Source organism: Halichoerus grypus, chromosome 5 (assembly GCF_964656455.1).
Source record: "Halichoerus grypus chromosome 5, mHalGry1.hap1.1, whole genome shotgun sequence".
In the NCBI taxonomy this organism is placed as follows: Eukaryota; Metazoa; Chordata; class Mammalia; order Carnivora; family Phocidae; genus Halichoerus; species Halichoerus grypus.
The window spans coordinates 181,806,597-181,876,922 of record NC_135716.1 but is presented as its reverse complement, the minus strand read 5'-3'; the positions used below and the strand labels follow the sequence as shown (position 1 = coordinate 181,876,922).

Here is a 70,326-nt window from a genome sequence, read left to right as displayed (position 1 = left end):
GAGCCTATGCCCTTGACAAGGACTCCTAGCCTTTCTGTGCACAGGGCCCTTTCATCCTGTGATCTCTATGCTTACCCCTCACGGAATAATATTCTTAAATTTGTAAAATAAAATACAAAGGATTACAGAGGAAACTAATTGTTTTGAAATATACTCACCAAATATTTAAAAGGCCAACTTGCAATGTGGTACTATATGGACTTCGTCATGAACACATACCTGTCATAATTTCAAATTAACCATGAGTCATAATTTCAAATTAATCATGAGTGTAAATGGTATTTTGGGATATCTGCAATAACTGTAACATGATATGAAAATAACTGATTTCCGGGACACCTGCGTGGCTCAGTGAGTTAAGCGTCTGCCTTCAGCTCGAGTTGTGATCCCAGAGTCCTGGGATCGAGTCCCTAGTCGGGCTCCTTGCTCAGTGGGGAAACTGCTTCTCTCTCTGCCTGCCGCTCCCCCTGCTTGTGCTCTCTCACTCTGTCTCTGACAAATAAATAAATAAATCTTTAAAAAAAAAAAAAGAAAATAACTGATTTCCACTGGTGTGATATCATAGGTACTGTGCTTCTGGCTATGCTCTGTCGATTTTTAAATTCAAGATCGAAGGAAATACTAGATTTCTGCCAGAGGTTAGTGAAAATAAAAGATGTAATCTTCCCCATCCAAATTCACAGACTCCTGAATTTTATCCGTGCCCCTTGGTCTTCTGCCGACCCCAGGATCACAAGCCCTGCACCTAGCCTCCTTGCTACCTTTCAGGTCTTGTGTTGAGACAGATATACTCAATACTTAGTTTTAGCTCCGGGAACTTGCTTAGTCTTTGATTCGTTCTTCTTTTGAATCTTTATGTGGATCCTGTCACTGCACCTTTAGGCAAAAGCTCTGTCTGCGTAATTTGTATCCCTCCCCATCCCCATCAAGATGGTCTATCACTTTCTGTGTTCCTCTCCTATGGGCCCTTCACTAATGAATTTAAACAGATTGCAACTATTGATGAACGTTTCCTAATACTTAATAATAGCTAACACTTACTGGTTGCTTCCTGCATTGCAGATGTTGTACTCAGCGTACTATTTAGCCTCTTAGCAATTCTACGAGGCAAGAACTATTGTTACTCTTCTAGTGTTTAAGAAACAGAAGCTGAAAGAATTCAAGTGACCAAGCCAAGTGTTAATGACAGTATTAGAGTGTCTACTACAGGCCACTGTTCTAGCTTCATCTCTGTTAACTCCTTTAATCCTCAGAATAACCCTGCGAAGTTATCCCTGTTGTATAGACGGGGGCCAAGGCATGAGGGTCAGCTAATTTGCTCAGGATCATCCAGCTATCATGGGGCAGAGGTGGGCTTAAACACTGACAGGCTGGAACCAGGACGCGTATTTTCTCGGCACACCGGACAGCCGCAGTTAGGGAAAGAAGCCAGGGCCGGAGCCCTGCTGTTCTCACTCCAAGGCTACCTTAACATTAGTTATGACTAACTCAGGAGCTACTCATTCCTGTGAATGAATAAAAAGATCTGTTGACTCAGCAGCGGAGCCTGAGACTGCCGATGCAGTGGTTTGAGAGCTGAATCGGAAACCACATTTGAGCTCATCTATGTGAATGATTACCAATAAACTGACAGCCGATTTCAACTTTGAGAAATGTGATGAAGAGTGCAATCAACAGTAGCCACTTTTTGAAGGAAGCCAGATTGACTTTTAAGAATTTAAGAGCACGTAACCAAAAATTATTAAGTAAACACGTGTTCTATCTTTTAAAATTCCACTGAAGATAATTGCCACAGGTCACTTAAGGGGAAATGTTCTTTGGGCTGCAAGTGACAACTGTGATCAAAGAAAGATCACCCCAACAAGCAAAGTTGTCCTGAAGCTTATGACTTTCTGCTGAAAGCCACCTTCTGCCTGTGGCCCCTCTCCCCAGCATTCACCTTAGCCCTGGGGAAGGAAAGTGCTTTTATAATGAACAAATACACAAATATATCCAATTATTTCACAAACTCAACTTTTGTCAACTAACATACAAGGTTTTTTTTTTCCTCCAAATCAAAAGCAAGACAACATCAGAAGATAGATTTTGTTTCCTTCTGAACCCTTTTTTAAAAGATTTTATTTATTTGACAGAAAGAGAGCACAAAGGGGGAGCAGCAGGCAGAGGGAGAGGGAGAAGGAGAGGCAGGCTCCCTGCAGAGCAGGGATCCAGACTCCAGGACCCTGGGATCATGACCTGAGCCAAAGGCAGACACTCAACCTACTGGCGTCCCCTCCTTCTGAACTTTTTAATGGTGATCTGTATTATCTACCAAATAACTCCAGTCACATGTCAGTCCATTTCGTCCTCTACAGAATCTGTGTCCTTTTCTTCCACATTTCCATTTGAATGGAAGACCACTGCATAAACCATCGGTATTCATTGAGATTTTTTTCAGTTAAATGCTGCCGCACTAAATAAAGAGTTCCAATGGACACACATGTAAGTTGCGAACACCTAATATATGCCCACGAGGTCTATCCCACTCTAACAATTTCTAAGTTTCATTGTGACTGTCATTATTCTCTAATCCCTTATCAATTCAATAAGTTTGATTCACGAGCATTTACTGAATGTCTGATGCAAGTGTGCACATGATCTGACCCGCCACTTCACCCACTTTAAGTCCTTCCACGCCCCTCAAGCCAGCCTGCCCTGCTGTTCTTGGGCGGAGGGAACACACATACGCTTCAGGGCCCTTCTTTGCTGCTCTCTCATCTAAAATCTCGTCCTCTCACTTTCTGGATGACTTGTCCCCTCGTCTCACCAAGGTTTCCTCCTCTCCCTGTTGTTTTCCATCTCCTTTCCCCCCTCTACTTCCCTCGATTGTACATATTACCACCTGGCACATAGTGCTTTTCGTGCATTTGTTTACTGTTTGTCTTCTCCCACTCCCACGGACGTGAGCGCCATCGGAGGGGAGCGTTTTTTTCACTGCTGGATCCCCAGCACCCAGAGCAGCGCTGGGCACATGACAGGCACGCAAAGCTTCTTGAATGAGTTTTGCTGTCTTGTGAGGCATATCTAGATAAGACACCATGCCAACAGCCTTCACACCCTAGAGAGGAGGGAAGAAGTTTACCCAAATAACTATGATAAGGCCACCCAGCCTTACAGATTCTGTAATAGGAGAACAAAGTGCTATGGGAATATATGGTCTTTGCACTGCAACTGGGTTTTGCAAAATGGAAAATACCTTGAAAGACTGGTAGGGAAGCAGATGGCATTCTAGTTGGAGGGAACCGCTTTGTGCCAAAGTATGGAGGAGGCAAAGTACAGGGTATGTTCAAGGAACAGAAAAAATGAGTGAGGGAGAGTAAGAGGTTAAGAATGTGGAAGATAAGGAACCACAGTATGGAGGGATTGGAACACCGTCGCATACCTTCTTTTGATTGTAACCCCCTGCGTAGGTGTGCACCGCCCAGCCCGCAGATCCACAGCACTATGCAGGCATGCCAAAGGTTGCCAGAATGCTCTGTTTTCACCGTGCGTGCAGCCCCAGCTTAACACCACGTGCAGTAAGTGGGCTTGAGAAAAAAAGGGACACAGGATACAATCAAGGGGCAGAAGCAAGGACTCAAAGTTCTGCTAGATTCCAACGTGTGCTGCTGGGTGGAATACTGATCGCTTCGACCACTGAGAGAAATGTCGCTGTGGCTCGTGGATCACCGTGTTCCCAAGATCCCTGGAATCTGGAAACATTGCAGCAGATTTAGAATAAAGGACCACCACAGGACAGAGCCAGGTGGGACCCCACATTTCAGTTCCTCTGAGCTCTTGTTTTACGTAGGCTCTCACTAGGTCCTCACCAAACTATGGGCAGGCATTACTATTCCCATTTCACAAATGAAAGGTGTTTTTAACGCTTTTGATACTCCTACATGGAAACCCTAACCAGATCCTGATCCGAGAAGATCGCAGTAAGAGCAGAGCAGGACGGTGTCGCCCACAAAGGGCCAGGGAGAAATGGGAACGGACGGGGCCCACGGCAGGGGCCTGTTCCGACGCAGGGCTCCGCAGCTTCTCCAGAAAGCCACGGCTGGGCGACCAGCAGCCTGCACGGAGCGGCGCTCCCGAGCGCGAGAGCCTGCGCGCCCTTAGGCGTCCGCCACCGGAACCAATCTGGGACGCGGAGGTGGGAAGGGCCGACTTCCTGCCTCGCCTACGCTGGCCGCAACCTCCCCCGGAAGTTCGCGGGGTCGCTGAGGTGTGACGGCGACCCCACCGCGGCCCGGAGGTCGTTTGGCTACTTCCGGCCGGCAGCGCGGACGGACGCCGGCTGCCGCGGGCTCGAGCGCGCCGCACGGGCGGCTGGGAACGCGCGCCGCCCCGCCCCTTGCGGCGCGGCTCGGGCCTGACGTCACCGCGGGTGGGCAGCGGGCCTCTGGCGGCCCGTCCGGCGGTGGGAGTGGTGCCGGGTGGCCCACGCTCGGGGGGCTTTCACACCGCTGGGAGCAGAGGCGAAGCCGCCCCCCAGGGCCCCTCACAGACGCGGTGTCAGAATTTCCCCCTTGCGCCAGCGCTGCCTCAAATGTCAGGGCTCGCCCACTCTTCTGACTCGCCGACCTAACCTTTCGGGGGCTCGGAGGGGAAATTCGCCGTTTCTGCCGGACCTCTCGGGAGCTCGCCCCGAACCAGCCTTCAGGGGATGTTGAAAAATACTTTTACTCAATGCCGCAAATGCCTTCCTTATACCCAGTGACTGCAATTTAGCCCCTCGCCCTTGTTGGTGAACCTAGGAAAGGGTGAAAATAAAGTGACCCTATCCGCTGCACATAAAATTTCCCACTCGCTGTCTGGCGAAATGAATTTGTTGTGGAAAAGATTAAAATAGGAATAAGAAATTGGTTGGAGCCCCATTGTAAACTCTAGTGTTCTACAAATATAAACTATTACTCTATAGCGATAGTCAAAGGAGGGAACATCTTTAGGGTGAAACTAAGATAATGCTTAGCAAGTATTTATTGAGGACCCGCTATGTGCCAGGGACTAGTAGATGGTAGGGATTCAGTAGTGACGAAGACAGGAAGGTCCTACTGAGTTCACAGGATTAGAGGGAAACAGATGAGTAAACAAAAGACAAGATGCTAAGTACTTATCAATGAGATAAAAGACACATCCGCATTCATAGAAAATGAGTATTTAGTGAGATGAGATGCGAAATGTAAGGGATGCGTGGAAAGATAAGTAACCCAGCAGCAGTTTCTTTAATATTTATTGTGACCAGTCTACTTTGGCGGAGGGTTGTTTTTTGGAACCAGGATCAGAATGGCCACTGGTGGCTGTTGTTAACGTAGGGCAGGCAAAAATTTCACCTCTACCTCCTTAGGGTCTCTGGTGGGCAGGGCCTGAGAATTAAATGGACATAAAAGGTTAACAGAACAAAAGCATACAAATGTATTTAATGCAAATTTTACGAGACCCAGGAGCCTTCGTAAGAAGATGAAGACCCAAAGAGGTGGCAAAGCTAATGTTTACATACTGGGTTGAACAAAGAGTGGCAACTGTGGAAAAGTAAAGTAAAACAGGGAGACTAAAGGAATATGAGTTACTTTAACAAGGTCTCCATGTGCAAATTCTTCCAGACTCAAGTGCTTCTCTGGTGCTGTTTCTTTCCTCTCGGCACTGGAAGCGCAGTTCTCACCTGAGAGTTTCATCTTCTGCTTTCAGGATGAAAAAATGGGAATCTGAGTGCCTTTCTTGCACCTGTTGTTTAAAAAAATGCCTTTAGCTCAAAATAATCAATATGCCAAGGTGACATATTTGGAGGTAGCATGTCCCAAACTCCTTCACTCACATTATCAATATCATTTCTCCATTGCTGCATTAGGAGCTCACCAAGGCAGAACAGTATCTTTTAATTAAATGTTGCAAGTGCTGCAAGAAAAAGGAGATTTTAGGCTCCCTGAAAACAGCCAGAGACTTTTAGTTTGCACTTCTTACAATGCATAAAGACTTGTCAAATGTTGAATAAAAAAAATAGTGAATAGGATGAGGTTTTTCTGCCTGGAAATCAGGGACTGAATTAGAGGTGTCTTCACTGCCAGTAATAGAGCAACATTTTTTTGGTGGATGGTTTAATGTTTTGTTTTATTCTGCAAATGTGTGATGAGAAATAGGTATGAACTAGAAAGTTAAGAAAGTGTCATGGGTGTTGTGGACTTATTAAGTAATACTGATAGAGTTTATGGTGGGTAGAGTGTGAACTTTGGTATCAGAATATCTGAATTTGACCAAGACTCTGCAGGACCTTTTATAGTCATTTCACCCCTCCAGACTCCAACCTCTGCAGCTGTGAGATGAAAAGTATGTTTTCCAGGAAGTTAATATATAATGTCTAAAGCAATAAGGAAAAATAACAGTATATTGTTTAAAAATACAGTTGACTCTTGAACAATGTAAGGGTTAGGGCTACCAAACACCCCCTATCCCCCAAGCCTGTGCAGCCAGAAATTTGCATATAACTTTTGACTCCCCCAAAACTTAACTATTAATAGTCCACTGCTGACTAGACACCATACCAATAACATAAACAGTCAATTAACACATATTTTGTTCATTATATTTTATATATACTGTATTATTATAATAAAGTAAGCCAGAAAATAGAAAATGTTAAGAAAATCATAAGAGGGACACCTGGGTGGCTCAGTTGGTTGGGCATCTGCCTTTGGCTTAGGTCATGATCCCGGAGTCCCAGGATTGAGCCCCTTGTCGGACTCCCTGCTCAGCGTGGAGTCTGCTTCTCCCTCTGCCCCTCCGCCTACTTGTGCTCGTTCTTTCTCTCAAATAAAAGAAAAATCATAACAGGAAATACATTTAGAGTACTGAACTCTGTTCATCGAAAAATATCTGTGCAGACCCATGTAGTTCAAGCCTATGCTGTTCAAGGGTCAACTGTATTGAGACAATTACAAGAAATAATTTAAAGAGTTGAAAATATTTGCCTCTGGAAAGCAGGGTTGAGGGGTAGAAAGGACTGAGTCAGAAGACTGTTTTTCATTATGAGCCTTTTATTTTTTTTTAAAGATTTTTATTTATTTATTTATTTGAGAGAGAGAGAGAGAGTGAGAGAGAGAGCGCAAGAGGGGGTAGGGTTAGAGGGAGAAGCAGACTCCCCGCCGAGCAGGGAGCCCGATGTGGGACTCGATCCTGGGACTCCAGGATCATGACCTGAGCCGAAGGCAGTCGCTTAACCAACTGAGCCACCCAGGCGCCCCAAGACTGCTGTTTTTCATTATGAGCCTTTTAAAGCCTTATCACTGAGCTATCGCGGCAGAACAAAACCTGAGTACTACAGTCTGCCATCTGGCTGTGGTGCCTGCCTCGGGCACAGGTACAGGTTCCACATGTGTTCATTCTGAAACCCAGGCTGAATGGGCAGCAGCAGCAGCCCTGGAGGAAAGCTCTTCATATAACAGTGCAAAAGTACAAGAGAGCAAGCCTGGTCACCAGGTCAATGCTTTCAAGGCTTTGCTCAGGCCTCATCTGTTAACATTCTATTAGCTAAAACAAGGCCAAATCTAGGATGCCTGGGTGGTTCAGTTGGTTAAGCGTCTGCCTTCAGCAGAGATCATGATCCTGGAGTCCTGGGATCGAGCCCCACATCAGGCTCCCTGCTTGGCAGGGTGTCTGCTTCTCCCTCTGCCCCCTCCCCCTGCTCTCTCTCTCTCAAATAAATAAAGTAAAAATCTTAGAAAATAAATAAAACAAGGCCAAACCCAAAGTCAAGGGGCAGGGAATATCCTCCACTCAGAAGATGAAAGAGGAAAGGGTGAATATTTCTAAAAGATAATCCACCACAAGCAATACTTGAGTTGTAAACACCGTATGCAATGTATTCTTTGATAAAATCGATGCTGACCCAGGTCCATTTCAGATCTTGATGGTGTTCCAGATGTCTCAGGAGTGTTAAGTCAGGTTCATTCTCTCTCTCCCTTTCACCACGAAGACTGTCTTGCCATTTTTGTTTTGTGCTGGCTATCTCATGCTGCAGCAGGCCACCAGCATGCTTGTCTCCTTGTAAGAGTTTACTCCGGGCACTGGAACACAACAGCCCATCTTCGCTTGGTTTTCCTTCATCTACCTAAATCCCTCCTTGGTTTTTGAAACACACATCTGACCACTTGCCTACTTCCCACCATACTTCAAAACTGAAAGGGGGTGGCTTTTGCCTGCTTCCTTTGCAAATAACCGAAGATGAAGTTATTCCAGAACTCCCAAAATGTTTTCTTAAAATGCCAAATGATTAAAGACACTTAAAAATTTTGCACAATGCAGTGTTGCACTTTATACGTTTACAATTCTTAAAATTATTAAAAACCACTCTAACCATCATTGTAAGGATCTCATGAAATATATTAAAGCGCTCTGTAAACTAACAAAGGAATGTAAGTTATTTCTTGAAAATAAATGTTTTTAATAGCTAAACTGAAATTTCAAAAACACCGACATATTTAAAATACTGTTTGACCTCACATTACTGGCAAGAGTGGTAAGTGACTCAACTTGTATGGAGTTGCTCCAATGTATTTACCACTTCTGGGAATTTACCCTCCAGTTTTACCTACACAAGCAGGACATATGAATAAGGTGATTCAATGCAATGCTGTCTGTACAATAAAATGACTGCAGGGGTGCCTGGGTGGCTGAGTTGGTTAAGCATCTGACTGTTGATCTCAGCTCAGGTCTTCCTCATCTCAGGGTTGAGAGTTCAAGCTGTAGGTTGGGCTCCATGCTGGGCGGACAACCTACTTAAAAAAAAAAAAAAAAACAGCTGGAAATAACTAAGTGTTATCAGTAGGGCACCGATAAATAAACTATGAGACATGTCACAATGGCATACTATCTGAAAAAAAGGAAGTTCCTTTTGATAAGGAAAGATCTCCAACATATTCACTTAATAAGGTGGTGGCAGGGAGAGAAGAGAAGGACAGTACAATGCATATAGTCTGCTACATTTCTATGAGAAATAAGTAAAACAATGTATTTTCTTGTGCTTGCATAAGGAAATCCTGGAAAGATGCTCAGGAAACTAATATAACGTTACCCGCAAGGAGCCTGGGGGCAGGGATGGAACTGGATGGGGACAAGGGGCCTGTTCAATGTAACTATCAGGTCCATGTGCTCAGCAGTGCTCTAATCCTGTGGGTGCAGAAGCAGCATTGGGATCTTTGGGATAAAACACCCTTGAGAAACTAACACACGTGAAATTAACGCACGCACACAAATGCTAAGAGTCGCACAGGCTCGGGGGACCGGTGACCCACCGTGGGGGGACACAAGATCGGGAACACCTTTAAGTCATAATAGGTCGGAGGGGACACGGGAAAGTGCTCCAGGAAAGGGGAACCGAGTGCGCGGAAGAAGCGTGAAGGCACAACTCCACTCCATGAAAACGCCCCTTCACAGCAACCCGCCACAGCTCCCGAGGGCACTGCGCGCCTCCAGGCTGCGGCGACAAGCGGGTTAACTCCAGCGGGCGCCGGCAGCGGGCCGGACCGCGCCATTCGGGGCGGGGGAGATTTCGTGAGGATGCGTGAGCCAGCGGGATTCTCGTGGTGCTGGGTGTTCCAAATGGAAACATCCCCGGACTCACAGTGAGGACTCGGAAAGGCCGGCCGTCCCCCGCGGCTGTCCTAGGTGGGTTCAGCCGGATGTGACGTAAGCGAGCGAGCGGCACCAGTCTGTGCAGTGCGGTGCAGGAGGAGGTGGGGCCTGGGCGGCGTGCGTCTGCGCAGTACCGGGGGGACGGGCCGAATGAGAAGCCGGGCGGCGTGCGTCTGCGCAGTGCGGGCCGGGGGGGCGGGGGGAGAACATGGAGGGGTCTGCGCGGCGGGCGTCTGCGTAATACCGAGGGGCGGGGCAGAACGAGAAGCCTAGCGGCGTGCGTCTGCGCAGTGCGCTTCTGAGGGCCCGAGCGCGGGTGACGTGCGTGCGTGCGTGCTCGTGTGCGTCCCCGTTTAGTCCGGTTGTGGTTCGGTCGTCCTCGGCGCGGAATTGCTGCCGAAGGGGCCGAGGTTCCTTGTCTGTGGGCACAGAGTCGAGGTTCGGGTCGGGGTATGGGGAACGCTGCGGGCGGTGAGGGGGCCACGGGCAGCCCGGCGCGGGCTTCGGAAGGGGGCGCTGGAGGACGGGGTCCCGCCGCGGCTGCGGCGTGTGCGGCCTTCCGGCAGGAACAAACGGAACGGCCTCGTATTCTCCGGGGTTGTGTGCATGGCATCCCACCAGTTTGCAACTGGTCAATGCTGTGTTTGCTGAAGTGGTTTCATTAGCGTATGTTTTGCATGGACAGCAAACTCCACAAAAAGAACAGGCTAAAAACTGTTCGGACCCCCGCTTGGCAGCTGCCCTCTACAACGAGAGAGCGAAGTGTGAAGAGCGGGTCAGGTTGGGTTGAGTTTAGTGGGGGAATTCCCATCTTTCTACATCATTAAAAAAAAATGTGAAATATTTAGCACTGTTAACGTTCCAGAATTTTTAGTGCAGTTATTGGAACTTAAAAGAAAATCCCCTCCAAAAATCTCACCGGCTCATTGCTAAAGACTCTGTCTGTAGCTTTTTGCCCATGAAACTAAGTTTAGTCGTTTCTCTGAAATAGTATTTCCAAAATAAGACTCTCCCCGCATTTTGTGAAATGCAAGACCCGTGTATTTGTGTTGTAGAAAATTTTGGTTGCAGTAAGTTATTGTATATTGGGTTTGTTTAAAAAACAAACAAACGAACAAACATGGTAAAAGAAAATCCAAACAGTGCTAACACGTGTTAGCAACCTTACTGTGTTCGCATCTCAAAATACAGCTGTTGAATGTGTAAACCAGTATTACCCTAAAGTGCTTTTTTCACGTTTTGTTTATCAGAACGTTTTCCGTAGGAGGCACTTAGTTACTTTGCTTAAAAATGTTCCTAAACTTGAAGTTTTGGGCTATTTTAAGGTTGCAAGGAAAGTTTTTTGAAATTCTTCTTCTTCTTCTTTTTTTAAGTAAGTCTTTAAAAAATACAACATAAAAATGGCTTCGAAAAGAGCTCTGGTCATCCTGGCCAAAGGAGCAGAGGAGATGGAGACAGTCATCCCCGTAGATGTCATGAGGCGAGCTGGAGTAAGTCCCCCAACGTTTTCTAGCCCTCCCCTTTTTCAAACATTTTTGGGTTTTGAAGTCATTTTTTTTTTTTTTAAGATTTTATTTATTTATTTGACAGAGAGAGAGACAGCGAGAGAGGGAACACAAGCAGGGGGAGTGGGAAAGGAGAAGCAGGCTTCCTGCCGAGCAGGGAGCCCGATTTGGGGCGATCCCAGAACCCTGGGATCATGACCTGAGCCGAAGGCAGATGCTTAACGACTGAGGCACCCAGGTGCCACGGGTTTTGCAGTCATTCTTAATAAAATAATATTCAGTGTACTTTATAAAATATTTCAAACACACAGAAACACAGAGTGTATAATAATTACCTGTTTATTCACTGTCCACATTTAATACTTGTTAACATTTTGCCATATTTCTTGTAGACCCACTTCTTGAGGAACAGGTGCTTTAAAGAAATAAAGCATTGCAGAGCACTCTTTGTAAATTTCCCCGGTACTATTCCCCTTCTGGCCCCAGAGATAACTGTCCTCTCATTGATGTGTATCCATCCCATGCATGTCTTCAAAATAGCATTAGACTGCAGTTGTATTTTGCATGTGTCTCTTTCTATATATATATATCCGTAGTGAACACTTAAATAGCGTTTACTGATGTTAGGTGTCATTCTAAGCATTTACATAAAGTTGCTTAAATCCTATAACAACCCTATGAGTTATTGCCGTCCTCATTGTACAGTTGAAGAAACTGAGGCACAGAGACACTAACTAAGGTTGTAAACTTAGTAAGGAAAAGAGCCAGTACTTCGACCCTGGCAGTCTGACCCCAAAGTCTTTTAACCCTTCATTTCTCTGGTTCTCGTGAATGAAGACACATCTAGATCCGGTTTGTTTATTTAAAATTGCTGCTTATTATTATGTTATATGAATGTGCTGCAGTCTATCCATTCTTCTGTTCCGCTGTTTCAGGACGTTATAATACTCGAATATTCTTGTACAGGTTTCCTTATGCAAACATGTGGAAGTTTTTCCTGATTTTATGCCTGAAAGTGGAATTGCTTGGCCAAAGGACAGCATTACCAGATTTTGGCAAATGTCTCCCCAAAGTACCAACGTGGGCCCACCAGCAGTATAGGAAAATTCCCATTTTCCCAGTACCGGCTCTTGGTTTTATTAACTTTGTAAATTTTTGCAAGCTAAAGTAGTATTTCATTGTTTTAACTTGTCTTTCTATCTTAAGGAAATGCCATGAGATTTAAATAGCGACAATAACTTTGCAAGATGGATTATTAACAGGATGATCGCCCAAAGCAGAACACTTGTGGGAGAAAGGACACTAACCAGGCAGGGTACCAGGACAGCATCTATAAATCAGGACTGTCCCAGGCGAACTGGGATAGACCTAGTTATTAATTATATTTAGCTAACTTACTAGCTTAAAGTCAGTGTGGTTTTGTTGCAGTATTTCCTGCCAAGTTATTTTAAAACAGCAGCTGTGAAAATGTTACTCTAAATTTATGTTTCAATGTTAAATGTGATGACATCTTTCTCTTAGATTAAAGTCACCATCGCGGGTCTGGCTGGGAAAGACCCGGTACAGTGTAGCCGAGATGTCGTCATTTGTCCTGATGCCAGTCTGGAAGATGCAAAAAAAGAGGTTTGTTCTCCAGACCTGGAATTATTCCTTCCTATGACTTCTTTATCAGGTTCTTCAAATGTCTTTTGATTACATTTCAGGCTGTTAGCACAGACTTATTTTAAGAAAGTCAACTTTGCTGGGATGTCTTCCCCACTATAATAAGCCCTGGGAAGTCGAGGACTCTGCCATTTTCCACTCTGTTTCCATGGAAACTGGCAGTTCCCTGCTGCCTGTGCTCAGTGGGTGGGTGGGACACTCTCATCAGTGTTCCTCTGGCCTCGAAGGCCACTTTGCCTCCCGTTACATCAACTTCATCACCTGATACAAGGAATCAACTGCCACATTTCCTGTTCGTTTCTTGTTCTTTATTCGAAAGCTGCTTTTTGTCTTTCCGTTTTCAGTGACACAGACGTAGTCGTGTGATTCATTTTATGTGGAACAGCTCGTAATTGATTAGTGGTGGGATTAGGGGAGGAGTAAGAATTCTAGTTAAATTGTGCCACTTTTTCTTGACAGTCATCTTTGATGGCACCTGACACTTGGGAATCTGTCAAGAGCTGAGGTCCCTTTCCTCGGAAGTAAGGCCACCCCAAAGTGCGCAGGCGCTTTTTGCCTACCCTTCCGTGGAGTTCACTGCTTAATGGCCAGTGTGATAGGGCTGTGGGCCGTATGCTCTTGGAGAGTCAGTGGGGCAGGAAAATGAGCAGAGGCAGCTTGTGGATGGCCGTTTGTCCCCTGCCAAGGAGCCCAGAGCGTGATTCCCATGCTTGGCTGTCCTCACACAGAGAACAGTTTATTTCTATCTGATAAGCTCACGTATTTCAGTGCCAGATTGTGGAGTATAGGAGTATTGGTATTTATGTAGAAATTGTTGAAATGTTATAAATAGCATGTTCACAGTGGCTGAGTAGAGGTAAATAGTCCCTCTTCTCTGTTCTGTTTCATCTTATGGTGTCTGGGTATTTTAAACAGTGGTCACCTTTTGTGTCTGTTTATTCAGATTCTAAAAGGAGTGAAAGAAATTCTGTACTACACACACTTTCTATTTAGTCTGTAGTTTTGCTTGGTTTTAAAACAACAGTAGAATGTTCATTGTCTTTAAGAGTAATTCTAAGCAGTATGTGTTGCCCTATGTACTAAATTGTCACTTCGTGATCTGCTGAGTGACTACATTTTTAAAAAATCTTTTTTCACATCTTAAAGTATTGTTAAACCAATTTCCATTTCATAATTTCAGCAAGTTTGGACTCAGTAGGTTTTTGGGATGTTGGGTGTTTGGGACACTAAAATACTGCCATTGTTTTTCTCCCCTAAGTTCTACTTTTCATAGAGGTAAAAACTTTTTTCTGTGCCTTTTACTTAAAATTTGTTTTTCTTTTAATTATTTTTATGACTGTGTACATTCTTGTTGAAAGAAATAACTCCTATACAGTGTAGACCAAGTCCAAATGTGAAATGTCCCTTTCTCATTGTCTCCTCGCCACCGTCCCATACCACACTCCAGAAGCAGCTGGGCTGCCTCTTTGGTCTGTGATTACCTGCAGATCATACATGTGTGCCACATGTATGTTGGGGACATATACACACAACTACATACCTTTTTAAAGAATTTTTTTAAGTAAGCTCTGTACCCAACATGGGGCCTCAACTCACAGCCCCTGAGATCGAGAGTCACATGCTCCAGCGACTGAGCCAGCCAGATGGCCCATTTTTTTTTTTTTTAAAGAATGAGATCATGCTACACCTGTAATTCTGAAACATGGATGTCCTTTCGTGTTACTATATTCCGATTTTTTTGCTAGTTACAACAACATTGCATCATAGAGATATACGTTCCTTTATTTAACTGCTCTTCTGTGAACAGTTTTTTGCTCTGACCCACATTTAAAATAGGAAAGTGTTGTTGGACTATCACTGTAGTGCACATTTCCAATGAAATGTTTTTACCTTTTTTTTTTTTTCTTAACTACAGGGACCTTATGACGTAGTGGTTCTGCCGGGAGGCAATCTGGGTGCGCAGAATTTATCTGAGGTAAAAACCGTATAGAGGAAGTATTTCAGCATCTGCCTGTGTTCTCTTGGTTTTGCTACTAAAATATTTCAGGAAGGAGGCTGGGAATAAACTAGGAGCAGGTGAAATGAACAAAATGGTGTTCTGGCTTAATTAAGAAAAACATCTCTAGTGACATTTACCACGTGAGTAAGTGGCATTGGTGGAACAATTACTCGTGAACAGATTCTGTGTCTGCAGTCCGCGGGAGAAGAATGAATCTAATTTTGCGTTTCATGAAGGTTTAAGTGTAAAAAGCTAAGAGACCATGGGGCTGGGGGCCGGGAGCTGACAGTGGGGGTGAAAAATGGCATCGGAAGAGGCCACTGCTTCTTCACTGAAGTCCTCTGTGAGGAGTCAGCCTGCAGGAATAGCGGGAGAGGAGGGAGGGGCACGGCAGACAGAAGCTTACAAAGCAGGTCGAATCTGATGTGTGGGACTCTGCTGGACTGTGTTCCTTATTCTGCCATCTGAAAACACCCAAAACACCACATACCCTTCCTTCCTCCTCCTTTCTCCCAGAAGCACAAAATGGCAAGGGTCAATTTGCCCAAGGGCAGTTGCTTTTCTCATCTCACCTTTAAACATCTTTTAAAAAAGGATGCCTTTCTCTTAAAATAAATGCTTTGCTTAGGTGTAACAATGTAGAAACAGTATGAGTTTGATAATTTTTCTAATTGTGATTTAGAAATATTGTTATAAAATAGATAGAATCTGCTTTTAGTTTAACTGCGAGATCTTCACCCAGAGTTTCCAGCTGGAGATTGAACTTGTGGTTTCATGATAACTTTATGTGTTTGGGCTTTCTTTGAATAGTCTGCTGCTGTGAAGGAGATCCTGAAGGAACAAGAAAGAAGGAAGGGCCTCATAGCTGCCATCTGTGCAGGTAACGTGCACACCCGTCCTGTGTTAAAATGTGGTGTTGGGTTTTCTTCAAAAATTAGAAGATTTTGTTCCAAATACTTCTTTGCCTTCACAAAGCATGAAGGGCATCCATATTGGCATATTTAGTTTGGGTGGCATGAAGTTGGTGTCATTTCAGAAATGAGTACAGTTGTTCTATTTTCTGCCTCTCTGTGCTTTTGGTCTGTGTTCTGTGAAACTTAATGGTTTCCGTGTTTGGTTGACCTCTGAGGAAAATAACGCCCTCTGGAATTCAGTAAACAGCTTGTTACAGCAAATCTCTGTGCCAGAAAGTGTATCTGCCAGCACCCAGTCAGCAAAAATTGGTCAGACATAAACATAACAGCTCTGTCCTGTGCTTGCCCTGCGGATTCAGAGGCCTCGGGGTGTTTTCTGCCTGACCCTCAGTGTTAAAATTTAGATCTTAGGCACTGTGTTATCTGTCACGTAATTTAGAAGAAGGTCGTTGGTACTTCATAGATGTCCCCACATCTTTGAAACTTAATATTTTGTTTTCTGATACAATTGTAGAATCCAGTCTTCATGCTCCAGTGTCATGATATTCTGGCGTCTTGCATTTTTTCCATAGTATAATTTTGGCCAGTGCCTTCTTTGTTATTGGTCTTTATGAAATCTTTGTCAAAAGAGCAAATAAATAAATGAATAGATGGACGGTTAGATAAAATGACATGATGTTTTGTTCAGTACGATGGATTTGTTAAAGAAGTTATAAGCCAGGGAGCCTGGGGACTTTGCATAATTACAGCAGAGATTCTCAAGAGTTCTTTCAAGGGGGTCATAAGGTGAAAGCAGATACTAGGACATTATTTGCCCTTTTCCTTTGCATTCTCACAGGAGTGACATGAGAGTGGGACGATGCCATCATTTGGGCGTGACACGTATGCTCAAGTATTGTTGTGTTGTAAAAATTTCCCAGTTTTAATTTCTAACACGGCAGTTACTGATTGATGTAACCCACGTAAAAGCTCAGGGGTCCTAAGACCCGGACATTTGAGGACCTCAGAGGTGGCCACCCTGGCGGGCCCTGTCCTCAGGTTCCAGTCAGCACTAGCCTCTTGACCTGCCCTCTGAGCACAGGGCTTTCTCCTCACTGAAGAATACTGCAGTCACTGTGGCCACAGCCTCATTCTTAGGTTCTCTAACCAAAGGAAGAAAGGAAGGGTTTGGGGTGGATTTGTTCCCTTAAGACTCTGCTGAAAGTAAAAACCACGTGTCAGTTTGTCCTTCTGTGTCACTAAGGTGGCAGAATTATTAGCCACATCTGGTTCACTGTTGCGAGCTCAGGCAGCTTGAATGCCATGCTAAGGAGCTCAGACCGCGTAATCCCTTAAATCGATGTTAGCCGTAAACAGCACTCTCGCCTTGTGTTTGTATTGTTGAACATCCTGTACTGCTCCTCTGGGTGCGGCCAAAAATAGGAAGTGTAATGAAAAATAGGATGCTTCCTAAGTGTTGCAGTTAGGAACTGGGAACTGCGTGCTAGACTGAAAGACTGCTTAGCCCCTGGTATTGAGGGATGGTATGGAGTCACTGAGACAGAAACTGGAAGGGACACTGTCTTGATAAGAAAATAAAATGACATTCACTCTGGGTGGGAGAGGAAAAGGAGCCTGGAGGTGAAGGGTCCAGGAGTTGTCAGATGCCTGGCTCTGGGTACCAGCTCCGGGACGTGGTTGTGGGGCGGGGTGGATGACTGTGATGGTCTCTCTGCACATCACCACACGGTGGCGCTGTGGGCTCCCGTGTCGTGGCGGCCCAGGGGGCTCCCGCCTGCGGTGCCCTCTGCTCTCAGCTCGCTGGGTCCCTGTTGCAGACTCAGCAACATTTTCATCCACCAGAATTTCAAGTGATGGCAGGTAAATATCTCTTCTCAAATTCTCCAAATAGGATTCTTAAGCCCCAGAAAGCAGTAATTATGGGCTTACCATGATGAGTAAGGCATCATGGAATTCCTGCATTCAACCGAAACAAATTTATTAACGTTACTGTAGGCAGCAATTTTATCAGCTCAAGGGAGCAGCCTAAAAACTCCTAATTCACTGTACGATCACCTCTTGAGGTTTGCTTTCAACTACAAGATCATGTAGGGAATTATTTCTTATCTCTTAAAAATCTTACAAAGTAAGAATTCAGGGTAACTGATGAGTCTATTCAAATAAAAATTGAGTGGTAATTATTCAGACTTTACAGACTTAAAATTTGCCACTATACATGGCTGTCTGGTGTGTAGCATAAAAGTAAGGTCGTGAGAGACATCACATCTATTTGAGGCTTTTGATTTAGGAGCTATAAATCGGGACTTGGCTTGATGTCAGGTGGAAGGCTTATGTAATTAAGTATTATTTGTTGATCTTCCTGTGAACAGCAGCTGTGATCTAGCCGGTAGGTATAGTCTATAACTCCCTCTTCCTTGGAACTGTGTTGATAAATGAAAGGTCAGTGAGAGCAGGGGCATGCGTTGGCTGAAGCTAAAGCGCACAGGCTCGTCCTCAGGTCTTAGCCATGGCACCCCGACCCATTCTGAAGGTGACGTTGCTGTTCCAAAGCATGTTTTTCTAGGTGTGGTGTGAGGCTTGGAGGAAAAATGTTAGAGTAACTACTTTTTTAAAGTTTTAAGGTAACAACAAAGTTTATAAGATATTTTTTGTCTTAGACCTTATTTGAGGACCATTACATACGAAATATGCTTGTGATTATCAATGAAATTGGTCATTTTCAGTGAATACATTTGGATAAAAGTCTCAAGTTAGCAACTGCATATTTTAGAGGATCAGACACTGACATTTGTGCATGGTCTTAAGTGATTTTTAATAAAGAAATATTAGTGTTCTTATATCTCAGACTTCTGGGCATTTCGCAGGGCTGGACAATGTCCTGTTGATTGTACTAATCCTACCACCTGGGATGTTTGGGTGGGTAGATGGTGGAATGTGTGCTCATCTTTCATTTTCAAGTAGAATAAATTAGTCTGTGAGGTAGTAGTCAAGTCCAGAAGTTGGGTGAGCACCAGCTGCCTTTCATGTGCTAAGAGGAAGGTGTTGGTGGTCTCCCCTCCTTGGACCCCTGGGACCCTTGCTTACCGTTCCTTGAGGGGGGGGGTCACACTCTGTTTATCTGGATGCTCCTCAGGGTGATTTGATTAGATGGGCATTGAAGTATTTTGAGTTTGTACACTTTTGCCTGATGTGCTCAGCAGATGGTTTATTACAAACCTACTTTACCTCTCATATGAAAAAGTGTTTAATTTCAGAATCCTAAGTATATTTTAGGTAAGAGCCTCCTGGTTTTGAAGAATACTTCTGCTGTTGCAATTTTTAAACCATTGGTTTTTCTGTATTCATCCTTAAGTCTTTTTATTAATCTTCTTTATAGGTCCTACGGCTCTTTTGGCTCATGAAATAGGTTTTGGAAGCAAAGTTACAACACACCCACTTGCTAAAGACAAAATGATGAATGGAAGTAAGTATATGCTTCTATTTTAATGTACAGAAAGATCTCCTCAGAAAGCTGCTATTTAGCATTGTTTCCCACCCAGGATAACCCTATGCAGAGAGACTCTGGGTTGAGATGCAGGCTGTTCCTTGCTTTCATCTCAAGTGTTCCAGCTAGAAAGAGGGCAGAGAGGGGGAGCGAGCAGTGGGGCAGAGGTGGTGCGTGCCTGTCTCTGTGTGCGCCCTGACGGGGGCTCAGGGGCTAAGCAAAGGCCAGCCAGGGACCCAGTTGTCCTAGATGGGAGTGATTATGAAATGCCAGGTTAACTAGGATATTTTACTAAACACTTTGCCAGTGGCCTGAGGGTAAACTTTAAACCTCAACAGCAATTTCAGAAAGTGCCCTTTTGCCCGCAGTCCAAAGTAAAGTGAATACTGCTCTCTTCCTGGGTGGCGGGTCTGTTTCCTTGGGTGACGTGGTCTTGTTTTGTTTTGTTTTAGATTTATTTATTTATTTTTAGAGAGAGCACAAGGGGAGGGAGGAGGGGCAGAAGGAGGGGAACAAGCAGACTCCCCGCTGAGCAGGGAGCCCGATGCCAGGCTTGATCCCAGGACCCTGAGGTCATGACCTGAGCCAAAACCAAGAGTCAGTCACTCAGCCGATTGAGCCACCCACCTGCTCCCTTAGGTGGCATGTTTCTTTTATAAATACCAGCTAGACAGCTAACTTTTATTAATTTATTTTTATAAAAACAATTTCTATTTGTGGTACAGAGTGCAAACAGTACAAAAGGAGGATGAAGTCAAAACATAAATATGCCTTTTCTCACTTCCTCACCGCCTTTCTGCTTTTCAGAGGTAACTTCTGTTAGAAAGTTCCCTGTGTAATTCTAGAGTTTTCTCTGCACATACTCATTATCCTTTGTATTTTAATGTTTTTACTCAAATGAGATCTGCTAAATATATTGTTCTGCAGCTTGCTTTTTAAACCTAAGATTGTATCCTCTGGTGTGTGTGGGGGGGGTCATTTATCAAGCGTATCTTTAAATAGAAGGCAATGTATAATTCACCCAAAGCTGTATAACCAGGCATCCGCATGTACAACTACGTACTGACTGATCCTTCCTCATAAGAGCTACCACTTCTCAGCATGAGATTCAGAACACCAACCAGGTGGTGTCTTTTGTCAGGTGGCGTCTTCCTTTGCCATCTGTCCCTGGAGTGCCCGTAACAGAGAGGCGGAGACCCAGGAACTCGTAAAGAGAAAGAAAGCTCACACTAGTGTGAGCATCTGAAATTTCCAGTTAGAAGCCAGAAGTGGTTCGGTTGGCATTCAGCCAGCAAAGAGACGGAGTGGCTGGCTCTGGGTAAAACATCAGCCTAATTTCAGTGAACAGACAAAAAGACAACACAGTAACATCAGCAGCTGATTTGGGAACCGCTGTGCCGGGGCTGCATTTTCTCCCCTGCCTCAGTCCTGCTAGAGGCTGATACTGAGCTCAGACAAAAAGCATCGCTTACGCTGGCTTTACAGCCAAGTCGAGTTGTGCATCTTCACTGTGTTTTTCCTTCTAAGGAACAGACCTTGCTTTTTAGAGCAGCGTTAGGTGCACAACAAAAGGACGCAGAGTGCAGAATTCGCACACATGCCTTGCCCGGGTGCGCACCACCGTCTTCCTCATCTTCCTCTCCTGCGCCTCAGCGGTACCCGTGTTACAGTCCGTGAACCTGCCCTGACACAGCATCGTCGCCCCAGATCCGCCGTTGATATTAGGGTTCGCTCTTGCTGTTGGACATTCTGAATATTCTTAAATTTGGTCCAAAGTAGTATTTTCTTGAAAACCTATAACTTTATTTTAGTTGCTAGAAAGATACTAAATTGTCAGTAAAACCATCTGTGTGAAAAGTGATTTTTTTTTTAAAGGCTCTGGTTACTGGGCATTTTTTAATGTAGAAATAGAATTTACTTGGGGCGCACTTGGGGCGCCTGGGTGGCTCAGTCAGTTAAGTACCTGCCTTCAGCTCGGGTCATGATCCCAGGGTCCAGGGATCGAGTTCCACATCGGCCTCCCTGGTCAACAGGGAGTCTGCTTCTCCCTCTCCCTCTACCCCAACCCCCTGCTTGTGCGTGCACCCGCGCTTGCTCGCTTGCTCGCTCTCTCTATATATATCTTTTTCTGTCAAATACATAAATAAAATCTTTACATCTAAAATCTTAAAAAAAAAAAAGTAATAGAATTTACTTGGAGCTAACGGAGAGGTTTTGGAGAGTTGGAAAGATCGGAATCAGGCTTCCTTTAGTCATTACGACATATTGGGGGAAGGGTCAAGTAGTAGGCTACCTTCCTCCTTTATCTGAAGGTGGATCTGTTGTGTCTGTTCTCTGGTAATGCCTCAAGAACACTGAGGTTGATTAGGAATAGAAGCAGATTAGATTGTTAACTCTCAGGGTTTATAAAGTACATTCACAAGCATTATCTCCCTGGAGCCTCCCAGGCCTTGGTGCCCAGCAAGGCAGGTTACTGACTTCACAAGTGAGGAAACCGGCTCTGGCTCGAGAGGCCAGGCGACTTGCCCAGAGTCAGGCTGGAACTCAGGCCCCACCTCTGTCTTCAGGGAGGCTCCCACACGCGGTTAAGCTACGAGGTATTGAGTTCAGCCAGTAAGTCCTACTGTGAGGAAAAAAATGCTTGAAACATCTGCCCCTTCAGAGTGCTCCGAGAGGCGGAGCTGTTCACCTCCTGGGTGGCTCGTCTGGTCCTCCTTGTCCTCATTATGTACCTAGTAGATAAGTGTGAAATTTTTGCTCAGATAAGCAATCCAGTTGGAAGGACACAGTCTTCCCATTTCTCAGTTTTTAAATGAAGTATTGTGACTTTAATAGCCTTTTCAGTTCCTCCCTGCCCGTTGTGCTAGCAAGCATCTGGAGGCCCCTTCGAGTGGCTGAGCCGGGAGGAGCTGCGTCCCTGGGGCCAGGCAGTGTGGGTGTGGCTCCCGCTGTGGGCGGTCTCCTTCCCCCACCGCCGAGCCTCAGTTTCTCACCTGTCCTCTGAGGATACCGGTGGCCCCTGCTTCACAGGGCTGTTGACAGGCCCCGTGAGTTACTTACTATGTGTAATGCCCACAGAATGTTGCCTGGCACGAGCCCACGCGGGGGAAGGGAGAGCTGGTAAGTGCCCAGCTCTGGGCCAAGTGCTGGGAGCCCGGCAGTGAACAGGCTGCCCTCACCCGGCTGCCATCTGTTGTAATGGCACCACCCCTTGGCCCTGCTATTCCACGGGACTGGACTCCCACAGCAGTCCTGGGAGGGTTGTGCCCTCCCCATTTTACAGAAAAGTGAGGCTCAGAGCCATCAGACAGCTACTTAATGTCAGCCCTGGGATTTGAACCCAGAGCTGCTGGGCTCAGTGGTCAGTGACTTTTCCATAAAGGGCCAGAGTAAATATTTTGGGCTTTCAGGGACTTCGGGTCTGGACGGCAACTACTCTGCTGTCACAGAGCCACTGACCAAGTGGATGAGAGGTGTGCCGGTAAAAGCCGCTGTTTGGTGCTGACCCCTCGGGTCCAGTTGCCTTTTCTCTGAAGAGACTTCTGGATTTGGGGTGCTTGCTTAAAGCTAAAAAGAAATTTATAATTAATGCTTTATGCCAATTGGCTGTGGGGTGTAAATTTGCAGAGCTCCCAAATCCAAATCAGCGGAGCTGTGTGCACCCGGCTCGCGGGTCGCTGCGCATGCGCGTTGTCCTGGTCCGTCACTGCCACTAGGTGGAGGTGGTTGGTTAGTGTAGTCTTTGTGCTCTTCCTGGTTGAAATTGTGGAAAGAACCGTGGAACCTTGAAAGGTCTTTAACCAGTTTAAGCTGTGTTTGTCATATTTTGCCCACAAAGAGATTGTTCGGTGAGCCGTTTAGAAATTGCCTCACACTGCTGCAGTCTGGGCAGTTCATCTCTTAGCTCTGGAAGACTCGACCCAGCCAGTTTTTTCTGGTTTAGCATCGAAAATTGCCTTGGCCCGGTTTAACCATCAGTAAATGGGTTAGATTATGAAAACCTTTTCCCTTCAAACCAGACCCTCTTTTCTTCTGTGGTAGGGTAACTAGGAAACTTGTGATGTGCTGTATTCCGTTATTTTAGTGGGTGACTTGATTTCTAATGAGGATAGTAAAATATAAACTATTCTAGGGGTTCTTGATCACTTGGAAAGGACGTGAACATCAATGCGTGGTCTCTAAAGCTCGTGAATACAGCAGAAGCAGAGTGGTATCAGTGTGGCCCCAGCACCCACTCCATTGCCCAGGACAGGCAGCTGGGAGTCATCCTCACCACCTCCCCATGTTCAGTCCTGCATTTTGTCTCTTAAGAGGTTTCTCAAACCGTCGTTTCTCCCCTGTCAACACTCTCCGCACCCAGGTCACCATAAGCTCCCACCAGGATGGCAAGTTCTTTTCTGTCTTCCCCTTTGGTTCCTTCCAGTCCAGCCTTTGTGCAGGTCTGACTCAGAGGGTATGCCCACCAGGATGTGGAGTACAGGGTCACCTTTAGGTGCTGGAGGAAGTTGGCAAAGCCTTCTCCTGGGGGCAGAACTGGATATGCTCTGATGTGCACTTTGGAAGGGTGACCTTTTCTGTGGTGCTGAGCAGCGAGTGGAGGGAAGGGCAGCCGGACGGAGGGCTGGCAGGCGGAGAGCCTGCGTGAAGGGGCAGGTGCGGGGAGGAGAGAACAGGTGTGTTGTTCATAGGTTCACCCGATACTTGGGGGCACCTCCATGGTACCGTTAGTGTTCTAGGCCACAGGAGGCCGGCGGAGGCCCAGTGTTTTAAAGAGCAGACAGTAAACAAGAAGACTGTTTTCATATCGTGTCAGTGCTGGGAGGCGCTGGTGGAGCAACCCAAGGGGCCTGCTCTGGGGAGGGATCCCATACCCCTCCTCTGAGGGGTGGTGGGAGGAGGTGAGAAGAGCTTTCTGCGCAGTGGAAGCAGGGGGCCGGGGAGCGCCAGGTGGGAGCCTGGTGGGGACAGGTTGGGGAAGGTGGGGGGCCAGGTCGTGGGGGCACTGCTGCTCCTGAGGAGTTCGGGCCTGGTCGGTCTGTGCACGGGCAGGGTTTGGTGACTGTTTGTGCGGAGGGTGAGGCCTTGGGAGCTGATGCCGAGGAAGCCCAGCTTTGTGGCTGTGATTTGCCCAGATGTCATATCATTCACTGAATTCGAATATAGGAGAAGCACATTCTTGTTTTATTGTATTTGTCTCCAAAAAGCCAATTGGGGAACACAGAAGGAAAGGGGTCCCCAAGAAGTGAATGTGGTTTCTCCCTCCACCTATCTCCCTCTCCCCCTCCCTATGTGTCCTGTGTAATTTTTGCTTGTTTGTTTTTGAGACAACAGAGAGTGTGTGTGTGTGTGTGTGTGTGTGTGTGTGAGAGAGAGAGAGAAAGAGATACAGGCAGTCTGTGATAGGGACTCTGTGACAGGGTCTGTATGACATGGAATCTGTGATAGGCGGTCTGTGACAAGGACCCTGTGTGACAGGTAGTCTGTATGACATAGAATCTGTGTGACAGGGAGTCTGTGACAGGTAGTCTGTATGACCCGCGGTCTGTGACAGGGAGCCTGCGTGACAGGCAGTGTGTGACAGGGAGTCTGCGTGACAGGCGGTCTGTGACGGAGTCTGTGTGGTAGGTGGTCTGTGACAGGGACTCTGCGTGACAGGGAGTCTGTATGACAGGCGGTCTGTGACGGAGTCTGCGTGACAGGCGGTCTATGACACGGAGTCTGTATGATAGAAAGTTTGCATGGCAGGCAGTCTCTGACATGGAGTCTGCGTGACAGGCAGTCTGTAGAGAAGGGGAAGGGAAGGTAGGCCTCTCAGGAGAGAATAACTGATTTTCAGGAAAATGAAGGGGCCCTTGGGAGAACAGATGGGAGGTGTGATCGTGTGTGACAGTGTGGGTGTGGTGTGGACTTGTGGTCTCCTCTCCCGGGACACGAGTCCGTCCTCCCTGGTTGATGGACTCCCGAGGGCACACGACAGCCAAGGAGGACCTGTGTTCAGGCGGGAGAGGGGGTTCAAAGAAAGCCTCTCCCAGCGTTGGCTGTTTTGCAGATGTCTTCAGCTCAAATAATCACCCTAGCGAGGCGGCACGTTTTGGGGGGCATGTTCTGCTTACCCGTCCGTGTGTCAGTGTACAGGCGGCCCCTGGAGCCCTTGGGGGTGACAGAAATGTGAACGGTCGGCCTTCCCTCCCACTCAGCCTCACACGGAGGAGGTCTCGCAGGTGCATTTACCCCGCGTGTACTGATGGGTGTCACGTCAGCAGCTGGGCGTCCTCGCCCCCAGGCTGCCCGCGCTGTGCCTCCCGGTGGTTTCCCGGTGGCCAGCCACAGTGTGGCGGTTTGGGGTTTGGGTTTGTTTGAATTTATGTGAGACCAATCCTCCGCTGCATCAGGGCATGGAGGTGCTGAGTGGTACTCGCCGCTGTCCGGCAGAGCACGCTGGGATGTAACCCTTTCTCATTCTGACTTTGAAGGTCATTACAGCTACTCCGAGAACCGTGTGGAGAGGGACGGCCTGATCCTCACGAGCCGCGGGCCTGGAACCAGCTTTGAGTTCGCTCTCGCGATCGTCGAGGCACTGAACGGCAAGGACGTGGCTGACCAAGTGAAGGCCCCGCTTGTTCTTAAAGATTAGAACAGACATCTTTGATCAGAAGTAGATAAACGGGCTGTAATCATTCTCAGCGCGTTCGCTTGAAGCAAAAGGCGCAGTTCCCGTGCAGAGTTTCCCCGCCTGCGCCCGGGTCCCCACGGTCCTGAACCTTGATGGCAGAGCAAATGGCATTTAGCAAACTACCAATTGTTACTTTGTTTATTGCTGGTTTCCCCTTATTGGTGTGTGTGAAACCAAATCCGTGAGCAGCCTCACTTACATCTGTTAACTGTTGATAGAGCTACTGAGATACATTAGCAGTGAACACATTTGACACAGCAAGGAGGAAAAGCGCAAAAGCAAAGATTTAAGCAGCTTGTGATTTTCTCCCATTTGTTAACTGTGTATCGTTAATGTGCTATTAAAAATACCAATGAAGGGGCACCTGGGTGGCTCAGTCGTTAAGCGTCTGCCTTTGGCTCAGGTCATGATCCCAGGGTCCTGGGATCGAGCCCCGCATCGGGCTCCCTGCTCGGCGGGAAGCCTGCTTCTCCCTCCCCCACTCCCCCCACTTCTGTTTCCTCTCTCGCTGTGTCTCTGTCAAATAAATAAAATCTTTAAAATAAAATACCAATGAAGTTGGCTGTCATAGTGAATTTTTGTAGACCAGTTCCTTTTCCCATTGCAGAAAGGGTCCTCAGATGGAAGGGAAAACCTTTCGAGGCTGGCCCAGCCTCTGTTTTCCCTTCTTTGGGTAACTGACACTAGGGGCTGCCGCACGCACAGCCTGAACCCACCAGCCAGAGCCCCCCTCTGTCCCTGCCCATGTGACCTGGGTGAGACCTGCCAGCGCGTGCAACTCGTGACCTGGGTGAGACCTGCCAGCGCGTGCGACTCCATCCTGGAGCCTCTGCTGTGCCTGCTGGGGGCGTTCTGTCTGCTGAGTGGCTGAGAGGCACGGCAGGGAGCCTGTCACTGAGGAGAGCCTGCCCAAGAACGCTGAGAACCGTACTGGACTTGGGATCCAGCTGGACCTGAGCAAGAACGACTCCTGGTGGTTCACAGAAGCCAGCAGAGTCCCTGGGCTTTTTTTTTATCTCCTGACGAGTGACTGCTACATCTCCAAAGGGGTGGAATAGGGTTAAGGCTTCAGAACACGGAGCTGAGCTACTAAGTAAAACTCTCAGCTGAACAACCTCGTCGCATGTTATCTTTGCTTTCTTTCTCCTGTTTCTTTTCCCCCTTCCCTCCTCTGGCAAAGAACAAATGTCAGCAAACTTTGTGGAAAGGATGGCTGGGGGCCGGAACTATTTTAAACATGTGGGCCATCAAGTCTCTGTCATAACTACTCAACGGGCCTTGTAGCACCAAAGCAGCAGACAAGACACATGTTAGGCAATAATCATGGTTGTGTTCCAACAAAATTTACAAAACCAGGCAGGCAGCTGTGGGGCTTTGGCCCTCAGGCTGCGCTTTGCTGACCCCTGGACTGGGAAGCAAGGCAGATAATTTTTTTTAAATGCAGACATATAACTGCACATTTTGATAAACTATGAAGCTATAAAGAGACTGCTAAGGGAGAGAGGACAGGAGAGACTGTTCTGAGAGGCAAGTAGGGTAAGGAGGCAGTGATGGGGTCACTGCAGCTGGTCAGAGAAGGCCTCTCTGGAAAGGGACCTCGGAAACTCTGGGGACTTGGGTGTGAATGAGGCAGGTCTGGTAGCATTCCAGGAAGGAGAAGCCGGAAGTGCAAAGGGCCTGAGGCAGGGCCTGAGGTGTGGAGGGACAGCAAGGGGGCCAGTTGAGGGGAAACTCAGGGAGGTGAAGTTGGGGAGGCAGCCTGAGCCAAGGCTTGGAACTTAGGGAACCATCGAGGAGGGACCGTCCTACTTGGCTCAAAGGCCTGCTGAGAAGGGCTGCTGCAGGCCCCAGGGTGGGAAGCTTGAGGCATGGGGGGGATGGCAGTGGTGGGGCGGCCTGTGCGTGGGTGGGAGAAGAGGCGTCTAGGGCATTTTGCCGCATCTCCGACTGGAACACAAGGTCAAATGGAGCTTCTGTGTCTGGAGCTGGAGGAAGTGGTTGAGGGTGGGTGGGGCGAATGTAGAGATCAGATGGACAAATTTGAGGTGTCTATAAAATCGACTTTCACTATGGAACGCGAAACCAGAATGTCACAAATTACTGACCTGAGAACAGTGAGCATTTGTAAACTCTCCCAAGTTAACCAGGGTTTTTTACTAGCAGCCCCTAGCTCTGAAAAAATAAGCTCCCTGGAATTTTAGAGGGATCGACAGGAAGGGAACCAGCGAAGTAGATAATTTGAATTTTTGTGCCCTTGGGGCAGCCAGTAAAGGTAGTTCCAGAATGGCTGACAATGAAAGAGCATTTCTGAGAGGAGCCTTTATCAGAGCTCAGGTGTTGTCGGGAAGGGTTTTTTCCTGACAGTTTTTGGGGCAGGGGCCGCAGGACTGCCTTATCTAAACCTAGGGCCGTTTCTGGCTAGGTCAAGAATTACTGGCTTTAGGCACATTGATAACAGGCAGGAGCCTCCACCCTCTCTCCAGCTGCAGCTTTTCTGTGCTAAACACACCTGCTGCCCTTCTAGGGGGAGAGGGGGAGGCAAACAAAACCTGGGAACATTTGAAAGTACCTGGAGTTGGAGTTTAGGGGTGTGGCCCGTCCAGCTTGACTGGATGACCCCTCCTAGGCCCGGGGTCACCGAAGGTCAAAGTTAGAGGGACTTTGGCCCCCACTTTGTCCACTCAACCTTAGGGACACTAGCCACAGCTTTGGGAGCTCCCTCAGTCTGCCCAGGTCGCCCGGATGGTTATGGAGGAGAGTGGGTCCAGAAATCAAGCTCTAGCCCGGAGCTCAGTCCTCCGGAGAAAGGAGAACATGCCCTGGCGGGACACAGCCCAGTGCTGGGCAGGAGGCGGCCAGGCTCCATTCCTGGGGCGTGTCCAGGGAAGTGACGGCCAGACTGCTCTTCGGAAGGGGAAGTCAGTGACTGTCTTTCGGTGTGATGTAGGATATTAAGGTGAAAGGCTTTGACTGGGTCCCCAGGGCTGAATAGTAGGACAGCTTGTTGAGCACCTACTGGGTACCGAGCACTGAGCTAGGTGACTCATTTCTTTCACACTCTACACAAGAGGGATCATAGCGCATGTCACCCCGTTCTGCCCCCTGTTCGGGCACTGATTCTGTCGTAGAGAAAATGTGTACGGAGAGATTCGCGTGCTGCCCCTTTCAACCCAATCTTCAATGCTGGCAGCCTTACCACGTGGCTGGAGTTACCATCCGTTGCAAAAAGGAGAAAAACCTCGTCTCTTTAGAGGTTGAGAACTTGTCTGTCCTGTGCTGTATAGGATTGCCGGAAGGATCGAAGGCCACAATAAAAGGGAAGTGCCTTTTCTTAAACTGTGAAACATGAAATGTAGTATTTTTAGTGTGACCAACTGTCTCATCTTAGAGTCTGGTTATGTGTTCTCTATTCTAGGGTGTTGGTTCCCTAAGGAATGAGGAGAACATTAAATTTTCCTGCAGAATAATCTCAGCTTTTTTTTTTTTTTTTTTTTAAGGAAATTCCCTATCTTTGCCCTTAGTTAGGGGACCTTCCTAAGTCACACCTGCCTGCAAAGTCATCAGCAGTGAGGTGTGCAGGAAGGTGCTGCAGGAAATCCTGTTTGCATCTGGCCGGGACACATCCTGTTTGCTCCTAGCGTGGGGTCCTTCTGGAGCTGGCCCTTGGCGCTGTCCCAGCTCTGACCTGAGGCCCCAGGCCTGGGGGCTCCCATGGGGCCTGGAGGAAGGCTTCACCTGCTCACCATTTCCACCATCACTATCATCTTCATCACCACCATCCTCTGCTTCCTGCAACCCGAAGGGGCTGTTCCAGGTTCCCAAACCAGTCCTGGGCCAGCTGCAACGATTGTCAAACCAGATGAGGTCTCCCCACCGGGCCTCATGGCTCTGCTGCTTTCTTTTGCTTTTTCAGTTCTGTGTGTGACCATGTCATCACTTTTTATTTTATTTTATTTTTAAGATTTTATTTATTTATCTGACAGAGACACAGCGAGAGGGAACACAAGCAGGGGGAGTGGGAGAGGGAGAAGCAGGCCTCCCGCTGAGCAGGGAGCCTGATGCGGAACTCGATCCCAGGACCCTGGGATCATGACCTGAGCCGAAGGCAGATGCCCAACGACTGAGCCACCCAGGCGCCCAAGGGTCTTCTCTTTTTAAAAAGTATTCTGTTTTTGAGTTCAGCCTGCTCTTGGAAATTTTTACTTGGCTTAAAAATAACATGAGAGGGGCACCTGGCTGGCTCAGTCAGTGGAGCATGCGACTTTTGATCTTGAGGTCGTGAGTTTGAGCCCTATGTTGGGGGTAGAGATTACTTTAAAAAAAAAAAATACAGGGGCGCCTGGGTGGCTCAGTCGTTAAGCGTCTGCCTTCGGCTCAGGTCCTGATCCCAGGGTCCTGGGATCGAGCCCTGCATCAGGCTCCCTGCCCGGCAGGAAGCCTGCTTCTCCCTCTCCCAATCCCCCTGCTTGTGTTCCCTCTCTCGCTGTCTGTCTGTCTCTCTGTCAAAATAAATAAATAAAATCTTTAAAAAATAATAATAATAAAAAGACAAATAAAAGTCTTTAAAAAAGAAACATTCGAATGAAAAGTTCGTTGTCTTAAAAAACAAAGACAAGAACAAAACTAGGTAATGCAGTAGCCATCCACAGATGCAACCCTTGGGTTGGGGACGATAGAATCTGGGGAGCTACCTTGCAAGAGAGCAACCAGGATCAGGGCGCTGGGCCTGGATGGATCCACATCTCTGTTTCAGTATTTAAAAAAAAAAAAAAAAAAAGGCCATAAAAAGTATGCTTGGCTGAGGTTTCTTCTTTCAAAGGGAGAATAATTTCACCAAGTTTACTGAAGAGAAAGTGGTGCTTTGTTTTTACAACCAGATGGAATGTAGCCAGTGTCAGTCCTGAATTCCTGTGTTCGGAGGATCTGTCCTTCCAGCCCGGCCATTGGGTGGAGGCCTTGGGCCCTGCCTGCCCCGAGCCTCGGGGCCCCAACATGGTGTGGTGTGTGGTCAGTTTCACAAAAAGCCCAATTCTCTCCATTCCCGTTGCTGAATGACCGGCCCTGGGGATGGGGGGTTGTAAGGTGCCAGCCCTGTGAAGATGACTTAACCAGGTGAGAGGCAGGTAGAAGACGGTACATAAGCTGATAGCCGCACCCTAGAGCCTGAGACTGTCCCTTCGGATTTGTTTTACACGGTGAATCAATGCAGGAATAAAACGTGCACGTTCACGAGCAAGAATGAGATCACCTTCTTTTCTAATACTTGGTTATGCATCTCCGTCCCTTATCCGAGAATGACAGTCACTCAGCGTACTTAGGGCAGAGCAAATTATCTCTGGATTGTGGATAATACTATGTCATTATTCCATGAGGCATCTAGCTCAGTGCCACCTGAGTCTTAAAACACTTTTTAAAAAATTTAATTATACAATGGATACGTCAATACCTGCTCATTGGAAAAGACTTAGATGATACATGAATACACAAAGCAGGACTCAGAAGTGTGCCTTCCTGCCCTCGCTCGCCCCAGTCTTGCCCTAAAGTCCCACTTTGGGGTCTCTCTTCCAGTCTAGTTTCTGTGAACTTCCCAATGTCTAATAATACACATCCACACCCACACACATTCTAATAGGTTGCACATACACATAGATATGCACATTAGAGTTTTAAAAATTATTCTGGGATAAATAAAATAGGATCCTATTGTGTGCATTGTTTTGCAGATTCGATTTTTTTTTTAAAAAACTTAAAATGTCTTAGAGATCTGCCCATACCAGGTCTACCTTGTCTATGTGACAGTTGAACAGCACAGATGTATTGTAACCAATCCTCTACCGATGGATTTTTTCCTCCAATTTTTAAAAATGTGGTAAAATACACATCGCATAAAATTTGTCATCTTAGCCATTTTTTAAATAATTTTTTAAACACCAAAGGAAGTTCTACACCTTGTTTTCCTTTTCCCTTTTTATTTAAAAAAGGATTTTATTTTTTTAAGTAATCTCTACACCCAACATGGGGCTTAAACCTACAACCCCAAGATTAAGAGTTGCATGTTCTACTGACTGAGCCAGCCAGGCGCCCCTCATCTTAGCCATTTAAAACTATACAGTTGAATAGCATTAAGCACATTCATATTGTGCAAAATTCCATCTCCAGAACTTTTCTCATCTTGCCACACTGAAACTCTGTCCCCATTAAACATGAACTCCCCATTCCCTCCCTCTCCCAGCCCCTGGAAACCATCGTTCTATTTTCTGTTTCTATGAATTTGACTATATTCTGAATCTATGAATAATTCTATGAATTATGACTATAAATCATATAGTATTTGTCTTTTTGCGACTGCCTTATGTCATTTAGCTCAATGTCCTCAAGGTTCATCCATGTTGTAGCACGTGTCAGAATTTCCTTCTTTTTTAAGGTTGAGTAAGATTCCATTGTGTGGACGGACTGTGTTTTGTTCATCCATGCATCTGTTGATGGACAGGCTGCTTCCACATTTTAGCTACTGTGAATAATGCTGCTGTGAACACGGGTGTACATATATCTCTTGGAGAGGTTGCTTTCAATTCTTTTGGGTACACACCCAGAAGTGGACTTCTGGATCTTCTAGAAATGGTAATTCCATTTCTAATTTTTTGAGAAGCCACTAAGTTGTTTTCCACAGTGGCTGCACCATTTTTACATTTCCACCAACAATGCACAAGGGTTCCAGTGTCTCTGCATCCTCCCCAACATGTATGCTTTTCTTCTTTTAGAAAAAATGGTAGTAGCCATCCTAATGTGTGTGAGGTGATAGCTCGCTGTGGTTTTGATTTACACTTCCCTAATGATTAGTGATGCTGAGCGCCTTTTCATGTGCTTCTTGGACATCTGTATGTCTGCTTTGGAGAAATGTCTGTTTAGGCTCTTGCCCATTTTTGAATCAGGTTCTTTAGTTTTTTTGTTGGTGATATTAAAGGATTTTTAAGTTTTTTTTTTTTACAGTTATTCAATATTTAAGAAAACATTTTAGGGGACAAATTTGTGTATACATCTTTGTGCAAGTGTGAACTCTAAAAATTAGAGTTTTTAAGATCAAAAAGCAGGCACACTAATTTTGATAGATATGGCCAAGTTGTTCTCCAATTTGCCTGCTTCCCCCGTCCTCAACAATGCTTGTTATTTAATCCACCCTTTTTTTCTAAATTTTAATTCCAATATATTAACATACAGTGTTACATTACTTCCGGGTGCAAATATAGTAAGTCAACAACTCTATACATTACTCAGTGCTCATCATGACAAGTGTAATCTTTAATCCCCTTTATGTATTTCCCCCCTCCCCCCACCTACCTCCCCTCTGGTGACCATCAGTTTGTTCTCCATAGTTGAGTGTGTTTTTGGTTTATCTCTTTTTTTCTTTGTTGGTTTGTTTTCTTTTTTTTTATTTTTTTATTTATTTATTTTTTTATTATTATTTTTTTAAAGATTTTATTTACTTATTTGACAGAGAGAGACACAGTGAAAGAGGGAACACAAGCAGGGGGAGTGGGAGAAGGAGAAGCAGGCTTCCCGCTGAGCAGGGAGCCCGATGTGGGGCTCGATCCCAGGACCCTGGGATCATGACCTGAACCGAAGGCAGACGCTTAACGACTGAGCCACCCAGGCGCCCCTCTTTTCTTTTTTTTTTAATTAAGTAGGCTCCATGCCCAACACGGGGCTTGAACTCACAGCCCCAAGATCAAGAGTCACATGGTCTATTGACTAAGCCAGCCAGGTGCCTCTGTTTGTTTTGTTTCTTAAATTCTTCATATCAGTGAAACCATATGGTATTTGTCTTTCTCTGATTGACTTACTTCACTTAGCATCATACCCTCTAGATCCATCCATGTTGTTGCAAATGGCAAGATTTCATTCTTTTTTAAGGCTGAGTAATATTCCATTGTGTATACTTGCCACCTCTTCTTTATCCATTCATCTGTTGATGGGCATGTGGGTTGCTTCCATATCCATCTTTTTATTTAAAAATATTCTTTGTGAAATAGCTTACATACAAAGAGTGGATGAAAATGCAGATGTCATGGGACACCTGGGTGGCTCAGTCAGTTGGGCTTGATTTCGGCTCAGGTCATGATCTCAGGGTCTTGGGATCAAGCCTTGCATTGGGCTCTGCTTTGGGCATGGAGCCTGTTTGGGATTCTCTCTCTCTCTCTCCCTCTCCCCCCACCAATCCCACCACCGCATGCACATGCTCTCTCTCTCTCTAAAAAAAATTAAAATTAAAATTAAAAATTAAAAATAATAAAAAAGGAAAATGCAGATGTACAGTTTTAAATGAATGGTTGTTTACTCACCACCCAAATTAAGAAAAGGAACTTTACCAGTGTTTTACTGGATGATTCTTCCCAGTCATAACCCACAACCTAAGACCCAAAGGTAACCACTTTCATGAATTCACTGCATGAATATCCCACAATTTGTCCATTGTACACTGATGAACATTTGGGTCACTTCCAATGCTGTGCACATGTCTCCTGATACCCATGTGCAGGAGCTTTTCCAGGGCAGACACTTTGCTGTGGACTGCTCATGCTTTATTGTAGGACTGACAGGGGTTCTTAACTGCTTATGTTTCATGGACCCCTTTTGCACACTAGTGAAACCATTGGACACTTTCTTAGAATAACATTTAAAAATATATAAAATAGAATACATAGGATTACAAAGAAAACCAATTATATTGGAATATAGTTTTCAAAATATTAAGAAAGCAAATTCATGATAAAATATATGTCCTCCTACCATTAAATGGTAATATTTAGTCATCAGTCTCATACCCACCCTAATTTTTTTTTTCTAAGTAGGCTCCACACCCAGCCGGGAGCCCAGTGCAGGGCTTGAAGTCACAACTCTGAGATCAAGACCTGAGCTGAGATTAAGAGTCAGACACTTAACCGACTGAGCGACCCAGGTGCCCCGTACATACCCTAATTTTGAAGTTGTGATGAACATAAATGATATTTTGAGATATCAGCAACAAGTTTAATGTGATAATGTGATAATCTATATTCTTTTGGTGGAAGTCATAGGCATGACTAATACTACTTTGGTTTGATTGCTAATAGAAGAAAATACCAAGTTTCAGTTAGAAGTTAGCAAAAATACATAGTTTTTCTTTTTTTTCCTCATTGAAGTTTACAGAGCCCCAAGTTCCATCTGTCTACCCCAGGTTAAGAATCCCCACACTAAGAAATGCTAACCCATCTCCCACATGGTTATGGTGCTTTATACTTGGAGCACGGCGAATGATTCCTGTCTCACTTCCTGACAGCACTAGCTATGGTAAAGCTTTCAAATTAGTGCCAATATGGTGGGTGTGAAATAGTATCTCCTTGAGACTTTAATTTGCATTTTCCTGATTATTCATGAAGCATCTTTCCATGTGTTTTTTTCCTTCTCTGTAATGACTGTCTTTTGCTTATTTTTCTGTTGGGTTTTTGGTTTTTTCTTTCTGATTTGTAGGAATTCTCCCTATGAGAAGAAATGGGGGAGAAATGGATGAAGTGTTTTTGCTTTTGTTTAAATAAATAATAAAGAAAAAACAAAAAAACCTATTATTTATATATGTTGCAAGTATATTCTTCTGGATTGTGGCTTGCCCTTTTTATTCTTCATGGTATCCATGATAAAACGGAAATTCTTAATTTTAATATAGTAGAATCTATCAATTTTTGTCTTTATAGTTTGTGCTAAATTCTTTTCTATTTCAAGATCATGAATGGGTGGGAGGGATGGGGTGGCTGGGTGATGGACATTGGGGAGGGTATGTGTTGGGGTAAGCGCTGTGTATTGTGTAAGACTGATGAATCACAGACCTGTACCCCTGAAACAAATAATACATTACATTATATGTTAATAAAAAAAGATCATGAAGACTTCCACTTTTATTGTTTTCTAAATTATTTACAGGTTTGTATTTCACATGTAAGTCTTCAATCTACCTGGAATTAATTTTATGTATGTTGAGGTAGGGATCTGATTTCATTATTTTCCCACATGGTTAATTAGTTGTCCCAGCACCAATTGGTGAATCCATTTATTCCCCACTAATCTGCAGTTCCAGTTCTGTCTGAAAGCAAACTTCCGTAAGTGCTTTGTTTCTGGGCTCTATCCTGTTTCAACAATCTGTTGTTCATTGCTGACATCAATACCCCACAGCCAAATTTCTTTACCTGGTGGAGGCAAGTCTCTCATTTTCTTCGGGCGTACCCTGGCTATTGGCAGCCTCAGCTCTTCCAGAGAAATGTTAGAATCGGCTTGCCAAATCTCACAAAAAATAACTCGTGGAATTCTTAATTGGGATTGCATTGAATTTGTAGAGCAACTTGTGGAAAGTTGACATCTTTCTGTTACTGAGTCTTATCCAAGAATATAATCTGCTTTCCATTCATTTAGGTCTTCTTTAATATCTAATGTCTTTTCAATAAAATTTTGTTAATTTCTCCAGCAAAGGCTTGCACATCTTTTGTTAGATTTATTATTAGCTCTTCCTTCCTTCCCACCTTTCAGTTCTTTTTTTATTTCTGATGTTATAAAGACCTTTTAAAAATTGTTTTCTGATTGTTGCTGGTATATAGAAATGCAGATATGTACTTTTATATATTGATTGTGTATCCAACCTTTACAAATTCTCTTATTCTAATATAATGTAGCCATAAATTATTTTTAAAATTTTCATATATCTATTCATATCATCAGCAAAGAATGACAATTTATTTCTCTCTTTCCAATCCTTAAATGTTTTATTTATTTTTCTTGCCATTCTATCCTGGTGAGGATCTTCAGTGCAATGCTAAATTCAAGTGATCAAAATGGGCAACATATGTCGCATTGGATTTTAAAGGGAATTAAATATAACATTTGTTGTAGAGTTGTCATTTTTGGTATATACTCGTATTCCATCTTTATTGTTATTGTTACAAAATACTATGATTTTAGTGGTTTAACAACACAAATATATTATTTTACAGTTCTGGAGGGTAGACATCTGACAGGGTCTCACTGGGCAAAAATCAAGGTGTGGACAGGATTGTGCTTCCTTCTGGAGACACTAGAGAAGTATTCACTTCCTTGACTTCTCTAGCTTCTAGAGGCACCCACATTCCTTGGTTGTGACTCCGCCCTCCAACTTCAAAGTCAGTGATGTTGCATCAATGATCCTTCCATAGCCACATCTCCCTCTGACCGACTGCAGCCAGAAAAGGTGCTCCACATTAAAGGATTCATGTGATCAGACTGGACCACCTGGATAATCCAAGATAATCTCCCATTTCAAGGTCCTGAACCCTAATCATGTCTTCAGAGTCCTTTTTGCCATGAACGGTAATGTATAGGTTTTGGAGATAAGAATGGGACATCTTTAGGGGGGGGCGGGTTGCAGGGGGCATTATTCCAACCCATGTAGGCTGGCTGGGTCTGAGGACCCAGAGGGAGTCCCACAAAGACCAGCCAAGAGAGTCCCTGGCCTTGCACAGGATGGAAATCAAATGTGAGCCGAGACAAAGTGAGAGCAGAGTTTATTGAAGACAGTGTGCAGATAAGGACACAGCATCCGGGAGACTTGGAAAGGAAAGGAGAGGGAATCTTATCTTTGCTCGGGCTTTGGGGTTTTTATTGAGGGTTGTAATCTGGTGATGTGTTTTCTCCACCACCCAGGAACTGGTTAAAACAAAGGTGAGTGTTTAGGTGTTATCCATAAGTCACTTATGCCCTGGAGCCAGGGGTCTTGGTGAGCCAGTGGTCTAGAAAACGCTCATGACAACCCCTCCCAGTCACTCCTTGGATATTATCTATTGTGCTGGAAGCCTGAAAAGAATTGTTAAGTCCTTGACCTCCAAAAAGAGGATATACATTAACTGTTCTATAAGGCCTGTGTAAGGTGGGGGCAGATCCTAGCAAGAACAGAAGCAGGAAAAGGAGCAAAAAAAGGCATTTTCATGGGGTCCCTTTAGTTTCCCCATCTCACGACTATCATAATATTATTTATTAGGTTAGGGAAATGCACTTCCATTCTTTGATTGCTAAGTTGTTGTCATAAGTAGATGTTGAAATTTATTAAATGACTGTCCTAAGTTTCTCAGTTAAGATCATATGGTTTTTCTTCTTTAATCCGTTAATGTCATGAATTATGTTAGTACATTTTCTAGTGAACTACTCTTACATGCCTGAGATAAACCAACTTGGTTTATAATGTTTTATCTTTTTTATATGTTACTAAATTCTGTTAGGCAAGTATTTAATCTAGGATTTTTTGCATCTCATGTGGAGGTTCAACTGGTATTTTCCTTTCTTGTATGATTTTTTGTGTCAAGGTTATGCTAAAGTCATACCTTGAGTGGGAAGAGTCCTTCTTTTCTACAGAAACATTTGTGAATGATTAAAATTATATATGTACATAATTTTAATCATTCATAAATATATGCATGTTTATTTATTTGAATATTTAATGCAATTTGCCTCTGAATCCATCTGGGTCTGGTGTTTTCTTTGTGGTGAGATTTTTGTTTTAATTGAGCTAAAATTCATAGAACATAAAATTATCCACTTTAAAGCATACAGTTCAGTGGCATTTAGAAATTCACAGTGTTGTGCAACCATCACCTCTATCCAATTCCAAAACATTTCAGCGTTCCCTAAGGAGACTATCCCCATTAGCAGTCACTCCTTCCCCCTCCCCGAGGCCCTGGTAGTCTCTCCTCCACATTCTGTCTCTATGGATTTACCTATTCTGGATATTTGACATAAATGGGATTATGCTGTGTGTGACCTTTTGAGTCTGGCTTCTTTCACTTAGCAGAATGTTTCAAGGTTCATCAACATTGCAGCATGTGTCAGAATTTCATTTTTAAGCTTGAATGAGATTCTGTTGTATGGGTCTGCCATATTTCATTCATCCATTCATCCATTGATAGTCATTTGGGTTGTTTCCACCTTCTGGCAGTTGTGAATAGTGCTGCTGTGAATATTCATGTACAGCCATTTGTTTTGAGTACCTATTTTCACTTCTTTTGTATGCACACCTAAGAGGGGAATTGCTGGGTCCTATGGTAATTCTCTGTTTAACTTTTTGAGACACCACCATTCAAATTCTTTTCAAGTAGCTTTGGCAGAGCATGTACTAAAATTGGAATGATACAGAGAAGATGAGCAGGGCCCCTGCGCAAGGATGACACACAAATTCCTGAAGCATTCCATATTTAAAAAAAAAATTCTTTTCAGGTAACAGGATTATTCAAGTTCTTTATTTCTTCCTGAGATGGTTTCAGTAATTGTGTTTTTTTCCAGGAAGGTATCTACTACTTTATCTAAGTTTTCAAATGTATTGGCGTAAATGTTGATATTAGCTTTAATAATACTTTTTTTTTTTTTTTTTTTAGGTGGGATAGAGGGGTGGGGAGGGGCAGAGGAAAAGGAGAGAGAGAGTCTTAAGCAGGCTCCTTGCCCAGCATGGATGGAGCCCAATGCGGGGCTTGATCTCAGGACCCTGAGATCATGACCTGAGCCCAAGTCAAGAGTTGGAAGCTTCACTGACTGAGCCACCCAGGCGCCCCGATAATACTTTCTATTTTATGTTTTCCTAGTTTTTCAGAAATTTCTACTCTTATTCTTTCCTTTCCAAACTTTTTAAATTCTGAAATTGAGTGCTTGGTTCATTTATTTTGAGATTTTCTTCTTTTCCAACATACATAGCAAAGATTAAACATTGTCTCTATACACTGATGTCAGTTTGTGTCAGCGTTCAGTTCTGATTACTTCCAAGTGTATGCATTTTTTCCAGTTTATCTTTCTATATTTTGTCACTGATTTCTAACTTAATTGTAGTGTGGTCAGAGAGACTGGTCTGTATGGTACCAATCCTGTGAAATATGTGAAACCTAACAGTTGGTCAACTTTTGTAAATATTTCACGTGTGATTGAAAAGAATGGGTCTTCTCACATCCATCAGAATGGCTAAAATGAAGAGGTAGAATACTACCAATCACTGATGAGCTGTGGGACGACTAGAACATTCACATACTTCTGGTGGGAATGTAAATTGCTACAACCATTTGGAAACCTTTTGGGCAATGTCTGCAAAGGCTAAACATAAGCTAAACATACCCAACAGAAATACATACACATGATCATCAGAAAACATTTACAAGAATGTTCATCCTGGGACACCCAACTGGCTCAGTTGGTAGAGCACATGACTCTTGATTTCGGGGTCGTGAATTCAAGCCCCACATTGGGTATAGAGATTACTAAAAGAAAAATAATAATAAAGGTTAAAAAAAAATGTTCATCCTAGCACCATTTGTGCTACTTGCAAAGAGGCAACGATCTAAATGTCCATCAACAGAAGTATGGAGGGCGCCTGCGTGGCTCAGTTGGTTAAGTGTCTGCCTTCAGCTCAGGTTGTGATCTCAGGGTCCTGGGATTGAGTCCCGCATTGGGTTCCCTGCTCAGCAGGGAGTCTGCTTCTCCCTCTACCCTTCCCCCCCTGCTCGTGATCTCTCTCTCTCTCTCGAATAAATAAATAAAATCTTAAAAAAAAAAAAACCCAGAAGAATGGATAAATGTGGTTTATTCATACAATGAAATAAGAATGAAAAAGATATTTCTACACACATAAATCTCACAAACATAATATTGAGCAAAAGAGACACAAAAGAGTACTACTGTATGATGTCATTTATAATAAGTAAATATGGGCAAAATTAATCATTTAAGCATTTGAAGTCAGGATGGTGGTTTCCTGTAGCATGGACTGTGACTGTGGGTGGTGTAGTGGCAAGAAAAAGGGTTTGAGGGTGTCATAAAGTTCTATTTCCTGATCTAATCCAAGTCCTGGGTCTGTAGTGTGTCAACTTCATGAGAATTCATTAGGTCATATATTTTTGATTCACATACTCTTCTCTATATATGTTATTGTTCAATAAAAAAGTTGTTAATGGTCGCCTGGTGGCTCAGTTGGTTAAGCACCTGACTTGATTTCAGTTCAGGTCATGATCTTGGGGTCCTGGGATGGAGCCTTAATACAGGCTCCTCACTCAATGGGGAGCCTGCTTGATGATTCTCTTTCTCCCTCTCCCCTCCTCCTACTCGTGCGCATGCATGCGGTCTCCCTCTCTCTTCTCTCTCAAATAAATAAATCTTTAAAAAAAATTTCAGTTAAAAAAAAGAATGTGTATTCTTTAATTGCTGGGCACAATAGTTATATATTCATTAAATCAAGCTTGTTAGGGGTGCCTGGCTGGCTCAGTTGGTGGAGCCTGTGACCCTTGATCTCCAGGTTGTGGGTTCGAGCCCCATGTTGAGTGTAGAGATTACTTAAAAATAAAATCTTAAAAAAAAATTTCTTTAAATCAAGCTTGTTAATTGTTCTGGTCAAATCTCTATCCTTACTTATTTCTTACACACTTGATCTGTCAAGTGCTAAGAAAAGTTATACTAAACTTTCCCACCATAACAGTGGATTTGTCAGTCTCTTCTCATAGATCTGTAAATATATGCTTTATATATTTTGAGGCTATATTATTGGGTGCTTAAAAGTTTAGAATCATTATCTTTTCCTGGTGAATTGCAAATTTTTGTCATTATGTAGTCCTCTTTATCACGGGTAACAATTTTTGCTTTCTTATCTATTTTGTCTGATGTTTGATAGCTGTTCCAGCTTTCTCTTGGCTACTGTTTTCCAATTTATCTTTATCTATATTTTCAATTTTTTTAGTGTCCTTATGTTTTGGAAGCATGTCTTGTGAACAGCATGTAGAGGAATTATTTTTTAAAAAATCTGGTTCAACAATGTTTTCTTTTAACTATTATCTTTCTTCTGACATTGATTATTGCAGTTGAGAAGTTAGTCATCTACTTGTTATTCCTTTGTAGGTGATTTGTTTCATCCCCTTGCTCTTGCTGCCTCCAAAATTTTTGCTTTTCTTTGGTATCTTCCAGTCTCACTGCGAATCTATGATTTGTGGATCTACTTTCCTCCTTCCTTCTCTCCCTCTCTCCCTTCCTTCTTTTAACCTGTTGGGATTTATTAGATTTTTGAATTTGAACCTTGGTATATTTGAACAATTCTGGCTAATTCTCATCCATTATATTTTCAAATATTACTTCTTTCTCATTCCCTTTGGCCTCTCCTTCCAGACAACATAACTTACCAACTTTTGTTCTATATTTTGTCTCAAACTCTTTTTCATGTTTTCCTTCCCTTTGTGCTTTGGTACTGCATTCTCTGTGATATTTTTCAAATCCATCAGGTAGTTCATTAATTCTTCATCTGTGTTCAATCTGGTGGCTGGAGCATCCACTGAACTATTCGTTGTAATTATTACATATAAAGTTTATTTTTAAATGTTTTATTTTTTTCTTTTTCAAATCTATTTGTTCTATGTACATATTTATTTGTTTAAACATACCAAACACATGTATTTTATGTTCTGTATCTGATAAAATCAGAAATCTTTGTAATTATGTCTGCTGTCTGTGGTTTCTGCTGTTCTTCTTTATGGTGCTTTGTTTCCTTGTGTATCTTGTGATTTTTGCTTAGGAAGTATTCATTTCCCCCTATTTCATTTTTTATTCAGTAGGAATTCTTTAAGGTTTGGACTGAGGTTGAGTTCTTCCAGAGAGGGTTTGCATATGCTTCTGAAAGTCACCTGAGGGCCCTATTATCCCAAGATGATGGGTGGTGTGTGTGTGTGTGTGTGTGTGTGTGTGTGTGTTGCATGCACGCACACTTGGTATCAGTTTTGGAGTTCAGTGCAGAAAATAGAAACCACTCAGTGTATTTTATGCAGAAAGGAGTTTAAAACAGGAAATTAAGTGCTTATAAAATCCCTGGAAAAATGGAGGAGTCATAATCAGGAGGCCTCCCTGGAACTGTTGAGTTGAAGACCATATCACCATAGTTTTAATTCAGACATAAGGAAACTAGGATTAGGAAGCCACTAAGGCTACTGAAGCTGTTACCATAACAACCATATCTACCCACAAAGCTGCTGATAAGACCCTGAAATGCTGAGTCAGGCCACTGCCACAACTATCTTTCACACTTGTCTTCATGACCGTAATTATGAGCTTAAAGACAGCCTCTGCGTCAACTTCATCTGCCAGATCTCACACAGGTCTGTGTAATTGGCCAAACCTAATTCACATCTACAACTTAGCTGCAAAAGAGCATCAGAAATGAAGTTTTTACTTTCTAGCCTCTATGATGCAGGAGTTGGTAATGTGTACTGAGTCCTGTTGATTATATTCAGCATGGAACCACTAGATAGCTTCTCACTGCTCTGTAACAGCTCAGTTCTTGTTAGCCTTGGGTCAATATTTGCCTAGTGTATCTTTTCCATCCCCTTATTTTGAATCTTTGGGAGACACTATTCATTGGCTACTGAGCACTAATTTTGAATTCTCTTCTCTCTTGTATACTTTTACTATATAGGGTGGGAGTGACTATCTTCTCTTGCCAGGTGACAACTGTTTTGATTAATGAAACACAAGCAGAAGTCTGTTGAGAATTCTGGGAAGGTTTTTGTTTTTCCTGAAAAAGGAAACAATGTGACCAGTATTGCTTCTTTTCCTGCCTTCACTATGAATATAATGGCTGGAGCCTTGGCACCCTTTCTGTGACCATGAAGGAAAGGTCAAGAGAAATGACGAGACACTATCTCTACACTACTCAACAAAGACCAGCAGCCACATACTCCCAGACTTCTACAAGAAAAATAAACCCACTTTGTCAGCTATTGTTAGGTGGTGTTTCTGTTATTTGTTCTCAAAAGTAGTTCTAACCAACACATAACTTTCTTTTTATATGCATCTTCTGTAAATAACATATAGATTTTGTTGTTGTTGTTGTTGTTAACTAAATCTGAAAATCTCCGTATTTTAAAATAGGGATTTAATTCATTCTTTTTGTGTGATTGCTGATATGTTTTGACTTATTCCTGAAAACTTACTTCGCTTACTTTTTACCATGATTCTTTCTAAAAGATTTTATATTTAAGTAATCTCTACACCCAATGTGGGGTTTGAACTCACAACATTGAGATCAAGAGTTGCATGCTCTACTGACTGAGCCAGCCAGGTGCCCCTACTATGATTTTTTTTAATGTTAAATTTCCCCCTTTTTCTTTCCATTTGTTGGATTCATCATTTTTTTAAAGTTTTCATTTTCTCTTTCTTCAAAAGATTTAGAAGTTGTACATCTAATTTCTAGTATCCCAACAGAGACAAATTTCTGATCATTTTTGCTTTTTGTGTGCTGTAGGTTGAATACTTTCTACTCATCTGTCTTGATGTTCATGTTATGATTTTTTTCTTTTATCCAATCTGCTATCAATTCTCTAAAACAAAACAAAATTTTTGATATAGCATTTTTCAGGTCTAAGATTTCCATTTGGTTCTTTGTTATATTTTCTATATTACTTCTTAAAATTCCCTATATCTTCGCCCATTCTATCCACTTCTCCTGTGAAATCTTTGTATTTATGATAATTATTTTGGCATCATTGTTAATTCAGCATCAGGTTATCTGTGGGTCTGCTTCTATTGACTGATTTTTCCTCTTGACTATGAGATGCATTCTCCTGCTTTTCATGTCTTATACATTTTTATCATATACTGAACATTGCAGATGATATGGTATAGAACAATGGTTTCTGTCACCTTCCTCTGAAAAGTGATAAATTTTGTTTTAGAAGGCAAATAAATTACCAGCTGATAACCTTGATTCTGTGGTGGTTTGGTTATAGGCTTTGTTAGGTTGTTTATTTCAGTTTTGCCCTCAGTCTGGGATGTGGCCCTCACTTCTAAAATATGGCCTTTCTGGGTTTTAGTAGAAAGCCAGTGGGTTTACCAAGCACCTTGAACTTGGCTGTACTTGATATCCAAACTCTGTCTCCACAGTTGGGCAGCTGCTGAAATTCCTACTCAGTTCCTTTCCACCGGATCCCTTGGAGATGTGACCTGCCATGCAGTCCAGGATTCAGCCAAGGATTTGGGGGATGTTTGTACACAGATCTGGGGGCTTCCTCCTTTCCAGGATCTGCCCTCCCTCAATTCCTGTCTACTCTGCCAGGGAACCCTGAACTCTAACTTTTGTCTTTTCAGCCCAGTAAAACTGCCACTTTCAGTTTGAATTCTATTTCTTGTATGCTGAGAGAATTAAGGAACTGTCTTGGGGGAAAGATGGTTACAGATGGATCTGTACTAGTTTGTTTCCTTATTTTCCAGGGCACTGGTTTCTCTCCACTACCTTCATATAGTAGTTTTTAAAAATATTTTGTCCTGACTTTATAATTGTCATAGGCAGGATGGTTAATCTGACGCAAGTTTTTATGCTACTACCTGAAGTGAAACTTAGCCTCTAAATTTCTTATGTACATTTAATAGTATTCAATAATATCCAGAATTAATCAATTGTATCCTCTCCTCCCAAAGACCAGAATCTTCTTCTGTTTTCAGTTTCCTCCTCATTCTCTTCCTCCTGGGATTAACCTGGGATCTTAGTTCTCCATTATTATTAATTCTTTAGTTATGCATAAAAAATTATTTAAACTTTTCTGTAAGTTATAATGGCTTTTCTGCTCACCATTGCCCATTGGATACATCTTCCTCCTCTTTAGGTTCCTTTTGTTTTGCTGTGTTGCAATCCTTGAGAAATTCTTTCAGAAAGCCAATCTGAGAATGACAGACTTTCTGAGGTTTGTATGTCCAAAATATTTCATTCTGACCTTTCACTTGAATGCTGATTTGGCCAAGTACAAGACTGTGGGTTCAGAATCACTGTTTCTTAGAACCTTGGTAATATGGCTCCATTTTCTTCCAGCATCCTGTGTTGCTGGGGCTCATAGAATTCTTGCTCCTTTGTGGGTAACTTCCTGCTTGTTTTTCCCTTTGAAAGGTAGTTCTCCCCCCCCGCCCCGCCCCGCATCCTTGGTATTCTGCAGTTTTGGGAAATGTGTCTGAGTGTGTCTTATTTTCTTTCTTTCTTTTAAAAGATTTTATTTATTTGAGGCAGGGGGAGGGGCAGAGGGAGAAGCAGACTCCCCACTGAGCAGGGAACCTGAATGGGGCTCAATCCCAAGGTCATGACCTGAGCCAAAAGCAGCTGTTTAACCTACTGAGGCATTCAGTCGCCCCTGGGTATGTCTTATTTTCAAGCAAATTATTTGGTATGAGAGGGTCCTTTCTGTATGAAGACCCATGTCTTCAGATCTGGAAAAATTTTTTCCTATTATTATTTTTAAAATTTTTAATTGGTGTATGGTTGACATATAACATTATATCAGTTTCAGGTATACAACATAGTGATCTGACAATTATATACATTACAATATACATGTTTTAAGTATTTCTTTTATGCTACTTTCTATTCTTGTCTTCTCAGATACTAAATGCCTCTTAACTTTTCCTCCTATTTTCTGTCCCTTGGCTCTTTTTCACAATAGGCTGTTTTTGTGGATGTAATATTCTGTCTAATCTCTGAGGATTATTTTAACATCTGTTTGCCTTGTGAGATGTTTGCATGGGTGCTGGTCTCTGTTTATTGACTTGTGTTATTTTCTTGATGTTAATTTTCCTCAAGTGCTTGGTGATTTTTTATTTTATGCTCATATTTGTGTTTGAAAATCCCCACTCTCCTGCCTGTGGATCCAGGGTCTGACTACACAGGCTTGGAAATGGAAGGGCCATGCTTCCAGACAGAGTGTGTAGTTGGGATGGGCTCTCTCCACCTCAACATTTCTTGCTACCTGGGGCCTTGCTGTGTCTCTGTCACCAATGCCCCAGCTTGTAGGCACACACTCACTGACAAAGCTTCACACAAGGGGAGAGGGGAAGAAGTTGGCTGGCAGATACTCTGGAAGGAGTTGCCCAGATAATCACCCTGACACCCACCCCAGGGCTCCTTCCTGTTCTGCATCCATAGAGGCAGAGTTTTCTCAGAATTCTTGGAGGGGCTGTCATAGAAGTCATATCCTATGACTCTTTTAGTCTTTCTTTTCCTTTGATCCTATTTCTCCATCATATCACATCTGTCTGCTCTGTATCTTTCCTGAATTCCTGAAACAGTCTGGTATGCCAATAGACAGTTTTGTGTTTTACTTACAGATTGATCCTTGATTTCAGGAGATTTCAGGAGATGCTGAGCAGGGCGGCAGGAGGCCCCCATGTGTTAGGCTATCTACGGACTCTCCATTAACTCTATTACAGTGCGTTCCTGGCTGTGAGCTATAAAATAGGATGCTGATCTGAATAATTAGTGCAGCTTGTCTCAGTTGAGGTTCAAACTTAAAGGAAAGAGACCTGCCAACATCAGGATTTGTAACCAGAAAAGGAGTTGAAAATATATCCTTAAGATTAGGCTACCAGGGCGCCTAGGTGGCTCAGTCGTTAAGCGTCTGCCTTCGGCTCAGGTCATGATCCCAGGGTCCTGGGATCGAGTCCCACATCGGGCTCCCTGCTCGGCAGGAAGCCTACTTCTCCCTCTCCCACTCCCCCTGCTTGTGTTCCTGCTCTCGCTGTCTCTCTCTCTCTCAAATAAATAAAATCTTTAAAAAAAAAAAAGATTAGGCTACCAAATTTTAGAAGAAAACCTTTCAGGGAATTTCCCACCCAGATCCAGTAATGGAGAAGTAAGGTGATAAATAATCCCAGAAAAATATAAGTGGACTTCTAAGTCAGCCACAGCTGTGTGAGTACACACTGGTGTATAAATAATATGGCCAAGTTTTATGTGCAACTCAGGGTGTGGCACTTAGGTATGATTCAGAAAGAATAATATGAGTTTGTATAGATGGAAATGGGCATTTGGGTGGGGATTAAGCAAGGACAGAATTATAATGCATGCCGGTGGGTGGTAACACTTCTTTTTGCCTATACCAAGGCTGTTCAGAGAAAACTGTACTCACAAAACTTTTTGTAATTAATGCATATATAGAATCCTTAGGAAAAAACCGACATGGATAGAAGTTGTCTACAGACTCATAGAGAAGGCTTTGGAGAGAAACATTTCAAATAAGCATTTCAGTTTGGTAAATCAATTTCTTTATGAGATCCTTATCAATGACCAGATGACAAATGGCAATCTATTTACTGCTGTTAAAAGTGTGTGGATTCTTGCAAAAGGAACAATTGGACTGATTCAGCATCCACAGAGCTTGGAAGAAAAAAAAATGTGTCTTCAAAAACAAAAAAACAAAAACAGATTTCTGGCCTCGGTCCTCAAAATCCTCCTACACAGCTGATTAATGACAGGATCAACAACTGTTGTGTTACACACTCCCACAGCACGCGGCTTTCCTCTGCGAGCCACTGCCGGGCCCCGATGACGGTGACTTTCTCACTTGGCTCAGGACAGGTGTGTTTCCTTTCGAGCCCAGCACAGCGCCCGGCAGGTGACAAGTTTCTGATAACTGGGGGCTGTGAATACTGTTAAGGACCGCTGCAAGTTAGATCACCCCGAATTCCGTGACACGAGACACCCCGTGGGCCAGAGCTACGTTGTGTGGAGCAAACCACGTGGCCTGGGGACCCGACGCTGGGCTCTCTTGCACACCGATTCTGCTGCGGTGCCAAGTAGCTGTCCCAAGACAGGGGCCAGGAGGAAGGTTGAAGATGGAACAGCTAAAAGGGTAGATGGGAAGATAAAACTGTGGCAATGTTTTGGGAAGAAGGAACTGCCCGGTTAAATGAACTCTTGTTGTCTTTGGAATGCGGTTATTATAATTTGTATTGAAATGACGCACGGGGCTCCGAGGTGCCTCCCCCACCTGGCTGCGCAGGCAGTGAGAACCCGGCCCGCGCTATCTTCACAGTTCTGGGATCATGTGAGCCCGGCCACCTGGGCTCCTGCAAGCCCCAGACGTGTAATTAGAGGCTCCCGGGCCGGGACGATGCGCAGACAAGTCTTATCATGCGTCTGGGCTGCTGTGGGTGCGCGAGTTCCCTCTACAGCTTGGAGCTGGTGAGTCGGCGCCTGGGCCTCCCTGAGCCGCGGGAACTGTCCAAGCTTCTGCTCAGCCGAGAACTTTGATGGGTCACTAAGCAGAAGCCGTGTAGACAAGGACGCTAGTTCATGCAAGCACACTAGGGCGGCCGGCAGTCGGGCACACACACAATACAGACAGCTTCCTGTGAGCCGTGGCGCCTTAGGCTGCTCCGGGCTCAGGCCAGAAAGACAGACTCATCCAGCCTTACACAAGAGGGGAGGGTACAAAAGTCATGCTGTCCTGGGGGGAGGCACTGGGCTCAACCCTCATGACTGTAAAAAGGAAGAAATACGCATGAAGCAGGTGATTAAGACCTTTATTTGACATGGATCCAAAGCTACTTCCCGGGACTGAAGTGGCTGCCTTTCTCCATAAGGGCACAAAGTCAAGTTGAGGGACATAGAAACACTCCCAAAGACTGGTCCCCTGGTTACAACAAATTGCCTCCTCCCCCGGGGCCTTTTTACTTAGTGTGGGGGGGGGGCGGTGGGGAGCAGATTTATGCATGGTCACGGATGCTGTGTTAGTAAACTTGCTATAGGCTGACCTGCCGAGGGTTCCTGGCAGTTTTCGGGAACCACGGGGTGAGGGCTGCCCGCACTGGGGAGGCACACTTAAGCCCAACAGCCTGATAGCAGCTCTCTTTCTAGCAGGTGAAACTAGGACCCAGAAGAGTCCTTTCCGACCGTCCCCAGCTCCCTCCCCAGCCTCAAACCCCCTCTGCTGCCAGTGGGCAGTGGACATTGAGGGACGGTTTACAGGGCCGCTCTGATGTGAAGGGTTTCCTCAGATACGAAAAGTCAGACACACTAAGTATGTTTGCCTCTCTGAGTTCTGGGCAGCTAACATGAAAGCTGAGCTGAGCTTGTTTAAACACGCTCCACTGACAGATTCTCTGCGGCTTAGGCAGAAGGTTCTTGAAGTTCGATACATTCAAGGGAAAAGCAAGCATGAAAATTCACACCCTCCAATTGCCTCAGACATGCCTACATCATGTTATTTCACTCAGTCACAAGGCATAAAAGGCAAGGCTCACCAAGTGCAGGCACATTCGGACCTTCTTCCCTGTTCTCCTCACCTCTCCCCTCTCTGCTTTCCCCCAAATAAGACCCCAGAACCTCTCTTAAAAGGTGTGATTCTCATGTGTCGGGGAGAAGGACCAGAACATTTGTCAAATGGTCTAGTCTGCAAAGAAAACTTGTCTCTGTACTGTAGTTTGCACCAGACTTTTTTCTAAAGACAAGGATACCTCAAAGCTTTAGTAGCGGCTTACAAATTCAGTTCACCTCTTGCTTTGTTACACATTTCAAAGTTGTGGCACCTCAAGGCTCTGGGAAACCATTCATGGATCCTCCAGGTTTGAAGGCGTAGCTTTACTAGAGCTCATGCAAATTAATCTTGCAGAAAATCTTGGCCGATCAAAGTTAACACACATCAGCTTTATCTCAGTTACCATTAGCATAATGTATAAATATTTACACGGCAATGTATTCTTAAAGCTTTATTAGCTTTTCACAAAACGCCTAACAGAATGCCAGAATTAATTTCTAAGTTAATTTTAGAAAGTGGGACCCAAGTCCGTTTTGATAGGAACTCTTTCTAAACAAAATACCACATACGAGTATTGTGACAATGTCCATTTCCTGGTTTTGATAAGGGGCTATAATTTTGTAAGATGTAATCTTTGGGGGAATCTGGGTGATGGGTCCAGGGCATCTTTCTGTGCAAGTCTGAATTTTTTTGTGAGTCTATAATTACTACAAAATAAAAAACCAAAACAAGAAAGGATGAGATACCCATGCTAGGAGCTTATTTTTAAGAGAAAGTCTCCATGTACCTCAGAACTACAGATTAGGTGATGAAATTAAGAACTACAGTAGAGAATAACTTAATATATATTTTGTACTTGAGCCAATAGACAGAGGGATGCGTTCTCTTTTCTCCAACTATGAAATGCTCTGGAAGAATCTGTTGGCCTCTTTTTTTGGAACAGGGCCCCTAGCAGCGACTAGACACCCTCTTAAGGAGAGTTCTTTTCATTACATAGTTAAGATATCCCTAGAGACCTAGAGAGAAATAAGCAACATACAAACACATGGCATTTAAAAAAGATAGGCAACACATGATCGATTATTACAGCCTGGGAAGACTTCCCATTTAATATTATCTGCATTTCGAGTTGACTGACAAATGAGTCCTCTTGACCTTAGCATCTCCTCTCTGCCAGGAGACAGGCCCTAATAATAAATCCCTGCGGTTTGTGTGGTATTGGGCCTGCTGGGGCCTGGTCTCATGTTGAGGGGACGGCAGGCTCGAGGAAGCTTGCATGGTTGTGACAGGTTGACTGGAGCCCCCATTTCCTGACTTTAGGACAGTACGTTGTCACTAGATAGTACCCGCCTAATCACAGTGCATCTAGTGGTAGCTAACAGCTGATTCTCCCTGCTGCTGGTCTCAGCAACAGCTGAGAGTGTGGGCCTGGGCAGGCCTGGGCCGGGAGAACTCTCCAGAGAGTTCCACTGGCTCTGGGTGCAGGTGCGGGTTGAGGATTGAGCTGGTGCTCTGGATGGCATTTTAGTTGCGTGGCATTCACACCTCGGTGAGGTGCATTTGGTTGGCCACGAAAAGATAGGGAAAAAGCGTATTCTTGCAAAATCAAGGAAAAATGCAAAGGTTCAGAGGGAAGCAAATGTGGAGTTAATTAAAGATGGGCTTGGGGCGCCTGGGGGGCTCAGTCCGTTAAGTGGCTGACTCTTGATTTCGGCTCAGGTCATGATCTGGGGGTGGTGAGATTGAGCCCCACCTTGGGCTCTGTGCTCAGCAGGGAGTCTGCTTGAGATTCGCTCTCTCCCTCTCCCTCTGCCCCTCCTCTCTCCATGCACGCTTTCTCTCTAAAATAAAATAAATCTTAAAAAAATAAAAAAACCCAAGAAAGCAAAAAAGATGGTCTTGACCACAATACAAGGGAAGGCAATGGAAGGGGGAAAGAAGAGAGGCAAAAAACGAGATGCAGATAAGGATCAGTGGGAGCGCTCCATTCACATCTCCGGGACCACCCTGAGACCCTTGGAGGCTGGTGGAGCCCACACAGGGGGTGAGGGTGGGAATGGGGGGCGGGGGCACCAGAGCTACGCACCACTGGGCTTGTCCCACCCAAGGTCTCCAAGCTGCTGCTTCTACCTCGAAGGATCTCTCAAAGCCAGTTTTCTCTGTCTCTGGTCCTGACATCTCCCCTGTCCCCTTATCTCTCCGGGTCCTGATGCCTGCCTGTCCTGACATCCCTGCATTCCCCTTGGCTTCTCTTCAAGCTGTTCGCCATGCAACAGCCACTGTCATCTTTTTAAGACAATCAGATCCTGCCGTTCCCCCACCGAGATCTTTGAGTGGTCCCTACCTTGCCCAGCGTCCATCCTCCTGCCGCCACAACTCCTGGCTTATGGAAGCATCAGCCTTTTCTTTCCAGCCTCAGGGGCTCACATGTAACTTGGTCAGTCTGCTTTTCCTACTCAATCCACCTCCTTCAGCTTTGAGTCTGACCCTTCGCATCTTATCACCTTAGAGAGTAGAGCCCCACCATTCACCCCTTGTTGGCGCTCACCGCAAACCGTAATTAGGGACTGCTTTAAGTTTTAGAGGGCAGGGGCGCCTGGGTGGCTCAGTCGGTTAAGCGTCTGCCTTCAGCCCAGGTCATGATCCCAGGGTCCTGGGATCGAGCCCCGCATCGGGCTCCTGCTTAGCAGGGGAGTCCGCTTCTCTCCCTCTGCCCCTCCCCGCTCTCACGCACACGCATGCGCGCACTCTCATTCTCTCAAAATCTTAAAAAAAAAAAAGAAATTCTAGAGGGCAGAGGATATGCCCACCTCCCAGGACCTAGAATGTGGTTGGTATTCCCCAGCGAATGTCTGTGGAACCCACTCCCCAAGCCCATTTCTTCGTCTGTAAAGTGTCCGAAAGAATACCTGTCAAGGCACAGTAACCAGGGACCACAGTCCATGCGCGCACCAGTGGCAGTTGGTTATATGCAGTTGTCACAGATAATTTCCTATTGTGGGGATCAGGACGCCCCTGCCCCAATTTTACCCAAGGGCAGAGATGTTAAAGCATCTGCCCAACTCATAATTAGGCGGAGGTAGAGGTGGACTCCCAGCCCTGCTCACTGACCTCCAAGCCCTCCCTCTTGACTCTGCAGGATACCAAGCACATGGAGGGGCTCAGTCAAGGTCACGGAGAGCTTCACCATTGCCCGGGAGCCTGTGGACAGGTGAGAGTGGCTGGGTTTTGGCCACAGGGCCCAGGACAGGGGAGAGCTGAGCACAGGGCCCCACGGCGCTGGAGAGGGGCCCTCACACGCAGCGGCTCGGCTTCCTCCTGCATCCAGAAGCTGTGAGAAGCACGGCTGTCCTCCCCGTGAGAGGCCTGGGCAGGCTGGGCTTCCTCTGGTGGCCGCACACCAGACAAGCCGCAGAGCTTCCCAAAGGGCCCACAGCAACCCGGACCTAATCCTGAAACCCAGTGAGTCACGGCAAGCCTGTGTGAGAGCTGATTTCTTCCGTATGCTCCCCCTGAGGGGCGGGCCCCTCCCCAGGCAGCACCTGTTTGGACAGAAACACCCCAGCATCAGTTCAGGTCCCTCCTCTGAACTGTTGAAGGTGAAAATAAAGAGCCCACTTTCACTGTGCATGTGTATAAGATTCAATATCAATCGCTCAAATTACTTTTATTTTAGGGAATGACAGTGAATTTCAAGCATTTAGGAAGCTGTCAAAAATCTTCCCTTGTGCTTAGAGATAGCAATGCTTGTCAACGTACTTGAGACATCGACTTTTATAAGAGCTTAGGCAAGAAACATTGTTAACGGTGTCATAAATAGTATTATAACTTTATTAAAATGAAAAGACAATATTCAAAATAATGCAACAAAAATGAATAAAATCCTTTGTCCAACACTGTACACATAATGCAGAAATCAGTGCATTTTTCTAAAGCATGTCTTACCCTTCATTTAGTTCATACTAAAATATAAGCTTTAAATAGCTCAAATAATATCATTCAGCAGTTTAAACTGTAAACAGCTTGTTTAACTGTTAAGAGAACATTGTAGTAATGTCCCTCTGTTAGTGAGCACCTTCTCTTTTGTGCTTATCTATACAAGATCCAAACCTCGAAGCACAGGGCGACCCCAGCGCATGCTGTGGGTCTCACTGAATCCGGGGGAAGCAGCCGGCCGGGACAGTCTCAAAAGCAGGAAGACGCTGATGTGACCTGTGCTATTGACATACTGCACTGTTGGTCAGAAGTGTTTTACTTAAAAAGCAAACAATCCCCGGGAAATACTGAATAGGAACCAGCAACACAAGGCCAGCTTGTGTTGTATTTGTTTATTAATACAGTCTAAAAAAACGAAAAAACGAAAAAACCAAAAAAACCCAACACAAAAACCCAACACACGCCCCCAGTGACTCTCAGTCACACAGCTGTTTCTCGATGGCGTAAACTGACGTCCTGAACACGGGCCCACGGTCTGCTTCTCCACGGGAGCCGATGTGTGTCACCGCAGCCGCGAGGCCTGCGCAACGGGCGTCAGCGGGCAGAGCGGGGCATGAGCTGTCAGCAAGAACGGTTTCCGGGTTCTGGGATCTTCTCACTTCTCAAGGGGTGAGACCTGCGTGCTGCCCAGCGCACTGCCAACCTCCCCTCAACGGAGCAGGAGGCAAAACCCGGGGGGACCCAGGCCTCGGGGCGATTTTTAAACCGGGCAGGTGGAGCCATGGGACGGACGGACGGACGGACGTGCACCCTGCGCCCTGCCCCTGGGGGCACAGACTGCTTGCAGAAATAAAGGAGACAGAAGGACTTCACGGGCCCGAGAGCCAGACCCTTTCAAACTGACAAAGCAAAAACGGGTTTTTTTGTTTTGTTTTATGATTCCGATCTAAACAATACTGTGTTTTCTTCCATTTGCTCAATTTTCGGTCAGGAGTCGTCCTCCAGCTTGTTTTATCATTCTGAATACGTGTTACTCTAAGGTAGCAACTAACTGGTCACCCTGCGACTATGGCCTGAGGTCGCCCCACAGGCTTCTACGGGTCTCTAACGTATACACATGTCATGGTTCCCCAGCCTCCCCTCCCCGCCGGCACAGCTTTACACTGCGCGCTGGAACAGACTTTTCTCCGACGCCAACAAGATCTGGGCTTCTCAGCACGAGCGCGCCCCACGGCTGCTGACCCTCTCTCTCTAACACAGAGGGTTCGACTCCTTTATGCTGCAATCGGAAACATTTCCCTGTGAACCGCAACCAAACGGGCAAGTGGCTTGAGAACCATTTGCTCCCAGGGAGCCCCTGCTGAACCGCGACCCCAGAGCCTAAGGAGAAACCACATAGGACAGATGTTTGCGCTTCACGTGGCCACCTGGATCCAGTTTTGTCTTCGAGTCCAGCTTGTCTGCGGCCGAGACGGCGCTGTGGTCAGCACACAGGTGCTGGGCTTGGGGGCTTGCGTTTGTTTCTTCTGCTTCCCGAAAGAACTTTTCGTATTTGTCCAGGTACGGCGGTCTCTCAGGTAATAGGTAATAATGTGTCGAGCTAACCTTCTTCCCATTTTCAATAATGGGCAGAATGCAAGGGACCTTATTGGCAGATCCTTCGCTGTTCTGTCTTTGCAGGGCTTTGCTGCTGACATACTTGGGATCAGGAGCAAAGCTCTGCGTCGGGGGCATGACCCCATTGAGGTAAGACGGGAGGCTTTTGGGGCTGGGTGTGCGGGAGTTACTCCGGGATAAAGGTTCTCTGGGTGGCACTTTGGGAGGCCTATCTTCATCACTGTAGGTGCTCGAAGTAACTTCTGCTGACCACCTTCTATAATCTGGCTTCACTGGCCTCGGAGGTATGGGGACCCTGGGGGGCACCTCAGGTTTGTCTTCATCGGAGTTCGGAGAAGCTCTGTGTATGTAGCTGGATATCCTGATGGCTGGCTTGTTAAAGGATCCGGCTGGTCCTGAATGAGACCTTCTTAGTCTTCGGTGGGTCTGAGACGGAGGAGAATTTGAATTCTGCACCCCTCCATTTTGGTCAGGGGCCTGGCTGAGATCTGCTGCGGAGACAGCCGGGGTATCGAAATATGCGTAGTTGATCTGTCCACACCCACGGAAGCTTCGCCTGCCGGGAACATCATATTTGAAGCCAGAGAGCGTACAGTCTTCTAAGAGGAAGTCCGTGTCCGAGCTGGTGAGGAATTCTACCTCGCAGTCTGTCTCGTCCAGAGAGAGGTCTTCCGAGATGGGCAGCGGCGGGAGGGGCCTGGAGCCCCGCTCACAGAGGGCCGCGCAGGGGAAGGGGGACGGGGGGTTCTTTATGGGGGTGAGCGGAGGAGGAGAAGCACAGACCCCGTTCACTGAGAGTTTCTTAAAACCACACACGACTCGCTCCTCTTCACGCTGCCCCAAGTCTTCGCCCGGGGGAATAATAAGAGGGGCCAGGCTGGGCTTCTGAGCGGGGCCATTTTCTGCGAAGTGGCTGCTGTTCTTCGGACCAGATGTCGCCGCGTGCCCTAGAATGAACGAGAGGGGTGAGTAAAAGGCCCGCGCGAGCCCAGCCGCTCGAGGCCGAGCCCGGCTACCCGTGCGCCCACAGCTCTCCGCTAAGGCAGCTCACACCTGACGGCTGCCGCCCTGAGAACACCCAGGGGACAGCCACAGGTGTAATTAGGGGCCAGAAGATTGCTAATGCACATGATCTGGTTCAAAGAACAAGTTATCTCTTCCATCTCCCTCGGACATGTGCGCGGTGCACACCCACACATCTCGGCAGGTTTTGTGACGTGTGCAAAATTCACAGACGACGAGCAGCGTATAATTTCCGTGACGACCGCACCACGCCAGCCCGGCCAGGTAAGAGATGCGGCGACACGAGGCAGGCAGGGTGTGCGTGAGGCGACACCGGGTCCGCTCCGTTAGTGCCAACGTGACGTCAGGAAGAGCACGGACCTGCTTGCAATGTGCTAAATGCTCCTGACAAAATCTAAGGAACACAGTGTCCACGTCAGAAGTGCCAGGCGGCCCATCACACACTTTCCTAAGTATTTTATCCACATGGACACTACTTGATGATCTCCCTCGGATGCGTACCCGATACTCGTAAGGGAGATGAGAGATCTCACCCAAGGTCTCTGAAAGTTAAATGTGGATCAGAGCTGGGATCAGAATTCACTGACTGTGAGAGATCACACTTGCACAAATAGGTCGGTGACTCAGGACGAGGGCAGGGTGGCTCGAGAGCCACGCACGGTTCTCTTCAGAACCTGCTGCCACCAGGGGTCAGGCTCCTGCTGGAAACGGCTCAGGTGGCTTCCTCACTTCAGCATGGTGCTGGAGGACCAGCCAGGGCCAGCCAGGGCCATCCCCATCCCCACTGCCAACTTGCTCCTCAAGCACTAGCCCCGCTTGGATTTCCGGACACATACCAAGAGACGTTAGGTGCTCCTGAGCCGTAGAGTTGAGGCTGTAGGCCATGGTGATGGGGTCCATGTTCAAAAAGTGACTGAAAGGAAAGGAAAAACATCTTGGTCATAAACAAGGAGCCATCCTATTCTTGATCTCATTTTAACATCACGGGCTTGGAGATCTCAGGGCCATTCTGTCCTGCGCTTACTTTTCAAACTCACTGCGGCCGCCCCAGCAGGTCCTCACGGTCCTCATGGCTTGGCCATCATGCAGAAATCCAGTTTTTAATGGGACTCTAATCTCCTGAGCAGCAACTCCTGCCGTGGACATGGTGTCTTACTCTGGGAGGTCTCCACACTTTGAGGCCTAGGGATCTGTGGTCAACCAGTAGCTTGCATTCCCTGGGGGGAGGGGGGGCAGAGAAGAGAGGAGAGAATAAACAATTCAGAAATACCCACACAGAGCTAGTATCAGAGAACTTGGGGTCTTGTGGGACATAAAAAGAATTTGGGGGGATGTGGGACAGAAAACTTTAGTTATAGACGTTCACTTGATCCCAACCCTTTGGCATGAACTCATCCTTCTCATGACAGTACTTAAACACAGACACTGAGAACAATTTTGGGGAGGGGGGTTGGATACTAATCAAAGCTCTTAAATGTTTTCGGCAAAGTAAGGAATAACCCACGGCGAGCAAAAGCAGATCTCCCACTGCAGCCCAACAAATCTTGCTCACTTGCCACAGCGCACACAGTTCATGAACCGACCTTCCAGACTGTGGCCGTGGTGGGCACGCAGCTCCCGGTCCCCCAAGCCAATAGGGTCATTTCACGGATTACTGTACTCAGACCTGCAGAACCAACATTCACTAGAACCCAACGCTTCAACTGAACAGGAGATCCTACGTAGCACCGGATCACCCCACGGCCTAGCATTTGTTTGGATTCTGCAGTTCAGGGTTGGCCCTGGGAGGACAAATTTTCCAGTTACCACCTATTCAAGAATAAAGAAATAGATATGAAGATCCCAATTTCCATTATCCTGTAAAAATCAAGTTCTGCAAGGTTGCGGGCTTCAGCAGGGGCCACGGACAGCTTCCTCCTCCCTTTGAAAGACAAACTTAAAGGCACATTCTTCACATTCTCCTGTACGAAGTGCCTCGTGATTCATGCCTCGCTGCAAGGCACAGATGACAAAGGCTAAGTAAGTGCCCTTTTCTTAATCTAGTAGTTCCTCAGTGTGAGGACCCTCTCCCTCATCAGATGGTCTGCATCTGGGGTCAACCAGTAGCTCGACCCACACCTTCTTGCTAGAGGTGTTCATTAGCATCCATCTCTGCTTTCTCTGAATCTTCACGCTTCCTTAGAGTTGAGGCTTTTTTTCTTTCAGACACCAGGACACGATCTGTCAACTCTCTGTGTAACACTGACCTCTTCTGGGATGAGCATAGATGCTTCCTAACGCTCTCTCACGCTCTCCCCAAGCATGCGCACAGCCACCCAGGGCTGGCAGTGTGCTGAGGACTGGGGGGGCGACACAGATGAGTGAGACATGCGTGCTGGGGGAGGGGGTACACAGGTCATCTGTTTTATGGACAGATCTGTCACCCACTAAACTGGGAGCCCAGGAAAGAGGCTAGGTCCCAATCATAATCATCACTACCTGAAACATAGCAAGGGCTCAAGGACTGAGTGCTCGCTGAATGAACGACTATACGCTACCATCTCATTACCACCACCATCAGGATCAACTGAACGTACGCAGTGAATCCAGCATGGGGGGTCTTTTTTTTTAGCTACACATCTAAAAAACACTCTGCAAGTGCTTACTGTTTGTTTTTCATGCAAAAACAGTAACGTTTCGGTGATAAAGCGAAGATAGGGCCATTACTGATCCCCGGCTTTTTACTCTCCCAAAGCCAGCTGCCTCTGATCCATGAGGCAGAGACGTAAATAGGTTTCAAATATTATTTGAAATAGTCAAGCCTTCTCCTGTGATCAGTCTCTCAAAGATAGATGATTAAGAACAGGGGAAAGAAACCCCACCATTTTAGAAATCTAAGTTATTGGGAGATGTTTTTATTTATTATTTCTGGTCTTCAGACATTTGAGATGAAACCCACGTGTTTTTACTTTACCTGGATTAAGGAAAGCTACAGAAAATTAAAAACAAAAAACAAAAAACCCAAAACATTTTTAGAACACACTGCTCGGCGCCCCCTCCGGGTACCTGGCCTGGTGGTATGTGGGGCCCCACCCCCCCAGCACCCTACAAGCACAGGCAAGACCACAGGGAAAGTATCTGTGGTGATGTAAAAAACGAAAAGCCAAGATAGGAAGAAGAATATGGTATTTAAGTAGTTTGAAAGCACACGTTTGGAGATCGCTCATCCAGATTACAGAAAAATGCTGCGGGGGATTCTGGAGACCCAACCCCCACCTGTCTGCAGGCCAGCAAGTGCTCCTCGTAATTACTGCGTGTCAGCCTCCTAATGCCATCTAAATCTTAGCTTTCAACAGAATGATTGTGTAACTATCGCCTCTGCTGGAATGGCCTCGGAATTCTTAACTCACATTTCGGTGGCCCCTTAAAATTATATATGCATTCTAGAAAGTTATTTTTTATTCATTGTTTCCATCACCTACTTGTTAGCTTTCTTCAGAAAAAAAATTTTTTTTAGTATAAAAAGAATTGTGTTCACTAAGCCAGCTCACTTCTGACCACAATAGTGTCTTTGTGTATTCATAGAAGGTGACCTGCCTCTACATTTCAATGGGGAATTGTGAATGGGACGTGTTATGAAACTGTCCGAACTTCCTACTTGCTTGCATGGGAGAAGCCAAGGAGGGAAACGTAACTGCATATTCTCTTTTGGAAAATAACTTCCAACTATAGGCTCAGGGAGGGGGACCTGCCGCAGGTTTGGAAGCAAACGTTTTCGGCGTGTTCCTGGGAATGCCAGCTGAGGCAGGAAGCCACCTGCAACTCTTCCACGCCCCTCTCAAAACGCCCCAAGTCTGCAGTGTGTGCCCTTGCCTCCTGGGGGGGGTGGGGGGTGGGAATCAGCCCAGCCAACCTCAAGTTAAAAAGAAACCCACTGCTCCGGTGAAATTTCGCTAATGCCGCAGTGTTTCAAATGTTGTTTCTGTGTAAAGCGTCAAGCCAGCTCTACCTGACAGTTCACTAGAAAAGCAACTGCAGAACAGCCCTATGTGGGGAAATCAGTATCTCTCAGCACAAGATGGCATTGTTATGAAATGCAAACTGTGAGAGCGAATGTGGACCCAGGCAGCATGATGTCAAACAGGATCGGAATGACCTTGGGCAAAAGAACTTCCCAAAAATTCATCAACTAATCTTTGGCCTTTTCAGTGTGTCAAAAATGCAGTTAAATACCAATCCCAGATGGGAACTGCTTCCTACTAACCCCACTTTTTTTGAAAACTTCAAGACAAAAAATAATATCCCCTAAAACCATCTGTTTCTTGCTGCTGTCCTCTGATTTGCTCTCCTTACAACTCCCCCTTCCCCACCCGGCGCCTTGAGATTGGATCCACTTCTATGGCTTCAACTCTGCGTAGACAGCTCCTCAATCTCCTGAGTCTCCACTCCAGCCCTGGCTCAAGCTTCCACTTTGCATTTCCTATTGTCTGGTGATTATCTTTCCACTTGGACGGCCCTCTGGCATCTGTAATGCTACAAACCAAACTCCTGTCATTTACTTCACACCCCCTCCCCCTTCCCAAACCAGTTCAGGGTCTGCGAAGATCCCGCTTCTCCTACAGGCACCATTTTTAATAACCTGAGTTATGACAGATGCACATTCAATCGCCCAGTTCCATAGCCTATTTCTACACTGCTTCTCAAACCTCTCTTCCTTCCGTTCACGGGCACCGCTCTGCCCTTGGTCTGAAAATACCTAACCTGCCCTACACACCAGTACCAGATCCATATTCCTGAACTGCAGTGCAAATTCAGATCTTCCACTGCTCAAAAATCTTCAAATGCTTCTAAAGAAAAGCTCTGTAGGCTGGCCTTAAGGCCTCTCTAAGAAGGCAGGCCCTGATCCACCTTCTTCAAGCTCTTCCTTCTCTTTCCCCCTCATCTCTGTTAGAATGCACCTTTTCCTTGGAGGCCATCTGTCACACCACCTTGTCCACTACCTGGCTCCCTGCTGAAAAGCCAGCGCAGGTCCCCATGTTCTTGGGTTATTTCGTGCCATGCCCCGATTTCTTGCCCATCCTCCAAATCTTTTGGGACAGGACTTTTTTTCCCCCCCCTCCAGTGTAGATCGTGGTGTCATTCGCTTCTGATATTTGCGAAACAGAGAAAATACTCATCTCACTTTTTAAAAAAGTAATGACATGACAGACTCACGTGTCCTGTAAATCAGTGAAGAACTAAGGGATAAACCTAACGTGGGTGGACACCTCCCAATGATAATAATGCAACAAGTTTAGGTAAATAGCAGGCAAAGGATTTTCATTACATTCCTTTCCAAGATCTAAAGTGGACAGTTTGCAGACTGGGTAAAAACTCTAAGCTTAAGTGGTTAACAATGTAACTTTCTAAATTGGTTTCTATTACTGCACATTCACTTAAGCAACCAGGGTAGAGCTTTCTGAAAATAATGAATTTCACCTTCTCTTCCACACTATTCCTTCTGCACCTACTGTTTTTGTGGCTAAATTTAAGGTCACTTTCCTTAAAGAAAACAAAACAAAAAAGGCTACACCAAAAAGCATACCGTAGATGCTTCATTAAGGTGAAATCACATGCCTTTAGATTGAGGAAAGTCACTTTGAAACTTTTTTTTTTTTAAACCAGGCTACCTTAAGACAGTAACCTAGATGTGCTTACCTTCCAGCAGATCTCATTAATAAATCTCAAAAGCAATCCACAAGAGGAGGAGGGGCACATTTTTGTCATACAACTCATCCAGTTCTGCCCAGTGCTTCCTTATTTAAAAGTGTGATGTAATTTCCTTCTTTCAATCTGGTTTTAGAACCTGATTTCTGTTTATTCAGGGTGATAAATGGTCTTTTCAACCTTATTTAACAACTACCTACACGACTATTTCCTTACCAAAAAGAGAAGATAATCCTATTCAAAGCCAAGATTTGTAAAAAGAAACTGATTTCGGAACGTGACAAATTCCATGATTTTATTTTTTATTTAAAAAATTTTTCTTTTAATTCCATGATTTTAGATTCTCCCCACATAAACCACCATCTGCATGTTTATCTTCAGTCTGAAAATGCCTAAAGTAATCACCTTTGAGAATATTAAAAACAAAACAAAATCCCATCATCTTTATTGTGTTAGTGTCTAAAGCACTGGCAGCCAAGCTATTCGACACACTGAACACTGAGTGTGGCTGTTTTACCGAATTTTAACTTTTATTAAGAACGCGAGAAGACTTACTGACGTAACACTCACATTCAGGTAACACATTCAGTGTCTATGACATCCAGTGCTGCGTGACCGGAGTTTACCTACTGAGCAAAGGACTCTTCACAATCAAAGGCCCTAATTCAGGGTTCTTCTCAGATTTCACCGTAACAGACCATGCTCTGGGGGCAGGGAGTGAAGGGGGAGGCGGGCAGGAATGTCCTTCGCGGTCCCCCTGCTACCAGAGGAAGCATAAATGGCCTTCATAGTAAACATAGAGGACTTCACATCTTTTATATTAAGTCACTGAAATGCTCCTGCATGAATTCAAGGTCAACGTGACGGCTTCAGGACCCACGGCAACGCAGCTCCGCGGGGTGAGGATGGACATTTTGTCCCCGGCAGCATCCATCGTCCCTTCAGCGGGCCAGCACGTAACGGCCCACTTGTAGGTGGTAAAAACTGGGGCAATAAGGAAAATAATTTATCTTCAGACTGTCAAAAGCAAAGCTGAGTGACATAATTTCTTGAATAATTCAGAGAATTTTCTAGCTGAGTATTTTAAGAAATGGCAAACTAACAAAAAACCTATTCGTTCCACAGCCATCGTCATCAATAGCCTTTTGATTCACTTGGTGTCCTGCACGGCCTTCGTGCAGGGGTGAAGTAGACCACGGCGGGGCTGTGGTCTCTTGTCCTTTGTACTCTTCCTACAGATGCTACCTCAGAAGCCACACACACACGGGATGGGAAAATATTATTCCTTCTAGACATACACATAATAGATTTCCAAATGGAAAAAATACGTGGGTTCTATTATAATCTTAACGACAAGGAGCACAATGGTCCAATGATGGGAAGGGAGTCTTTAAAACTTGAAATTTACTTAATGAGCACTGGAGTCACCCAATGCGTAACTCCAGATTGTTACAAGGAACATAAAACCTGTACAAAAAATAAACTAATTCTTGGAAACTTATCCGACAAGCATTGTTCTAAGTGATTTATATGTATAACTTATTTAATCCTCTTAACAACCCTGTGGGGCGGGTTACTATTATGACCCTCATTTACAGATGAGGGACTGGAGGCACACCAAGTTAAGTAACTTGTTCCAGGTCAATGGTGGGGCCTAGAGACTTAAGCCAGGCTCTCACCACACCACCCGGCCTCTCCAAGCCCCTCAGGCTCCTAACTGGGAGTAAGATCTGACCCACCACAAGGCTTGTGTTTAAGTCTGGCTCAGACTTTTCTGGGGATTTGCTGCTTGGTAATAGTTTTTTTTTTTTTGGGTAACCCTTAGACTATGAAAGTTCCTGTTTTACTTCAACTCCTTCAGATCCTCCTGTGAAAGTTATTAATTGCAGATTTGGTCTATGTATCCTCTGGAAGGGTGGGTTAAGGTATCAATTTTATATTCTGTGACTACTTCAAGCAATTCTTTCGAAGCCCTCAATCTTTGAGAATACACTGGTGCCCCACCATTACACAGCCCATCACAACGTGATACTTGGTATCACGCAGGTCTGTCTTTACCCATAAAAGGGGTCCCCACATACACCCAACGGGCCTCAATCTCGCAGCATGGATCCCGGCAATGGTGTTACAATCAGGATCCATTTTAAAGTCTGGAATTTAATAATAGAATATCTTGCATTTGTAAAGCACTCTACAAATTACAAAGCACTTTCTGACACAGCATCTCACCTGATCCCCACCACATCCCTGTAAGAGGAGGCAGGGATTACACTCTGCGTTTTGCAGATGAGGATGTGAGGCCAAACATTTTCTGTTAGCGGAAAGGCCAGTGAGGCTCTTCTGCCCTCTGATCCAGCACTCCCCCGCCACACTTTCACTCCTGTCCTCTCCACCGTCTCTTCATTCTAGGCAAAAACCTCACTTCTTTCTTTCTTTTCTTTTTTTTTAAAGATTTTATTTATTTTAGAGACAGAAAGAGAGCATGAGGAAGGGGCGGGGGAGAGGGAGAGAGAGAATCTCAAGCAGCCTCCCCGCTGCTGAGTGTAGAGCCCAAGGAGAGGGGGAGACTCGATCTCATGACCCTGAGCCGAAATCAGGAGTCAGACGCTTAACTGACTGAGCCCCCCAGGCACCCCAACCTCACTTCTGTAATGTTCTTATTTATCAGTAGGAAAACTGATGCAGGATGGCCAAGTGAAATGCTCAAGACCTCAGTGCAAGCCAACTGCAGAGATAGGAACTGGAGCTCCGTGCACAGGGTTTCACCCGCAAATTCTTAGAGGGCAAGGATGAGTTATTTCCACAAATGGTTCTCAAGTGCTTATTCTGGAGTAGATCCTATGGTAGTGAAAGAGACGTGGCTGCTGCCTGAGAAAGCCTCAATTTAACGAGGAGACAAGAAGCAATTTCAGACTGTGATAACTTCCCCGGGAGGACAGAGTGGGGAGGCCGGATTGACAAGGGTAGTTAGGGCAGACCTCCCTGAGGTGACTTTTTTAAACTGAAATTTAATGATGACAAGGAGGCAGCCATGAGAAGAATCAGAAGAGCATTCCACTCAGAGGGAATAAAATACAGATTATTTTAAATAATCTGTACCTGGCCAGTTTCATATTCTGTGGGTCTTCAAGAAGAGCATCAATGTCTTCTCATCCTCACCCACCTACTGCTTCCCCTGAAATGCTGAATCACGGCACTGTGGAGTGGAAAAGGAGTAAAACTCATGTAGCCAGAGCCCCATATTTTACAAATGCATTCACTGAGGCCCGGAAGATTCACCTCTTAGTAATACTGCCCCATTTTACAGTATGAGGAATTGGGTTAAAGTTATCAACAATGATTCCAAATTGCAGAATCCTTTTCCCCTTCTGAAGTCTGAGTCCCACACTAACTTTTCCCTATCTCAAAGCAAATTTCTCTATTATGCTAATAAGTAACATTCAGAACCCTGAAACTCACCAGTTTTATCCACCTTTACAGAGCATGCGTTTATGCTGTGCGGGTACAGCTGGATCTTGTTTATCTAGTACCTAGTAGGTTATTCCTTAGCGTTTATGAAGCATGGCCAAACACCAGCACCAAAAGACGCAAAAGGAACCCTGATGATGAGGTACCAATTCAAATTTATCGAGATTAAAAGCAGAGCTGTTTCTCTGGCAGAGGGAGCTGATGACATTCAAATTCCTGGAATTACCCTTGGCACCACCTTTCCCTCCTCTGCTCACCTTTCTAAAGCAACCTGATGGTATGCAGACATTCAGGTCAGTTTCAAGCATGTTAGATTGTACCTGTAATTTAGGCAACTTGCTTTTAAAAGCTACCATTAGTATTAGCTGAAAGGGAGTATTATCCGGTTCAACTTCTGAGGAGCAGCAGTTCGAGAGTTATTTCCAAACAAAAACCCAAGTCTACAGTATAATTAAATCTCACAGAAAGAGTGACCAGTAGCTATTGTGGACTGAAAGGAGGAGAAACAATTCACTGAAACAGTAATTTTACGTATCTGTCGAAAATATGAATAATTCAGACATTTCATAACAGCCATAAAAAAAGATTTGCTTTCCACCCTTATCAGTGACTGGTCCAATCCTGCTGAGCTTTAAGATGTAAAATATGCTTCCATGCAATTATTTATCAACCATCAACTGTGTGCAAGGCTGCGCAAGACAGAAGCTGTACAAGGAAGAGTTCCTGCCCTTAAGGGGTTTACAATCTAATACATGTCAGGTTATATACTGTTAGCCCAGGACCTCTATCACCTATTAGCCAGTATCCACTGAGACATGCAGCTGAAAATAAACCTCTGTGTGAAGTGAAGAAACTGACAAATGGCATCTGAAGTTCAGGCTAAAAGCTGTATGTATTTCTCTTCAAATCTGCTAATATCTGGAAAAGACAGCAGTTCATAATGGTAACCAATCATAGCACAATTAACAAGAAGCCAACTTTTATTCTGTCTTAGCAAAATTTGGTCAATTGCTGAAATGGGTACCTGGCCTCCTGTCTTTGGTCTGTTTAAGTAAAACTTTGCTGAAAACTGTGTAATTACAGAAATGGGGGAAGAAAAAAAAAAAAGGAGTTAAAAAAAAAAAAGACGTGGTATGGTGAGTGTTTCAGTATCCCAACAAACACATACCCTTTGCATTCTTACAGATTTCTAAAAGCTGAAAACCGTGCAGAATACTGTTCTTCGGGGGGGGGAAAAAAAGGCCTTTTAACCTCCCCTTTTTTCACCTCTGACAGTTGCTTAGAAACCAGTCCGGCCCTACCTGTGTCGCAGGTACCTAAAGTCACCAACACATCTCTTTTAAAGCTACAGTCTATTCTGACTGCACTTAAGTTTATGACTAACAATCTATTCATATTTTTTTATCAGGTAAGAGACTGGTTCCTTTCAAGCAATGACGAAATCCTAATAAAGACTTTGCAAGCACCAATACAGCACCAATCACGGTTAAGAAGTCATCTAATTTGAACGAGGCTGTGATATACATATAAATACACACGCACCTACACACGAGAAACACCCAGTAAGCAGTCACGTTCCGAACACAGAATTCTGCACTTCCATTCCTTCGGAAACAGTATTTAGGACGCTCCGACCAAAAGATCGCGTTTCCGAGGCAGGAGGAAGCGGGGCTCGGAACTACTCCGTGGAATTCAAGGACCCTAAACCGGGGACGACCGCCGTCGCCGAGGGACCGAGCAGAGGGACCGCGCGGACCGGCCATCCCCCAGCACAACCTTCGGGACGGGGCTGACGGACGCACGGTGCGCGCCGGGGCAGCGCAGCCCCATTGTGGAAGGGAGGACGCCGAGGCCGCCGCCAGCCTCACGGGCGCAGGACCCCGGCCGGCCGCTCCCGAAGCCCAGGCCCCCGCGCAGCGCCCCCGCACCGGCCCCTCCCCCCGACCCCCCGTCCGTTCGTCTGTCTGTCCGTCCCGGGAGACCCCGCGTCGCGGCGACCCTCTCCGCGCCCCGGGGACCCGCCCAGCGTCGGGAGTCGCCCGCAGCCCGGCGCAGGGGCCCGGCAGGGGCCGGGGCGCGGAGCGGCGCCGCTCTCCCCACCCCACCCCCGGCCCGCAGGCCCCTTACCCCCGCGGAGCCGCGGCTGCCCCACGGCGCCCTCCCGCGCATGTCCGTCCCGGCTGGCTCAGCGCCGCGGGCTCAGGGGCCCGGACACCGCGCAGGCGCCTCGCCACTCGCCGGCCGCCAGTCTCCGACCGCGCTCCCCGCTCGCACTCGGCCGCGGTCGGCGCGGCGGCCGACGCCGCAATATATAACGAGTGGCGGGGCCCTGACGTCGACGCTCGGCGCCCCACCTCTCCCGCTCAGCCAATCCCGGCCGCGCGCCGCTTAAAGGGGCGATGCCGCCGCCCAGGCGCTGGCGTGGGGTCCACCGGCGTCGCGCGGGCCCGCGGGGATGCGGCCTTTGTCTCCGGGGGAACCGTTTCTGGGCCTCGGCGGCCTCCGCGCCTCGGCTCTGTCGGATCCGAGCGGCAGCTGCCGAGCCCCCAGAATCCTGATGTTGAATTTTTTTCCGAAGCGTGGGGGCAGCTCGGCTTCGGCCCTCGTTCCGCCCAAACCAACGGGGACGCCGAGCGTCGCGCAGGGTTTCCCGTAGTTTCCTGGCCCCGGCGGGGTTTGGCGGGTGTAACCTGGTCCGCCGCCGCGGGGATGGCGGAGGACGCCCGGGCCAAGGCCAGTAGAGCCTCTGCGGGCAGGAGAGGCGTGGGAGGGACAGCAGGGGACAGCATGGACAGAGTGGGGCATTGACGGACGGTGTGGGACAGCAAGAGGCATCGAGGGACAGAGTTGCAGTGTGGGGCAGAGTGGGACAGCATGGGACAGGGTGAGACCGTGAGAGGCAGTGAGGCCACCCTGCTGAGGGCCTTTCATGGGAACGCTGAACGCGGGTCTGCCCAGCCCCCTCTCCTCTGACCGACCACATGTTTGAAAATCAAGGCCAGTCTCTGGTGGCAGTTGACCTGCCCAGGGCAGCCCACGGGCTTCCATAAGGAGCAGCCCCAACCGCAGCCTGGCCTCTCCTTCAGTTTCCAATCTGGTGTTTACGCATTAGACCCACGCTGCTCTCAGCATCTCTGGGCATCGGGGCAGCCAGTGATGCCCAAGGACAAAACACCCAAAAGCCTGCGGGAGGAGGCTTCTCCCCGCAACGGTGATGCAACTTAGGCTTATAGTTTAACCATAAAATAAATAATACAAATGATAACAAACCAAGAGTAACTAAAGTAAGAAAAAAAGCAAACAGACAGAAACCCTCCAGTTTTAACTAGAACAGTCCCCTGAATGGTACTCTCTATTAAGTAGAGGCCACAGACCTCCGGCTGACCTCCTTAGTCTTGTAGAGCCCCTTCTGGTTTCAGCAATTGTGCCTGAGAGTTACACATTTAGCACCACCTAATTGGGGTCGTTTAACATATGGAATGAGATTCTGACCTCATTTTCAGGTTAACTATTAACTTACGCACTCCATGAAATGATTTGCCTTTTCTCCCCTATTGTTTACTTACATTCTTTGTAAATTTAATTCAAAGACCTAATTTTGAATTCAATGCCTTCGCCACACACACACACACACACACACACACACACACACACACACACCTGAAGGATTCCTTTGCCCCCTTTCAGTTGCAAGATCAACAGGTATTTAGCAGAGAGCTCTACTCTCCTTTCTGGTCTTTCTGATGGGCTCCTTCTGGCCTACAGGGTCTCTTGGGTCATTTTCATGCCTGTGCTACTTACCAACAGTTCAGTTATTCCATCTATTACGTTCTTATTGCCCTTTCATTTAGTATTATTTTAGGATGATGGAAATTAGTCACAACTCTTTGCTGGTTTTCTTAACCAAATTCAGTTTTTTGATTCACAGAAAATCTATGCAGATTGTTTTCCCCCATTTTGGTTTCATTTATGTTTAAGACTTACCCATATGCTGTTATCAGCGTACCAAAAGGACCAGCCTGAGAACTTGCCAGAGAACATCTTTTCAGACCTAACAGTGCAGCATTTACTGAATGGGGACCTAGATGAGCTCAAGTTTCATCCAAAAGGAACCCTCGTTACGCTATTTCAAGCCACTACAATACAGTTGTAATTTGTGCTTTGGCCTTATTGGCATGTTTTTACATTCCCCTCTTCGTTGCCGGTGATAATGGCAAGAGCAACCATCAAAACACAGCCCTTCTTTAGAGAAAGAAGATCAATAGGATACTCGCTATATGTTTGTGAGCTGTACGGTGTGCTGTTTTGGTAAATTATCAAAAATCATAAAATCACACGAGTAATACATGATTAATCCATTTTTTTTCTTCCGATCTATTTTAAACCAGCAAAATCAACATCTTGATTTTTTTCATTTTGGGGAAAAAACAGTTACAGTTGATATCTTACTGAATTCTGCTTACAATTATGTTCATGTAATATAGCTCTCTCAGCTGTGGCTGAATTACATGAATAGACTTTCACCCCACAAATCTTTTATCTAATAGTCTACTAGTGATATTTTGTAATAACATGGTCATGTCAATGATATTGTAGAATATTTTGGGAAGAGTTTAAAAGGAAAATGCTAAGCAG

The 70,326-nt window shown here is 45.4% G+C and overlaps 2 protein-coding genes, 1 long non-coding RNA gene and 1 other non-coding gene across 10 annotated transcripts; 2 read left to right on the top strand and 2 right to left on the bottom strand.

Moving 5' to 3' along the window:
* Positions 1–5,238: 5,238 nt before the first annotated feature.
* LOC144381994 (uncharacterized) lies at positions 5,239–9,752 on the bottom strand. Of its 3 annotated transcripts, none has more exons than XR_013448400.1 (5): positions 9,309–9,752; positions 7,904–8,789; positions 5,837–5,916; positions 5,592–5,745; positions 5,239–5,387 (listed from the first exon to the last, which is right to left on the bottom strand). It is a non-coding gene; the product is annotated as an uncharacterized LOC144381994 (long non-coding RNA). The 3 variants fall into 3 exon arrangements; XR_013448401.1 differs by having other exon boundaries at positions 7,904–8,792; positions 9,638–9,752; XR_013448399.1 differs by having other exon boundaries at positions 9,638–9,752.
* Positions 9,753–9,937: 185 nt separating this feature from the next.
* On the top strand, positions 9,938–26,442 carry PARK7 (Parkinsonism associated deglycase). Of its 2 annotated transcripts, none has more exons than XM_036064478.2 (7): positions 9,938–10,086; positions 11,022–11,138; positions 12,675–12,776; positions 14,731–14,790; positions 15,625–15,694; positions 19,105–19,191; positions 25,686–26,442. In XM_036064478.2, the coding sequence occupies exons 2-7, from the start codon at positions 11,049–11,051 to the stop codon at positions 25,844–25,846; spliced, it is 570 nt and encodes a 189-aa protein (XP_035920371.1). In that variant the 5' UTR covers positions 9,938–10,086; positions 11,022–11,048; the 3' UTR covers positions 25,847–26,442. The 2 variants fall into 2 exon arrangements, with proteins under 2 accessions (XP_035920371.1, XP_035920373.1); XM_036064480.2 differs by having other exon boundaries at positions 9,952–10,086; positions 11,026–11,138.
* Positions 26,443–39,029: 12,587 nt separating this feature from the next.
* On the top strand, positions 39,030–39,130 carry LOC118518081 (U6 spliceosomal RNA). The gene has a single exon (XR_004908436.1). It is a non-coding gene; the product is annotated as a U6 spliceosomal RNA (small nuclear RNA).
* Positions 39,131–53,772: 14,642 nt separating this feature from the next.
* Positions 53,773–67,986, bottom strand: ERRFI1 (ERBB receptor feedback inhibitor 1). 4 transcript variants are annotated; one of them, XM_036064473.2, is made up of 4 exons: positions 67,819–67,986; positions 57,563–63,207; positions 57,375–57,451; positions 53,773–56,462 (listed from the first exon to the last, which is right to left on the bottom strand). In XM_036064473.2, the coding sequence occupies exons 2-4, from the start codon at positions 57,682–57,684 to the stop codon at positions 55,279–55,281; spliced, it is 1,383 nt and encodes a 460-aa protein (XP_035920366.1). In that variant the 5' UTR covers positions 57,685–63,207; positions 67,819–67,986; the 3' UTR covers positions 53,773–55,278. The 4 variants fall into 4 exon arrangements, with proteins under 4 accessions (XP_035920366.1, XP_035920367.1, XP_077929942.1 ...); XM_036064474.2 differs by having other exon boundaries at positions 57,563–57,755; XM_078073816.1 differs by lacking the exon at positions 67,819–67,986 and adding an exon at positions 67,234–67,586 and having other exon boundaries at positions 57,563–57,755.
* Between the last annotated feature and the right edge of the window lie 2,340 nt (positions 67,987–70,326).

Excerpts from the sequence above, each read along its gene's own strand:
- PARK7 (XM_036064478.2), top strand. The coding sequence starts at position 11,049 with ATGGCTTCGAAAAGAGCTCTGGTCATCCTGGCCAAAGGAGCAGAGGAG. Across the intron at positions 12,777-14,730 it reads TGGAAGATGCAAAAAAAGAG|GGACCTTATGACGTAGTGGT; the intron begins GTTTGTTCTCCA and ends TCTTAACTACAG. Across the intron at positions 15,695-19,104 it reads CATAGCTGCCATCTGTGCAG|GTCCTACGGCTCTTTTGGCT; the intron begins GTAACGTGCACA and ends TCTTCTTTATAG.
- ERRFI1 (XM_036064473.2), bottom strand. The coding sequence starts at position 57,684 with ATGTCCACGGCAGGAGTTGCTGCTCAGGAGATTAGAGTCCCATTAAAA. Across the intron at positions 57,452-57,562 it reads GGCCGCAGTGAGTTTGAAAA|TCACTTTTTGAACATGGACC; the intron begins GTAAGCGCAGGA and ends CTTTCCTTTCAG. Across the intron at positions 56,463-57,374 it reads GGAGCACCTAACGTCTCTTG|GGCACGCGGCGACATCTGGT; the intron begins GTATGTGTCCGG and ends CGTTCATTCTAG.